The sequence below is a fragment of the Arachis stenosperma genome, chromosome 7 (assembly GCF_014773155.1).
Source record: "Arachis stenosperma cultivar V10309 chromosome 7, arast.V10309.gnm1.PFL2, whole genome shotgun sequence".
Taxonomy (NCBI): Eukaryota; Viridiplantae; Streptophyta; class Magnoliopsida; order Fabales; family Fabaceae; genus Arachis; species Arachis stenosperma.
In genome coordinates, this window is record NC_080383.1 from 17352956 (window position 1) to 17425044 (window position 72089).

Consider the following 72089-nt stretch of genomic DNA (forward strand, 5'->3'; position numbering starts at 1 on the left):
TTCTCACTCCACTGCAAGATCTAAATTCCAAACTATTGAATTTTTCGTGAAATAAGATTAGAGCAACCGAGCAAGTGATTTTATAGTGTATTTAGTAGATTTGTCATTTTTTGTAGAGTTCTCTCACTTCTAATTTTAGTAAGATATTTAATAATATTTAAAATAATTTAAAATAAAAAAATATTATTGTTACGGTGGGTAACCGGAGATTGACTGAATGGATGGCGTTGGCTGGCCCAAATGTGTGAAGGAGGAGGTTGCTGAATGGATGCGCAACTCGGAAGGCTCCGTCCTACTTGTTTGTGCGAGAAGAGGGGGTGGTACCTGCAAAGACACTCCGATGCCTAAGTTAGCAAGAGTGTGAGCAGGTCTAGAGAGTATTGGGCTTAGAGATACCTGAGGGGTGTCAGTGTATTTATAGTGGTGAGCCAATAACCACCGTTGGAGTAGTGCCGTATCTTTAGGGTGCTAACCGCCCCCATTATCTTGGGGAGGTTAAGATATGGCTTTATGAAGCGGTTAGAGAGATTTTAGGGGCGGTTACTCATTTGAATGAGTGTTCATCTGCCAGCTAATCTCTCGTCCGACTTCTTTAGAGCAAGTCGTGGTTGATACCGACTTCTTACATGAAGGTCGGTACTTAGCTAGGCTTAATCCTTCAGATTAGGCCTTTTATTTGGACCTGAGCCTTTGTCGCTGGGCCAGGGTATGAACAGTGCCCCTACTTGAGCCCAAAGTCTCTTTAGAGCTTGGGTTCAAGTATTTAACTCGGGTTCATAGTCGACTTACTTGGAGGAAACATGGGTCTTAGAAACCGACGTGATTTTCGCGACCTTTTGTTTCTGACAGTTACGTCAATTCAAGCGTCGTGTCCGTTGGGGAAGCATTTAGGGATTGAGGGCTTTGGTAACGGTGCAATCTCATTAATGACTGCTCTGCTTTTACCATTATGCCCCTTAGTATGTTTATAAATACTTTCCCTCTCTTTCCTTTTTCCGTTTCTGCAATCTTTCAAACTTCTTCTCTCCTTGTTTGTGCTGTATTCTTGTGTTTGAAGATTTCTGCTTTTTCTAACCTTCATTTCTCGGATAAAGGTTAGCTTCGCTTCTTTCATGTCATGCCTTATGTTTGCATGCTTTTGGTTTTTGTGGGTGGATAGGTTGGTCTGTAGATTTTGGTTTCGCATCTCTCCCCTTTAGGGACCGTGTTTTTTGATTTTCTTTTTCTTTTTTCTTTTTGTAGGTTTCTGTCACCTTTCATTATATAAAGAAAAATGGCCTCTGTAGATGTTCTTTCTCAGTGGGTTGATGTCACTGTCCTTGGGGAGGAACCCTTGGTCGATGCTGAGTTTATCACTCATCTTTGTACTCATCACAGGCTTTGTACTTCGGAGGAGGACGAGCCAAAATATGAGTTGATAGTCCCGGGTCCGGAAGACCGGGTTTGTTTTGGGAGGGCCGATGAGGCGGCTCCTCATTTTTTCTTTATGTATGAATGTATGATCACCCGCTTGGGTGTTTTCCTTCCTTTTTCGGATTTTGAAATATCTGTCTTGCACCACTGTCGAGTTGCTCCTACCCAACTTCACCCTAATTCTTGGGGTTTTCTGAAAATCTATCAGTTTGTTAGCCACGTTTTGGACTTTTCGACCTCTTTGAGGATTTTCTTTTATCTCTTTCATATGACTAAGCCCTTTAGTGGGCTAAATAACAAACAACAATGGGTGTCTTTCCGAGCCATACAAGGTCGGAGAATTTTCACCCTCTTTGACGAATCCTTTCATGATTTCAAAAATTATTTCTTCAAAGTGCAAGCCGTAGAGGGTCACCACCCCTTTTTCCTGGATGAGCATTCCTACCCTCGCTTTCCCCTTTATTGGTTGGCGGCCTCCCCTTGTGAGAAGTATGGTCTGGATGACCTTGATGAGGTGGAGGCGGCCATTGTGGGGTTTTTCCGAGAAGCGTGGGGGAGGGCCCCGTATTTAGATACGAGGAAATTTCTCCAGGGGACGCCGACCTTTATTCGGTCACAACTAGGTAGTGCATGCATCCCTCATTTCCGACTTGTTTCTGCCGGTTTGAGTTTTACCGACTTGTAACTTTTGCTAGTTGTTTCTCTTGTAGATATGGCAAGGAAGAATGCTCAGGAATCTTACCAAAGAGTTCAGGAGGCTAAGGCAAAGTCCCGGGCCAGGTCTGGTGGTGCCAGGGCGATCGCCTCTCCTCCTCCTCCTCCTCCTAAGAACGTGGGCACTCCCTCTCAGCCCATTATAATTTCCTCTTCAACTTTGTCTCGGCCACTCCCTTCTGCCCAACTTCTTCCCGAGCCAGAGAAGAAGAAGCGCAAGACTTCAGAGTCTGGCTCTTCTTTTGATGGTGGGGTTAAGGCGGATGCTCTTGCATTCGTCCGAAAGAACATCTATCCTTATATAAGTATGGATGATGTTTCTGTTCGAAACCACCTCACCACCATGGCCGAGAGAGTTTTAGGGCAGCAGGTGTTTGTGGCAAACTTTTGGACCTTTTTGAGAAGACTCCCCTCAGCTCTTTGGGGGCAACCTCGAAGGTTGAGGAGTTGGAGGGGAGGCTTCTTGCTTTCCAAGACCAAGAGAGGGAGTTAAAGGAGGAGGTGGCTAAGTTGAGGGAGGAGAGGGATAGCCTTCGGGAGAAGGAGAGTAAGCTGCGGGCCCAATGTACTATGGAGGCAAATTTGAGGAAAACAGCACAGGATAGTTACCAAAGTTTATTTCAGGATCTTGTGGCTGTGAGGAAAGATTTGCTGAATTCTCGGAACGCATACGCCGAGTTGGAGGACTCTATTGCTGATGGTGCCAAGGAGTCTTGGAGAATTTTCCTGGAGCAAGTCAGAGTTATCGCTCCCGACTTGGACCTTTCTCCTTTGCATCCTGTTAAAGTCGTTATTGATGGTGCTATCGTGGATCCTCCTGCTCCCGAGGTTGTTTCCGAGTCAGAATTGAAGACTCGGGGGCAGAGGATTATTGAGTCTCCTCCTCGTTCCAAAGATGCTCCGAGTTCTTCAGTTGTTCCTCCGACTTCCTCTTCAGCTTCTCTTCCTGGTCTTGGTGGCGCTCCTCTTGGCTCTGGTGGTGGTGATCCGTCTACTCCTCTGCAGAAATAACTTATTTTTTTATGGCTATATGGGGGCTCGGCCTGTGAGTCCCCCTTTTTTAAACTTATTTACATGTTGTTTGGTGATGCTTGAACAATTTCTTTTGGCCTTTTAAGGCCGTTAACAAAATATTTCGGCAAGTGCCCTTTTTAAATAAGGGTTTAGATTAACGAAACAAATACCCCTTTTTTTTTGGATAAGGGTTTAAGTTACCTTATGCGTGTATGCTTTTCTAATTTTCTGAATTCCCCTTGACTTTTTCTTGAAAACCTTTCTTTTTGGCTTGTTTGTTTTTCGGAGCTTTTCGTTTAAGGATTTTCAGGTCATCCTTTAAACTTCTTCCTAGGTTTTCCTATCTCTTTTTGTTATCCCTCATACTCAACTTTTGTTTTAGCGAGTTCTTATGACTTAGGTTATTTTTGCGATGCGTTTTTCTTCTACTCGGTTTTATACTCCGATTTATGGATCGAAGTATTTCCGAGCTTTCCTACTCGGGGTCTCGTTTCGACTTATGAGTCGGATTGGTTCCCGAGTTTTTACGATCGACTCATATAACCTCTTTACACCAACTTGTACCTCGTCGTTTTATCCTGACGACCATCTAGGTCGGTTCATGGGATTTTCACGCTTTGTCGAGCTTAAGTCGGCGCGTTTCGTAGAAAGACTTAGAAAAATAAAGAAGGATATTATAAGAGATATTGTGAATGAAAAAGATCTTTATTAATTGGGGAGGTACCTTCTTTTGCTACTAAGGGTCTTGATAGCCTATTCCCTTAGTCTCTACTATGATGCCTCGTTAAAAACCCTTCTCCAGAAAAAACCCTTTTGGGAAAAAATCATGAAGTTGGGAAAAGAGTACATCAGGGAGTAGAGTTCACTTTTAACTGTAGTACCTTTTCATGTTACAAGCATGCCACGACCTTGGTAGCTCAGTGCCGTTCAAGTCGGTTACTTTATAGTAACCTTTTCCTAAAACTTCATTGACTTTGTATGGTCCCTTCCAATTTGTGGCGAGCTTTCCTTCTCCCGATTTGTTGACTCCAATGTCGTTTCTGATTAGGACCAAGTCGTCCGGGACAAATGTTCTTCGAATGACTTTCTTGTTGTACCTGGTAGTCATCCTTTGTTTCAATGCCGCTTCTCTTATCTGGGCACCTTCTCGGACTTCGGGGAGCAAGTCGAGCTCTTCTTTGTGTCCTTGTATATTTCCGACCTCGTCATGGAGAATTACCCTTGGGCTTTGCTCGTTGATTTCTATTGGAATCATGGCTTCTACGCCATAGACTAGTCGGAAAGGTGTTTCTCCTGTGGCGGATTGGGGGGTTGTCCTATAAGCCCATAGCACCTGAGAGAGCTCTTCAGCCCAAGCTCCCTTTGCTTCCTGTAGTCTCTTCTTTAGTCCTGCCAATATGACTTTGTTGGCTGCCTCGGCTTGCCCATTTGCTTGTGGGTGCTCCACCGAGGTGAACTGATGCTTGATTTTCATACTGGCTACTAAGCTTCTGAAGGTAGCATCGGTGAATTGGGTTCCATTATCCGTAGTGATAGAGTAAGGTATCCCATATCTTGTGATGATATTTTTGTAGAGGAATCTCCGACTTCTTTGAGCGGTGATGGTGGCCAATGGTTCTGCTTCTATCCACTTTGTGAAATAATCTATTCCCACGATCAGGTATTTAACTTGTCCAGGTGCTTGGGGAAAAGGACCTAACAAATCCATTCCCCATTTTGCAAAAGGCCATGGAGAAGTGATACTGATAAGCTCTTCTGGTGGAGCCACGTGGAAATTTGCATGCATTGACATGGTTGACACTTTTTCACAAATTCTGTGGCATCTTTCTGCAAGGTCGGCCAATAGAACCCTGCTCGGATTACTTTCCTGGCGAGTGACCTCGCTCCGAGATGGTTTCCGCAGATCCCACTATGTATTTCCTCCAATACCTCGGTGATTCTTGAGGTCGGTACGCACTTTAACAATGGTGTCGATATCCCTCTTCGGTAAAGGACATTTCTCACCAAAGTGTAATGCTGTGCTTCCCTTCGGATCCTTTTGGCTTCTTTTTCCTCCTTAGGGAGGATGTCGAATTTCAAGTATTCGACTAAGGGATTCATCCATCCGAGGTTTAAACCGACTACCTCAAGTACCTGTTGTTTATCTTTTATTACTGAGGGTTCTTGGAGGGTTTCTTGGATCAGGCTTCTGTTGTTCCCTCCTGGTTTGGTACTTGCTAACTTGGATAGGGCGTCTGCTCTGCTGTTCAGATCCCGAGTTATGTGTTTTACCTCGGTTTCTGTAAAGCGCCCAAGGTATTCCAAAGTTTTTTTCAAGTACCTATTCATGTTTGGGTCCTTTGCCTGATACTCTCCACTTATTTGGGAGGTCACCACTTGCGAGTCGCTGTATATCATCACTTTTGTAGCACCGACTTCTTCTGCTAATTTTAGCCCAGCAATCAAGGCTTCATATTCTGCCTGATTATTTGAGGCTGGGAATTCAAATTTTAGAGAAACCTCTATCTGGGTTCCTCTTTCATCTACCAATATTATGCCTGCGCCGCTTCCCGTTTTGTTGGAGGATCCGTCTACATAGAGTTCCCATGTAGTCGGTTTTTCCTCTTGGTCCCCTGCGTATTCTGCTATGAAGTCGGCGAGGCATTGAGCTTTAATTGCTGTCCGAGTTTCATATCTTAGATCGAATTCGGAGAGCTCTATTGCCCATTGAACCATTCTCCCTGCAACATCCGTCTTTTGGAGGATTTGCTTCATGGGTTGGTTTGTGCGGACTCTTATTGTGTGAGCCTGAAAGTAAGGTCGTAGCCTTCGTAAGGCTATCACTAAGGAGTAGGCAAACTTTTCTAATTTGTGATACCTTAGTTCAGGGCCTTGTAGGACCTTACTGATGAAGTAGATTGGGTGTTGTCCGACCTCGTCTTCTTTTATCAGGGCTGACGAGACAGCCCTGTTTGCTACGGATAAGTACAAAACGAGGTCTTTCCCTGGTACTGGTCAGGTTAAGATAGGAGGTTGGCTTAAAAACTTTTTGAACTCTTGGAACGCCTCCTCGCATTCTGTAGTCCATTCGAATTGGCATCCCTTTCTTAATAAGGAAAATAGTGGAAGGGATTTTAGTGCCGATCCTGCCAAAAATCTGGAGAGGGCTGCAAGTCGGCCGTTGAGCTGCTGGACTTCTCTCAAACAAGTCGGACTTTTCATTTCTAGGATGGCTCTACATTTATCGGGATTGGCCTCAATCCCTCTTTGTGTTAGCATAAATCCTAGAAATTTTCCTGCCTCTACCGCGAAGGCGCATTTTGCGGGATTTAGTCTCATCTTATGCAGCCTTATGGTGTCAAAGACTTGTGAGAGGTCGGATAAGAGGTCGACTTCTTTCTTGGTTTTTACTAGCATGTCGTCGACGTATACTTCCATCAGGGTCCCCAGGTGAGAGGAAAACACTTTATTCATCAACCTTTGATATGTGGCTCCTGCATTCTTTAATCCGAATGGCATGACCACGTAGCAATAGTTAGCTCGAGGTGTGATGAATGATGTTTTCTCCTGGTCGGGCTCATACATCGGAATTTGATTATATCCCGAGTAGGCGTCCATGAATGACAAGTATTGGTACCCCGAGCTGGAGTCCACTAGGGTATCAATACTTGGTAGGGGATAAGGGTCCTTAGGACATGCCTTATTTAGGTCGGTATAGTCGACGCATATTCTCCATTTACTATTCTGTTTTTTGACTAGCACTACATTGGCTAGCCATGTTGGGTACTTGACCTCTCTAATAAAGCCGGCTTCCAGGAGCGCCTGTACTTGCTCTTCTACTATTAGGGCTCGTTCTGGGCCGAGCTTGCGTCTTCTTTGTTGTACAGGTCGGGATCCTGGATAAACCGAGAGCTTGTGGGACATGAGCTCGGGGTCAATCCCAGGCATGTCGGAGGCCTTCCAGGCGAAGAGGTCGGAATTATCTCTTAGGAGCTTAGTCAACCCTTGTTTTAGAGTTTCCCCTAGGTTGGCTCCTATATGAGTGTTTTTTCCTTCCTCTTCACCAACCTGTATCTCCTCGGTTTTTCCTCCCGGTTGTGGTCGCAGCTCTTCTCTGGCCTTTGCACCGCCGAGCTCTATTGTGTTAACTTCTCTGCCCTTTCCCCTTAGGTTTAGGCTTTCATTGTAGCACTTCCTTGCTAGCTTTTGATCTCCCCTTACCGTTGCTATTCCCGCTGAGGTTGGGAATTTCATGCCGAGGTGAGGGGTAGATACCACTGCTCCGAGTCGATTGAGGGTAGCTCTGCCGATTAGAGCATTATAAGCTGACCCCACATCGATGACTATGAAATCTATACTCAAAGTCTTTGATTTTTCCCCTTTTCCAAAAGTGGTGTGGAGGGGCAAAAATCCCAGTGGTTTTATTGGCGTGTCCCCTAATCCATATAGGGTGTCGAGGTAGGCTCTTAATTCTTTCTCATCTAACCCTAGTTTGTCGAAAGCAGGCTTGAAGAGAATGTCCGCCGAGCTTCCTTGGTCTACTAGGGTTCTGTGGAGATGGGCATTTGCTAGGATCATAGTTATTACCACTGGATCATCATGTCCAGGGATTATTCCTTGCCCATCTTCTTTTGTGAATGAAATGGTAGGAAGGTCGGGTGACTCTTCCCCGACCTGGTAGACTCTTTTGAGATGTCTTTTGCGAGAGGATTTGGTGAGTCCCCCTCCCGCAAATCCTCCTGAGATCATATGGATATGTCTCTCTGGGGTCTGTGGTGGGGGGTCTCTTCTATCCATATCATCTCGCTTTCTCTTTCCGTGACTATCGGACCTTTCTATGAGATATCTATCAAGCCGACCTTCTCTAGCCAGCTTTTCTATCACATTCTTAAGGTCGTAACAGTCGTTAGTGGAGTGACCATATATTTTATGGTACTCGCAGTAGTCGCTGCGGCTCCCCCCTTTTTTATTTTTAATGGGTCTAGGGGGTGGCAGTCTTTCAGTGTTGCAAATCTCTCTGTATACATCCACTATGGAAACTTTTAGGGGAGTATAAGAGTGATATTTCCTTGGCCTTTCGAGACTGAGCTCTTCTCTTTTCTTGGTTTCCCTTTCCCTCTCTTTTGTTGAGGGAGGGGGCCCAGGTCATCCACTCAGGTCTCTTAGTTTGGCGTTTTCCTCCATGTTGATGTACTTTTCAGCTCTCTCTTGTACATCACTTAGAGAAACGGGGTGCCTTTTAGATATGGACTGTGAGAAGGGACCTTCTCTGAGCCCATTGACTAGCCCCATTATGACTGCCTCTGTGGGCAGGTCTTGGATCTCCAAACATGCTTTGTTGAATCTTTCCATATAGGCTCGTAAAGATTCTCCGACCTCCTGTTTTACTCCCAGGAGGCTCGGTGCATGTTTCACCTTGTCTTTCTGAATTGAGAACCTCATCAAAAACTTCCTTGAGAGGTCTTCAAAGCTAGTGATCGATCTTGGGGGAAGGCTATCGAACCACTTCATTGCTGCTTTCGATAAAGTGGTCGGGAAAGCTTTGCATCGCGTAGCGTCGGAAGCATCAGCTAGGTACATCCGACTTTTGAAGTTGCTTAGGTGATGCTTTGGATCCGTGCTTCCATCGTAGAGGTCCATATCAGGGCTTTTGAAGTTTCTCGGAACTTTTGCCCTCATTATGTCCTCGCTGAAAGGATCTTCTTCACCTAAGAGTGACTCTTCTTGTTCGTCGCGGGAGTTGTGATTCTTGAGGGAAGATTCCAGCTTTGAGAGTTTCCTTTCTAACTCTTTTCGCCGTTCCATCTCCTCTTTTAGATACCTTTCAGTTTCCTTTTGTCGCTCCCGCTCTTGTTCTAGCTGTTCCAGGCGGCTGTGGACTAACCCCATGAGTTCAGTTACATGGGATGGTCCTTCTTTTTCTGATGCGCGCCCGTCTGAGGAATTTACCTTGGGGTTTTTTTACCCCGGAGGTGCCCTCTCTGTGCTGATTGTTAGCTTCCTGGTGTAGATCTAGGTCCACGTCGTTATTGCCCGTGTCCAGATTCTCTTGTTCAGAATCCGTTTCCACGTGACCTTCTTCGTGGGATCTGTCCGCCATCAATGGATGATCTCTCGGGTCCCTGGCAACGGCGCCAATGTTACGGTGGGTAACCGGAGATTGACTGAATGGATGGCGTTGGCTGGCCCAAATGTGTGAAGGAGGAGGTTGCTGAATGGATGCGCAACTCGGGAGGCTCCGTCCGACTTGTTTGTGCAAGAAGAGGGGGTGGTACCTGCAAAGACACTCCGATGCCTAAGTTAGCAAGAGTGTGAGCAGGTCTAGAGAGTATTGGGCTTAGAGATACCTGAGGGGTGTCAGTGTATTTATAGTGGTGAGCCAATAACCACCGTTGGAGTAGTGCCGTATCTTTAGGGTGCTAACCGCCCCCATTATCTTGGGGAGGTTAAGATATGGCTTTATGAAGCGGTTAGAGAGATTTTAGGGGCGGTTACTCATTTGAATGAGTGTTCATCTGCCAGCTAATCTCTCGTCCGACTTCTTTAGAGCAAGTCGTGGTTGATACCGACTTCTTACATGAAGGTCGGTACTTAGCTAGGCTTAATCCTTCAGATTAGGCCTTTTATTTGGACCTGGGCCTTTGTCGCTGGGCCAGGGTATGAACAATTATCAATAAATTTGTTAAGAAAAAAATATAGTTAAAATTATTAATAAAATAAATAAATTTATAAATAAATTATAATTTTACTAAAACAATAAATTTATCAATTAAATAGGTGTAATCATATTCAGAAGTATTGAGAGTGTCAAAATTCACAAAATTAAATCCATATCGTAGGATACTTGACGATTCTGAAAATCTGTGTACATTAGTACATTAATTTAAATTAATCACATACTCATGATGTATAGTCTTGAAGTTACCCTCGTTGAGTTCAATACCAAAATATCTTAAGATATTCATTTCTTCAACAAATTCACAAATAGCGACACAAGAGCCTCTCAACTGAAGCATATATTTTTCTTCTCTAGAATTGATAAACAAAAATTAAAGAACAATTAGATGGGGATAAATAAACAAATTGTCGATTGTAGGATTGATGTATGCATGGTTAATACTCAAATTCGTCCCTGAAAGAACACGTGATCTTCATTTTCGTCCCCGAATAATTTTTTTAATCAAATTAGTCCGTAAAAGATAAAATATAAGTCAAATTAGTCCTTCCATCAGTTGGATGATGACGTGGCACATTAAGTGCCATGTGGCATGATGACGTGACACGACACGTGACAGGTCAGTGACACGTGCGTGTCACTTGACATGTAAAAAAGTTTTTTATAGTCAAAATAGTCTTTGAAAGTCCAAACGTAAGTCATTTTCATGCCTCAAATATTAAAAATTAGTCAAACTATTCCTTATATAATTTTTTTTATTTTTCTTCATAATATTAAATTTAAAATATTTTTTGATACTACTAATTTTAATAGAAATGTAATTGACAAACAAAACATTAGTAATTGTATCTTTTCTTCTTAAATTTTTTTTTCAATAAAAATATCTCTCTCCTTTAATTCTTCTCAAAATTTCTCTTATTCTTTTCTATTCTAAAACATTTTTCTTATATTATTACATTTTGCTGGAATATATATATATATATATATATATATATATATATATATATATATATATATATATATATATATATATATACTCAAAATTGAAATGTATGTATTTATTAACCTAAACAAAGTTATATGCTCTAAAGCAAATTTTGTGGATATTCTTGAATTTTGATTCTAAGTATTACTACCATTACATTCTATACGTAAGTAATACCGTAATGGAAAAAAAAAAGATGTAGTAGAAAAAAATAATGGTATAACTTTGTTTAGGTGAACGTACATAAATTTTGATTTTGAGCATATAATTTTGTTTATGTTAATAAATACATACATTTCAATTTTGAGTATATAATATATATATATTCTAGCAAAATATAATAATGTAAGAAAAAGGTTTTAGAATAGAAAAGAATAAGAGAGATTTTGAGAATAATTAAAAGAGAGAGATACTTTTATTGAAAAAAATTTTTAAGAAGAAAAGATACAATTACTAATGTTCTATTTGTCAATTACATTTCTATTAAAATTAGTAGTATCAAAAAATATTTCAAATTTAATATTATGAAAAAAAAAAAATTATATAAGGACTAGTTTGACTAATTTTTAAAATTTGAGGGATGAAAATAATTTACATTTGGACTTTCAAAAACTATTTTGACTATAAAAAAACTTTTTTACATGTCAAGTGACCTGCCACGTGTCACTGACCTGTCACGTGGCATGCCACGTCATCGTCCAACTGACGGAAGGACTCATTTGACTTATATTTTATCTTTCAGGGACTAATTTGATTAAAAAAATATTCGGGGACGAAAATGAAAATCGCGTTTAGGGACTAATTTGAGTATTAATCCGATGTATGCAATTTTGTGAATAAGTAGAGAGATTTTGGATATACAAATGGGGAGCTTTTGTGCTGACGTGGTGCTTATATGTTGAGTCTGAGAGTTTACTTGCTTAGGCGTCGTCACTAGAAATTTTTAAATTTATGTTTATAAATTATAAATTATTATTTATTTTCAAATTTTAAATTATTTGTTTGATCTGTTTTACTTATGTTGTTAATTTTTAAATTTTAAATTATTTTATTTAGGTTGTTATTTTTTAAATTTTAGATTGTTGTACTTAGGTTGTTATTTTTTAAATTTTAAATTATTTTATTTAAATTTTAACACTTTTTTTTTTAAATTTGTTAATTCTTTTTAGTACTATTTTTTAATATTTTGTTGATTTTTTTTAAATTGCAGCTATATACGTTCTTTTATGTTAATTTAGAGTTTCAAAAATTGTTAATATATTATTTATTTTATCTATAAATTTAATTCAAATTTAAATTAAAGTTAATCAAATTTAAAAAATTTTAGTTATGAGTCAATTATATTAAAAGTAGAGAGATTTTTAAACAAACCCTTAAAACCCATCGAACTCCTTTTAAGCCTCCTTTATTTCTTTGATTCTCTCAAACTGTATGCTGCCCCGAGACATATAATAACAACAATGACCACCAAGGCTGAAAGCATCCACGAAGAAGAGATGTCAAACATGGAAGAAGGTGAAAGTGTAACCAATTGCATGCAATTATGTTGTTCATCAAACTATGTAGTAACCTTGGCACAGAAGGTCAGTGTCTTCACCTATTAGCATAATAATGCTTACAACATTAATATATGTACACGATTAATTTTTATGAGAATGAATAGGTTATCCTATGGATAAATTAATTTGAGTTATTATAACAAATAATAGGTGATTGCGGAAGCAATAGGGACATATTTTGTGGTATTTGCTGGGTGTGGTGCTGTAGCAGTGAATAAGATATATGGCTCTGTCACGTTTCCAGGCATTGCCATAACATGGGGTCTGATTGTTATGGTCATGGTTTATTCTGTTGGTCATGTCTCTGGAGCTCACTTCAACCCTGCTGTTACAATCACTTGTGCCATCTTTCGCCGAATCCCTCTTAAAGAGGTAACCTCTTTTCTCAACTAGTGTCATTCTTCGGAAACATTTCAAGTATTCCAGTGTCTTAGGTGTTTTAGTGGTTTGATCTATTGATTTTTATTATGTATAGATTTTATGATTAAAATCAATGTTTAAAATTACTGAAACATTTCCTAATTTTTCAACTACTATTATGTGTAATCTCTTTATGTAAGTTGTCACTAATGACTACTTATACGAAAATATATTCATGTGAATATAAAATATTTTTAAGGAATTAATATTTAATTTAGTCCTGAAATTTGAAGTCGGATTTAATTTGACTCTTAAAATTTTAATTGACTCAAATTAAATCTCGAAATTTACGAGCACTATCACATTAATAATTAAGGTAATTCTTATTAATGATTTGTTGATTTGGTATATTTACTTGTTGTGATTAGGATTTTTTGTTCAGATTCCAGGTGATCAAGATTTATTAGAGCACTAGAAGCTTGATTGTTTCTTTCAAAGCCACAAAATTTTCAAATTGAACTTGTTATTCTCGTATTTGTGAGTATGCTGGGAGCCAATCAAGTTTTTAGAAGGTCTAGTAGATGTTAGTCACATGAAATCTAGGTGAAGAGTTCAAATCTTAGCAAGTTAACGTGCAAAATCAACATATTATTTATAAATCAGCTCAAGAACTAATATAAATTATTATTGTAAATTTTGGGACCGAATTGAGTCAATTATATTTTAGAAATAAATTTAAATTTGATCTCAAATTTTAGGTGCCAAATTAAGTATTAGCTCATTTTTTAAGTATCTAAACTTTCATTCAAATATAATATCCAAATTTTTTATTTTCTATTTTTGTCCCTAAGATTGATTGATTAGGTGTTAAATAATTAGTTTTTTCATGTAATGCTTTAATTTGCTTGGAATTACATGACATTTAACACTAGGATAAACATTTCTATGCACGTACAGGTGCCACTGTACATTGTAGCTCAATTAGTGGGGTCTTTACTAGCTAGTGGCACATTGGTCCTCCTTCTTGATATTACACCAAAGGCTTATTTTGGAACCGTACCAGTTGGATCCACCAGCCAGGCCTTGGTTGCCGAAATCATCATCACCTTTCTCTTGATGTTTGTCATCTCTGCCGTTTCCACGGATGATAGAGCGGTTAGTTAATTATGTTTTAATTTTGTTAATTACTATTGTATGATACTATTAGCATGATATTCCAATAAAAGCTAAGCGTCCTTTTCTTGGGGCTTGATCAATTTGGCAGGTAGGTCACTTGAGTGGAGTTGCAGTTGGAATGACCATAATGTTGAATGTCTTCGTTGCAGGGTAATGCATTAATTAGTTTAATCTGTTGATTTTGTTATAGATATAACCATATATGTGTTTTTTTCTATCAGCATAAGTTTTCAGGACAAGTAATTTTAGCTTTGTTGTTGCAGGCCAGTGTCAGGAGCTTCGATGAACCCAGCAAGAAGTATTGGTCCTGCTCTTGTGAAACATGTTTACAAAGGGTTATGGGCATACATAGTTGGTCCAATTGTTGGAGCCATAGCAGGAGCATTTATTTATAACTTTCTTAGAGCCATAGACAAACCAAAAAGGAGAGAAGAGATAGGCAATTCTTAAGTAGCAGACTAACAATGGAAAAGAGTCATAGTTAAATCAGCATTGCTAAATTATTATTTTTCTTTTTTTACTTTTAGGTAGGACATGAATTAGTTTACTGCTAGTAACCTTTATGCAGTATATTAGTAGATATGTGGCCTATTGTTACTTGAATGCAATAATATTATAATCTAGATATCTTTGACATTTTAATCGAATTGTTTCGTTAAGATTATAAGAAGGTTCATAAATCAGCAAGCCAATTGGTAGCAATAACTAACATTGTCAATAAGCATCTCAAGAATAATAGATTGTACAAAGATCATTCACTATTATATATAAGTATATGTACACATTTTTTTCAACGTTTTATTTAGTATTTACAAACTTTGCATAAAAGCCAATCTCTAATCCTCTTAAAAACTTGAGTTATCAACAAATTCTGTCGTGCATACGTATATGATACAAGATAGGAACAAAGGATACACAACAATAACATTCCGAACCCCAAAACTACCAATTTAAAGAAACCTGAGAAGCACAACTAGTAATAGACAAATCACTTGGGGTGGATACAAGTGCTGCTCTTTGTTGTAAGTGTCTCAAACTTCTTTCCATGCTGACTTGGACCATCTCTGCCAGCATCTTCTTAGCTTTACCATCAGCTTGGTCATCTTTCCCATCAATTTGTGATATGAGGTTGCAAACTATGTTCTCTATTGTGTCAGGCTCAGTTTCTGATCTTGGATTAGGTGATTCTCTAAGTAATTGCAAAAGGGTGTGTGCTTTTGGCTGAGACTTTTCTGTCCCTTGAACTGTGAGTTCAAGAAGTCCAGGAATAACACCTTCCCTTAGGATTGGTTCTCTGTATTTACACCTATCACTCTGGCACATTTTCAATAATGCTCCAACAGCATGTTCCTTACCCTGCTTTGTTCCACTCTCAAGAACTTCAACAATTGCTAGAACCCCGCCTTCTTCGCATGTTAGCGCAGTCCGGCACTTGTCATAACCAACCAATGACTCTACCAAAGCACAGCATTTCTCCGCTGTTTTTGAAGATTTCTTGCATGGTTTGAGAAGGCGGATTATTGAAGCGACCGGATTGGTTTCGAGGATGATGTGGAGGTTATCGGAGTGTGTTGATAAATTGGAGAGGGCCATTAATGAATCAGCTTTAGCTTGTGGTGTTCCATCTCTTAGAATCTTTATTAGAAGAGGAATGGCACCAGAAGAAGTGATAATTGGTTTGTTGGTTGCAGAGGCAGAGAGAGTGAGCAATGATGCACTTGCATATTCTTGCATGTTTGGATTTTGTGACTTCAGGAAACTTACTATAGGTTCTAATGCACCTGCTTCTACAATGCTAACTTTGTTCCTGCATTCATAAGACCAGTTCCAATTTATGAAAATTATCTAGCAATATTGAATTTGAAGAATCTGATGATCCCAAAATTTTATTATGACAACATAAGAAAGTTAAGAGAAAATACAGGACTATATTTAAGGGAGTGGATCTTTCCTGGTGGAAAAAAAAATTGGATAGTATCCAGTATTTAATCTCACTATTCATTGCTCTTTTTTATTTATTTCTAGTCTCACTTATAGAATTAAAGGTGAGAAATTACACTTTATTCTCTCCAGTAGAAAAAAAATGGAGAGGATCCATTTTCCTATATTTAATATTCATTTCATGTAATAATAATTAGAGTGGTCATATTTGCGTATATTCACATAGAAGTTAGTAAAGTATAAAAATAAGGGTTATGTTAGGTAATCAATAATTTTCTTGAACAACATGAACAATAGATCCTAAATTTGGTTATTATTATATATTAATTACTTATGTCATTAATTAAATTTAAGATTAATTTACTTTTTAATTCTATTATTCACATTGTTTAAAAATATTATTGTTTACATATATTTTTCTTAAAAATAATACTCACTTTTATAATAAATACGTCTAAACATGAATGCTATGTAAAAATACAAAAATATTTAATAACAAAAAATATTAGAAAAATAATCATAACTTATCTTATTTAATTTTTATTAATTATTACTAAAATTAATAAATATTAAATAAAATAAATCTGAACTATTTTTTTCTCACTAACATTATCAAAAAAAATATATTCCGAATCTACCACCACTAAATGGTTAACACCACATTAAAGGCAAGGACATGCATAAACCACATTTCCTAACTGATTATTTTACAGATAACCAAACCATGCATGAAATGTTTAATAATAATTTAAAATTTAGCTGACATGTATTTTAAGGACATAAGATAAGATTGCTATTAGTAAAAAATGTTAAAATTTTATTTTAATAAATACACAACATTTACATTGAAAACTAAAATTTTGCACATTTTTTATAATTACTTCAATGATCAATATTATCAATTTGTGCTCTTAGAATATATATTAGTCAAATCTTAATTAATAACTCGAAAAAGTTTTTTATTTATAAGTTATATTTTTTTATTTTTTTATAATATTTTTCAGTAACTAATTTATTACAAATTAAAACTCTATTTAAGAGTTTACTGTTGATCAATAAATTATATACGACAAATGGGACAAAAGTTATGTCATTTAAGTTTGCAAATTTGCACTGTTCTTTTTCTTTTCAACATGAGAGTGATCTCTAAACTTTTTTTTTTCAGCCTCCAGCTTCTAACAATCTAGCTAATGTTACTTTGTTATTAAATAAAACTAAAGAGAAGGGACCGCATATGATAAAGGACTTGCATTAATTCCGTTTTCTATAATTAAGGTGAAATTTTAGCCTCACCAAAAAATGGTATAAAGATTACTTCAGATAGAAGACAGAGAAAAAAAAAGAGATCGAAAAGAAAGTGCATCTTGTGAACCAAAGAGAAAAACATGTTTCTAATCGGATAAGCTTCTAAAGTTCTACTACTACCCTTAAAGCATCCAATTCTTTCTTGTTAAACAGGATACATGATGCATCCAAAACAATGATAAAGTAAAGAAACATAATTACATAAGAAAAATATATATGATAATTTTTTCATCTACATAGCATCATTTGATTAAAAATTATATAGTCATGACTGGAAATAACAGCAAAAGGAATAAATACTAGTAATAATTATTATTGTTCGATAAAATCATCAGAAGCAGAAAAAGATAAAAGAAGAGACCAAACTAAATTCTTTTGTCCTTTCATATATGATTATACAACCACATACCGTTGGTTTGCGAAATAAGCATTTATTTTTGTCAATGGAGTGGTAAAACCTTTCGTATTCTATTAAATAATCATGAACTACGACGATAAATATTCTTCTTGATTTGATATTTTTTAATATGTTTATCATTTGACGCATGACAATAATATAAATTACTTTATATTTAGTGTTATGCATATAAACTAATATAATAAATCGGAGACTTAATTGATGGTTTTCATGCATCGCATATCATATCATATCAGCATATGCTTCACTACAGTATGCACCAAATCTTAAGTCAAATTTAGCGACGAAGACAGCATTAAAATTAAAACTAATGACGTAGTTAAAAAAAATAATGTTACACATTTAAATTTTTTTATTATCAAATTTAATTAAATTAAATAATAAAATTTTAAATAATATTATTTATAATTAATTTTTATTGATATTAAACTAACTTAATTAAACTTAATTAATAAAAATATTTAGATGTGTAATATTATTTTTCAAAAAATCACTGCCAATAGATTCAATTGTACGCAAATAAAAGTCACCTTCACAAGTTAAACACACACACTGACACCGATCTAGATATTACAATTTACATAGGTACGAACACCCACATTTATTTAGTTAGTTTATTCAAAATATAAATAATTATAAAAAGGTATGATTATAAAACTATAAATTAAAATAGCACAGTAATAATTATGATGATTGGAAATTTCTTTTATTGACGTCACGACTATGTAATAATTTTTTATATAGTGCCATACTAACAATTAATTATGCATATAAGTATATAACTTACAAGAGTCATTTTAATATAATTATGTTAGGATAACTTAGGTGTTTTAAAAAATATTTCGAAAATTAAAATAATATTTTTTTAAAAATATCACTTTAAAAAATATTATTAAAATATAAAAAATATAACTTTAATTTTAATAACATTTATAAAATTATCATACTAAAATATAATTAAATGGAATGAAATTAAAAATACAAAGACGCTACATACGCACGTACTTTTCATCTTTAACGGCAAGGTTAAGCAAGGCGAGAAGGGCGGACTCGCGTGACTCGGACGAGTCAACTCGGAGCATTGAGACAAGCGGGCGGACGGCGTGGCGGAGCTGTCGGCGGCAGCACGGTGATTTCTTGGTGAGGCGGCGGATGTCGCAGGCGGCCTGTATCCTCAGGTCAGCGTCGTCCTCCTCCAGCAGCTGCAGCGCCCGTCGTACGGCAGCAGGGGCCGACGTTGCCACGTCCTCTTCAAAGTCCTCTCCACTACAACCACTAGGACCAGCACCCTCCATTTGTAGGGTATACCCTACAAATTAGAAAGAGGAAAAGAGAGATTTGAAGATGAGAAAAAAAAGTAGAAAACAGTAGCGAGAGGTGTGTGTGTTTGGGAGAAGTTGGCGTTAACAGTTATGAGAGCAATATAAGTAGTAAAGACTAGAAAGAGAGAGAGAGAGAGAGAGTGAGTGAGGGGTGTTTTTGATGGTTGAGAATTGTGTGACTTATGAGTTATGAGAGATTCTTATCATTATTTTTTTTTAAGTATAGATTTAGAGAAATTTTAAAGGATAATGGATTTTAATTTATTACCAAGAGTACTAAGGAGTAATTGCGGGGTAGTTAGATACTAAAGTTGATTTGGACTAGACTGGTTATGTTAGGAGGCTGAGAAGTTGTGAATTGCTTAGTGTTATTTTTTGTCGTTAAATGTTTGGCGCTATAGCTACCATAATCATGCACCTAAACCAGTATGCACATGCCACGTGTATGTGTTAATTGGCGTGATGGTTAGGCAATTAATTATGTGGTATACGGTGCAATTAAGAGATGTTTTCATTTATTTTAGTCAGATTAGTATGTACTGAGAGGTATAATAATTCAATTAGTAGTAGTTAGGTACAGATGACACAGTTGGTTTCAACTTTCATCTGGAATTATTGCATCTAAAGTTCTAAACCATATATTTTGCAATGAAATCTATGCTGATGATACTTTCTTCTCTTCTTTCTTTGGAATTAATTATAATGATAATAACTGAAAACCATTTTATGAAAAAGTGCTAAATAATGAGGAGGTTTGTAAGTTAAACATACATAAATCAACTATTCCAAAATCCAAAGTAAACTATCCCAACCAGGATTGGCTTTAAAAAAGTTACATTTTTTTCAAAAAAATATTTTATATTTAGATAGATTTTATAAAAAATACATATTAAAAAATACAAAAGTGTGGAAAATTTAATAAAAGTACTTTATTCAAAAACAATTCACTCAATATTTTGTCTGAATTTTGTTTTGATAGAAGATGTCGATCAAGTTTGTATAAAAGATATCAATTCGAAGAGCAAATACGATTCTTTTTATAGGTTGTTCTTAGGATTTAGAGATCGTGCCAATAGAAGTATAAAAAATAATTATTATAAAAAAAGAAGTAAAAAAGAACAAGGTTAAAATATAAAAAATTAAAAATTATAAGACTTGTATTAAAATATATAAAAATTGACAAATATTCAAAAATAGACAACATAATTTAAATAATAATAAAAAACAAAATTAAAATGATAGAAAAAAAATGGATTCTTTCAATATTTTTATGGACTCGGGACTCATATTTGCATGTGTAAGTCTAATTAGGAATTTTTAGAGTAAGTCTAAAAATAAATGAAAGTTCTTTTGTTTGGAAATTTTTTTTTTAAATAATTGGTATAACTTTAGACTTCTAGTAATCTTAAATTTCAAATAATTTTGAATTTCATATAGTCTTGTATCTCAAATAAATTTAAACTCTAAATAGTCTTGCACCTCAAATAAATTTGAATACTAAGTATAAAGTAACTTAATCATCAAATTTAACTTATTCTTTCCATCTATAATGTACTTTATATATATATATATATATATATATATGATCTTCGACTTTAACTGATAAATTATTTTTATGGTCGATTATTTGTACCAAATTAGTGACATAATACTCAAAAAGTTCAATTAAAAAACAAACACTTAGTGTTACAACAAAAATCAGATTAAAAAAACATCATCTTTTCACCAAAAAAACCACAACTCTATTAATAATTGGCCGGTGACTTAGCTTCCCTATATAAGCCATGCCAAAGAGCATGTTAGCTTTGAGCTTTTTCTTTTTCTCTAGCTCATCGTTATCACTGAAAAATATAAGATTAATTTTATATATTCAATAACAATCACAAAAATTAATTAAACACAATGTCTTATGACCAAAATTTTAAAAGAGAATGCATTTTAGATGCTCTATCGGAGTATTCATTAAATATTATTTGATCAGTCATTTGCAATTTTGCAGCTCGAAATCCAAGAATCTTACATGAGAAGTCGACTTTAATATAAAATTAAATCGGATAAACTAAAGTTTATATGAAAATTTATTTGATAAAGAGAAAACATTGTAATTACAAATTCTTTATAAATAGGAGTGAGTATTATATATAATGTCTTTTTAATCGTAAAAAGAATAATTTTCATTCTTTATTTAAAAATATTCTTTATCATAGCATAATTTGATATATATAATTAATAAAAATAATTTTCAAAGATATGAATATAACTAATATGATTATAATAATAATAAAAAAAATTATTTTTTTATAAATTACAAACGATTTTTATATTTACCAAATGACTTGCGTATTTTGTTTAAACTTTACATTTAGATAAATATTTAGACTATACATGTAAAAAAAGCAAAATTATTCAATCTCATTTTTATATTTTATCTTTTTAGAAAAAAACAAAAATTTAACTATTTTTATAAAATATATTTTAAAATATAAAATATATATAAAAAATTATAAAATAAAAAATATATATACAAATACCACTACCAAAAAAATATTTAGTAACGTCGAATTTTTTATCATGTCGGAATTTTTTTGTCCAATAGTAATTACCGTCAGATTTTGCGACGAATTACCTGTTCAAAAAAATTATTTGGTTACCGGCAGTTTTTATGATGGTAATATTGGCGCCAAGATATGTTGTTTTTCGCACTATTATCGTCGAATTATTCCCTCGATAAATCTGACGGTAATGTCAAATTTTTTAAAAAAAATTGAAATAAATGGTCAATTTAATTTTTTATTTAAATTTATTTTTTACACAATTAATTGTCAATTTATAAATAATAAAAATCTATTATTTAAAATAAATAATACAATGTTCAAATAAATTAAAAGTCAAGTACATCAAATAAATACAATAAAACAATAAAACGAAACACTAATAACTAAAGATCCAGGTAGTCTTCCTCCTCGTCGTTGTCGTCGTCGGTTCCATGGGTTAGAAGAGGCGGTGCAAAAGGCGGTGATGTCTGTGTGCGTGCCACCAGCAGGGATGATGCCAGCGGCGTGCATCTGAGCCTAGTACACCTCCAACTGAGCCTCCATCCGCTGAAGCTGCTTCAATTGCTCCCTCCACTCCAGTCTGAGGCCATCGATGTCTGTCACGTGTGTGAGAATCTCCTGATACCTCTCTCAATAATCGTTCAACTCTTGAGTCTGCTGGCAAAGGTTGCGTTGGAGCTCCTGCACCTGCAGCCTCAAATCCACACCTTCTTCGGGCTTGACGGCTAGAGCCTGATGACGGCCTCAACATAGAAGTGTAGAGTCTGGTGCTGAGGTGGTCTCGTGCCAAACCGCATCGGATCAAAGACTGAAGCAGCAGAGCCATCGACACTACGATAACTATACAATTAATCTCTAATAATTTTATACCAAAAGATCAGATGTATGTTTACTCACATAATGGTCCTGAGATCGCTAATCAGCGAATCTCTCTTTGTTCTCCTTCAGCGTGTGGGTGTACTTAAACGTCTCCGCCAATGTCGCCTCACGATCCAACGACTTCGACTACACATATTGCATTGAAACAATATGATTAGGATGCCTAGTAAAAGATATGAAAAAGAATATAACTAAGATATTAACAAAATTAAAGACACTACATACCAGTCAGGCCTTAGTCTTCACGAAGGTCACAGAGCTACCATTATACTTGGACAATCTGGCCGATGCCCTATTAGCTATGTTTGTGAGACGACGATGCCTGAAGCCCTCATCGGTCTTCCAATGAACTAACCGTGCCTTCTTTATTTCTGGTCAGAACCAGGTCGTCAGGTGGTCCCGCCCCTCACGAACGTCCTCCAGCATCTGCTGTAGCCGCCGACCCATTCGGTGATCGTATATATTCTTGATGGTAAGATCGTGCTCAGCGTCCCAAATAAAGTGGAATTACAGAAAGAAACTTGAAAATTAGTTAATCAAAATAGAAGATATAAACTAGTTAAAAAGATTTGAAACCAAAAAATTAATTACCGCCCATTTCTGAGATCATCGCTCTTTAGTCTCAGAGGAAAATTTTACTATAGTTGGGCCAAGGATGGTCGTACATCAACTTAATGATGTTGGTATTCTTTTAAGTACATGCACTATTGTTCAACGCAAACCTATTAACAATCCACAAACAAAACAATATGGCAATTCCATAAACAAGAAGCAAATTAATTGTGGCTTTCAGCAATTCTGTAATCTAAAAACAGGAAATACTTTTAAGAAATCAAACCTAACTCTACTAAACAAGAATCAATAACTAGACACTTTCAGAAATTCTGTAATCAGAAAATCAAACCTAAATCCAATAAATAAGAATCAATAATCAGACACTTTTAACAATTTCATAATAAAAAAAAGGAAACACTTTCAGGCAATCAAACCTAAATCCACTAAACAAGAATAAATTTTCAGACACTTTCAGCAATAACAATAATCAGGAAATATATAAGACTTAAAGTGATACTTACCCCATGCCGGCATCAGGCCAAATGGTCAACCGTATGACAGGAGGTAGTGGAAAGGCATTAGCTGTCTCACTTCCATGAGAGGATTCTGGGACCGTGGCTTTTGTTGCTGAGCGGTAGCAGGCAGCGTCTAGGCATGGCAAAAACTCCTGGCAGGGCAGGTACCCGCGAGGATTTAATCGCTAGGGGGCAGGTATAGGGGCTTTTATTTACCCGCGGGAGTAGAGACGAGTCCTCGTATAATAAATGGGACGGGAGTGGGATAGAGGTCCCCGACCCGTAGAGACCCATTTTACCCTGTTTATATAAAAAGACTAAAACGCCCCTCTATATATATATATATATGAGAATGAGAACCCAACCCTAACGATCAGTAATTTCAAAAGCTTCACTACTTCAAAGCCTCTCCTCTCCTCTCCCCTGATCCTCTCCTCTCCTCAAATGTCAAATCCTCATCCTCTCCTCTTTCGAACACCGCCGACTGCCACCTCCCACCCGCTCAGTCCCTCAACGCCACCTCCCACCCCCTCAGCGGCTCAATCCCTCACCGCATCTTCGCCATTTGTCGTGTCTTCGCCGTTTGTAGTGTCTTCTTCTCGTCACGGCATAGAAACATCTTCTCCTCGTCGCGTCGTCGCATCTTTGCCGTTCGTCGCATCTTCGTCGGTCTTCCCGTGTAAATAGCCGGTCTTCGGCTCTTTTCTATTAGGTTAATCTGGAGTTAGGTTAATGTGATTCTGATTTTTAATTTGATTATAATTTATATTTGTGATTCAATCTAGGATTAATGTGATTCTGATTCATTATTTATATTTCTGATTCAATTTTGGGTTAATCTGGAGTTAGGTTAATGTGATTATGATTCTGATTTTTTATTTAATTATAATTTATATTTGTGATTCAATCTAGGGTTTATGTGATTCTGATTCATGATTTATATTTCTGATTTCAATTTTTTCCAATTTTTTAAATTTTTTAAAAATTCGCAGATATCTGTGGAGTCCTTGGTCTTCGGCAGATACGGAGTCCCCGTTGCAGGGACGGGGCGGGGACATGGATGAAATATGGAGGCGGGGGGCAGGTCGGGGGCATGTCCCTTCCTCCGTGGGTACCCGTTGCCATGCCTAGCGGCATTGTCGTCGTAGACGAAAGCACATAATTGGGGTTAGGGACCATGATGAATGGCTGGTCCGCTAAACTCGCAACATATGACATCACCGGAGTAGTCAGAGTAGAGGGAGAGGATCCAGAATTTTTGAGGGTACTAGAAGAAACCCTCCCTCTACCACAACCACGACTACGACCAAGACTAGCAGCTGGTCCACAACACCTCTACCTGTCATCATGTATGCAAAGATCAAAACTAGCTGTAACACGGTAAATTAACATATTATAGAAAATTTCAAACAACTCCAGCAACAATATTCAGCAATTCAGTTCAATAATCGAAACACTTTTCAAAGTTCAAATTCAAAGTCAAATTCACAATCAAAATAAGAAAAACTAATTCAACAATCAACAAAGCTCAGCATATTCATAATCAGCAAAACCATTGCATATTCATATTCATAAACCAATTCAATATTTCAACATCTACCATATTTTAATCAGCATCATAAACCAATCAACAATAAAATTAACAATAATAACATCAAATCTGTCATTTTTTACCCATACTTTTCATCAAATCTCTGGACACTCCATGCCAAGACACTTGTGTAAACAAAAATCAATGCATTCAAACTAACACCTATAATCCCAAGATATAAAATCAGTCTGCAATAGAACTAAGGAGAAGATAATAAAAATTGTGATACTGAAATTAAGTCAAATATTAAAATCTCTCAGAACCACGGCAATTAAACAGTTTTCAGATTCTCTCATTAATTCAAATTCAGCCATCTTCAAACACGTATAAAAACGGAGTCTCCATGCTCATCATATACATCATCTAACCAGGTTTTCATAGAAAAAAAATAATTAAATAGAAAACAATTTTTTTCACTCTAAAAATAAAATATGTTAGAATAATGTTTCATTCAATATATAGTTTGCATACATGGGGATATAATCTATTAAAAGAAAAATAGTTTGATATAAACAATCAGATATAAACACCTGTCTCCACTTTCATCAAACAAAAGAAAAAGTTAAACTAGTTTTCTTTTTCAAATATGCATCCTTAATAAGCAGCAATATGCATTAATATAACTTAATTTCTCAATCATTTTTTGATATGTTAAAATGGATAGCTTGACAATTTTTTCAATTGCCAACAAAATATTTTGACCTAATATATAGATTTTAATTAACTCAATATAGAGATTTCAATTAACAAAATAAAGTAGAATCTAATCGAATTTCAACATGCATCAATATTAAGCAGATAAGATTCTATTTTAATATTCACATTTGAATCTGTTACCTGTTGTTGCAGAGGCAGAATCAATTCAAGAAGGTGGACGATGCACGGCAGCGTGCATGTAGCACAACCACGGAGGCACGGGTGACCTTCCACGAGCAGCAACAACCACCCACAGAGACGGATGAGCGGCGGAGGAAGGCACTACGAGACGCGAGCAGGAAGCAAATTCGAGCAGATACGTGAGGAGGGAGAGAGGCGAAGTTGGGCAGCGGGGTGGTGGCTTTGTGGTGCGGCGCGGCGGTTCGGAGCGCGGTGAAATTTAACGGTGAAGTGGCAAGGAGAGAAAATGAAAAATGAGAAGAACGGGGGGGTCTCGGTGGTGGGTGGGCTGATGGCGACGGAGAGGGGCTGTGATGCATGGTGGCGGTGTTGACGGCGGCAGATGGTGGTTTTGGGTAGAGGGAAGGAAATGGTTTAGTGAGAGAGAGAGAGAAAGGTGGTTTTTGGGTAGAGGGAAGGAAATGGTTTAGAGAGAGAGAGAGAAAGAGAGAGAGAGAGAGAGAGAGAGAGAATCTCGAATTAGGAGGAAGAGGGTTTGCGATTTGAATTTACGGCTTAATTACCGTCAGATTTAATTCGATGGTAAACCTTTACGGGTCACTAAAACACAGCGTTTCACTAATTAGCTTTACCGTTGAAAAAATCCGACGATAAAAATTGTGCTATTTTATTTTTGTTCTCTTTCAAATATTACTGGCAATTTACTGTCAAAAATCAAAATTCGCTGAGAATTACTTAACCTTATGAATTCAATGTTATTACTATCAATAAATCTAATGTTATTCTGTGATCCCAAATCTGATAATACTCAATATCTTTCTTATACATGTTACTAACTTGATAATCATAATCTTGTGGCTTGGATCATTTTCAAATAGAATATAATTTGTGAATTAATTATGAGTGATTAGAACACAAATTTTGTTACTTTTTTTGTATGAGTGAGAGAGAGAGAGTAATTCATATTGCAGTATAAAAGCGAAAAACAAAGGAGTTTAAAACCTTGTGTAACCGTATAAATTCCTTCCTTGAGCTTGAAGTAATTTTATTTAATTTTGTTTTTAGAAAGATTTATTTTTTGCGTTTATTTATTTATTTATTTATTTAAAGTAATTACTATAATATCTGGTGAAATGATATTTTAGAATTTGAATTTTTTAAATTTTAAAATTTAAAAAAAAATAAAATATAATTTTTATTATTTATTTTATAAGTAAAACTAAAAAAATATTTAAAAATGTTATCTTTTTAAATAACAATCCAAAATAGAGGATCCAAATTCTTAGTTATACAGGAAACGTGCTAAGCAGCTTAAAAGTCAATAGAATAATCTAATAATAGCGATATTTTAAAAGAGTAATTAATGAAAAGAAAGAATAATGGAATAAATTTAAACATTTTTATACAGCAAAGGAACTACTTATCCATGACCCCATGATGAGCATATCATCATAATTTATTTTATTTTTTATCATGTTTTTTGTATAGAAGGCCTAGTGGCCCAGTAAAAAAACTATTGGCACCCTCCAACAAAGAAGGAGAAGAAGTTATTGTATCATTGGGCTTGTTAGTTCATTGCAACTTTGCTTTTGTTCGTGAAATAAAATACTTATGCAATAAACGGTCAGATTCATTAAGTAATTTTTTTTTTTTTTATCAAAAATAGGAGACTTGAATCCGTAATTTTTTAATTAAATATGGAAAAATTACACCATTTAATTCGAAGATTTAAATTTTGTTTTGAATATATAATAATTTATTGATTAGCAAAAAATTTTTAAATAAAATTTAAATTTATAACGGATTAATTTTTGATATACCAAATCTAAATATACCGTAGGATAAAAAATTTACTTATGCAATACTAACATATTTCATTTATAAATGTTTAATAAAATTTAATATTTATTGTAATAATCGTGTAAAATTAAAAATATAATTAATTTGACAAAATATGGGTATGAAGATCAAAATTAAACAAAAATATAAGAAATAACATTTAAACAGCAATTTTCAGATAATATACATAATAATTAGCAGATACAAGAATAAAGTGAAAGTCATAGGTTCAAATCGTGTCCATTTCATCTTAGAATAATTCAAAATCTCTTTCGCATTGACCATAGTGGACCTGCAGTGGCTACATTTTGTGCTTCAGCGGGGTTTGGACATTTTTCAACAAATTAATTACGTGTTGATCGATTTTTTGATTGAACTGTATCGTCTAATTTGGTTCTAACAACTATGAACAAAACTGATATTATTGTCAAAGTAAGGTTCTAAATTATCAATATGATAACACATGCAAAATATGTTTAGCTACAAACTAAGTGGTTCTTAAATTTTAATCTTAATTACTACAAGTACAACATTGACATTAGATTAGCACATTGATTATAGGTGCAGATCATCTAAGGACATTTATTATATGAGGTTTTGTCTCTGTCCAAAGAATACTCATTTTTATTCCATGAATAATAGACATGTTATTTTAAAAATGTGTAAACCCATATTGATTATGAGAATTCAATTGATTGATTAATACGATGAGTTCACTTAATTAAACCCAGATTGCTTTGATGAATTTAATTGATTGGATAATATGACCAATCGATTGATTTTTGGACAAACTATATTGCCTTGTAACTTTCAATCGATTGTTTTGTGATAACCTGAAATCCAATCGATTGAGTTATAGGAAAACTGAAATTCAATCGATTGTTTTGTTAATCCAATCGATTGATTTTCTAAAAAACACGATTTCACAACCCTCGACAGATGTAACGGATCAAAGATAAACTTTTAATAGGTTGAGATTGCCAAAAAGTTATTATGATCAATAGAAGATCTAATTCGTTATTATTTTTGTTTTTTATTGTTAATAAACATAATAGATAAATAATAAAATAATAATTTATAAAATAAAAATAATTTTTATAATTAAATAAAATATATGGAGTTAATTTGTAATTAAAATTAAAAAAAAACTATTTAACAATTATTAAAAAAATTAAAAAATATGTTTTATTATCGGCTCGAACCATCTAATCATTTGCCCACAATCCACACCCTTTTTTAATCTCTTTCAACATGTAACTTAACAGTTACATCTTTTTCACTAAATTCATTTTGGGCTAAGACACTGCAAAGCTCTCTAGTGCATGACCATGCTAAAGCAAACTATCTGTATAGTTTATTTTAGCATAGAAGAAACTTAAATTATAGGGTAAAAAACTTAAATAAACCAAGCTGAGAATTTTATTATCCAAATCAGTCAAAATAAAATTTTTTTCAGTAATCCACCAATGACCATTTAAATATAATTCGAATCAACATGATTCGAACTATAAATGCATGTAATTCAAAACAACTTGCTTCGAATTACGTTTGAACGGATATGCATGTAATTCGAATCAAGTATAATCGAATTAGAGAAGGGTAAATCGAATTGACTCGATTCGAATTAGTAAGCTCACGTGACTCTATGGAGTTCGAATCAAATTGATTCGAATTATTCAATGTTGGTGACACTAGGTAGTTTGAATTAAGTTGTTTCGAATTATTAGTGAGTTGCCTATATAAGGAGTTCGAACCAAGCTCATTCGAATTAGTTACCCTTCCTCATACCCACCAAATCCCAGAGAAAACGACACAGAATCTGTTCGATAAAGACTCGAGAGGCAGATTGACGCTATGGAGGACGATCCGAGAAGGCTGTATCGTTTGGATGGAGTCGCTCACATCGTCGGGGTGATCAACGACGAGGTTAGTGGTTTTTAATAGTGGTATATGTTTAGTGGTTTTTGTTGTTACCATATATTAGTGGTTTATTAAAGTGGTATTGCTAGTGGTTTATTAAAGTGGTATTTCTAGTGGTTTATATAAGATGTTTTGTATGCGGTTTTGTATAGTGGTTTTCTATGCGATTTTGTTGATGATTTTTGTTAGCGGTTTACATAAGTGATTTTGGTAGTTGTTAATTTGAGTAGTTTTGGATGGCGATTTATGTAAGTGGAGTTGTCCCTGGTTTATGAGATAAGGATTGAAATACAAATAAAATTTTAATTTAATTTACACAAAAAATAAAATTAAAATTAATTAATTAAAATATAAGTATTTTAAGTGTAAAATATTATTAAAATTTCAGTATATTAAAACAAATGCTACCTAATATATCTTATTTTTAACTATTTTCGAAAACATAAATAAAATCAAAGAACACGTTATTGAGTATTCAAAAGCAAGTGGAAATTAAAAAATAGTGAAGGTATAGAATTTCATTTTTAAACATTTTTTGATTAAATAAAAAGTTTTGTAACACGTTATGAACTATGTTTAAGTAGTACTTATTACCTGTTTATGTCCTGTATTGTATTTGTAACCGATTTTTTAATTTGTTCTAATCATGCGGTCCATTTATTGCGCAGCCTCGGCGTTGCATATCGAGTATCCGGCGGCAGCAGGGAATGCGACTCGATGAGCGGTACGTTCTGTACTTGCAGATGGCCGGATTATACCATCTTGCGAGATTGAACGACAGATACTTACCTTGCAAATTCCGTTAAATTAGAAACTTCAATTTAATGTGTATACTACGTACTTTTTCATGGAATATTATATTATGAAATTCATCACAGTCATTAAAAGTAATAGACATACAACGCAGTTGTAAGTAGGACATTTTTTTCCTTAAAAAACTAAAACTCCAAACAACGGACACAAGTAAATCAAACAACACAAAACCAAACCTACCCATCTATGACTGTATCCCCTGGCTACCTCCGACCTGTGGGCTGCTCCGACGAGTGTGTTTCGGTTGCCGACATAAGCCGCATCTCTTAGGCCGGTTTGGATCTGCCTCATCCATATTTGTCCGTATCCGAGTAGACCTGGGACGACCCTCCCTTGCACGTCTCTTGTTGGGGTCTGGTATCACTGTCGGCCCATCATATGGTGGCCAGAAACCCTCTGGGATTGGAGGTCTGAATCCTATCTGATAAACACTAAAAACGTTGCTGAGTCAATAGACAGGGTGGACGTAGGAGTGCCAAGTGATTCGTGAGTAGCCATAGCATGCCAGTGCATGTGGACAAGGGAAATGAAGTGTCTGAAAGTATCCGCAATCACATGTCTGAGATCCGAGTGAGACCCTGTAGCTACCCAGAGAGAAAGAACCAGTAGGAGTGGTCTCTGTGACTGTGTACTTGGAGTTATCCCTGTCGTACAAAGTAACTGTGAAGCACCTTGCCGTCTTCAAATTGGCCTCGATACATTTAACTAGGTGTTGACTGAATTGTTGTCCGGTACCCAGCTGGGCCTCCGCCTCTCTCCCCTTGCATACAAAAAGTTCAACCAACCGACCATACGTTGCTTTCACCAAGGAGCATACAGGAAGGTTCCTCACTCCCTTGAGGATTGAATTCACACACTCAGAGAGATTCGTCGTCTGTGACCGAATCTCCGGCCTTCATCGCAATACTGTGTCCACAATGAATACTCAATTCGGTTTGCCCAATCACACATCGCCGGATCTTCCGAGCGAAGAATATCAAACCAGTAATCGAATTCGACCTCGGTCTTAGCATAGGCAGCGTTCACGAGAAGCCTCCTTGCGTCTTTACCCTTGAAGGTTAGGGCAAAATTTGCCGCAACGTGTCGAATGCAGAAAGCCCGGCACGCAGCCGGAGGTAGCCAGCCCCCGTCGGATCCTCAAGCGCGGCCTTGATGCCGTTATGCCTGTCAGAGATAACGAGTAGACTCGGCTGTGGTGTAACGTGCTGACGGAGGTGGGAGAGAAAGAATGACCACGACTCAACATTCTCACCCTCGACTAGTGCGAATACAACAGGGAGTATATTGGAGTTCCCGTCCTGTGCAATCGCAACAAGCAGAGTACCCCCATACTTGCCATATATATGGGTCCCATCAATACTCACCAACGACTTGCAATGACGAAATGCCTCGATACACGGTGGGAAAGTCCATAACAGTCTGTGAAAATAAGCCTGAGATTCGTCCAACTGTCCCCCAACACGAACAGGGCTAGTCCGAAGAACTGCAATAGAACCAGGCATGGTCAGCTGCACTCCTAACACCCACCTTGGAATTTCGTTGTAAGACTCATCCCAGTCACCATAAATGAGCGCAACAGCCTTTTGCTTCGCCATCCAGACCCTCCTGTAGGTAGGCCTGAACCCATAGTGTGAGGCAGTCGCATTTAGGAGCACCTTGATGCTGACGGATGCATCGGCTCTAACCATGGGCATAATGAATGCCGATATCACATGATAATTCAAACTCCTGTGATCGCTGGAGATAGAGTTGGCCAGACAAGTATGCGGTCTATTGTACCGTTTGACATCCCAAATGCCCTTGCGCTGCCGGAGACTCAGCCGAATCAACCATGTGCACCCATTCCCGAACTCAGAACACTTGCCAACATAACGGCGATAATCTGACTCCACTACCTTGTACTGTACACCTCGGCGGATGCTGTAAGTCTTCACACTTAACAGGGCATCCTCCTTATCCTGAAATTGTTGACCAACCTGAAACTTTGTCATACCAGTTGACCCTTCTGCATCTCTAGCACCAAATCCAGCAGGCTCCCCAGGTACCCCTGCCTGCCTCATGGCATCCAGATCGAAAGATGAAAAATGTGGAGGGAACTGCTGTGTGCCAGAGCTAGAACCACCACCCGCACCGACAGGCTCACTCGCTCCAATATCATCGCCACTGTCATCAGCAATCATATCCGACTCGACATCATCGTCCTCTAGATCATCAAACAATCCATCTCCAGCCCCAGCCGGTGCAGCACAGTGTACAGAGGTAGGTAGAAGTTCCGATGTTCCAACCTCGTCGCCAACACTGCCGTTGAGATCAATAGCGAACGAAGGGGAGGCGACAGGCGGGGCGGGTGGCTCGTACGCAGGGACTGAGGAAGATACAACGGCAGGTCTTGAGCTAGAACCGGCAACTGTCGCTAAAGTGTTGGTATTCCAGTTCGAACCCCCCGAGCTGGACACCATATCAACCAGCTTTGCCAACAGCTCCGGTGTCCGCACTTCAGAAAACTGTCGTCAACAAAGAAACATGACCTGCAAGTCCTCATCACTCCCGATCGTGAAACAATCATACTTCACGCTATCTTGGAGCACCGTGATTGGAATGCGATAGAAAAATTTCATAACCCTTTTCACACCATCCAGACCAAGTTTCAGCAATACCAACCTAGCAAGGTCATCATAGCTCGTCGTATAACTCACGATAATACAGAGAGGATCCTTATCGGTGAACTTCACACTGGACCGAGTTTTCCTCTTAATCGATCCCCTGTGGTGAACCAATACTATAAAAATGTCCTCACCAGCCATGTGACCCCTCAATAATGAGAGCAACTCACGTTCATCACATATATATACAGGTCTGGAACACACTAATTCGAAACAATCTAATTTGCACTATATATACATAATTCGAATCAAGTCAACTCGAATTAACGTTTGGTTCTTGTTCCTTAGTAATTCGAATCGACCTAATTCGAATTGTGTATATGTCGTTTTTCCTACTAGTTCGAATCGAGTAGATTCGATTTAGCTATGCATAATTCGAACCATGTTCATTCGAATTACATGCATATCCGTTCAAACGTAATTCGAAGCAAGTTGTTTCGAATTACATGCATTTGTAGTTCAAATCATGTTGATTCGAATTATATTTAAATGGTCATTGGTGGATTGCTGAAAAAATTTTTGTTTTGACTGATTTGGATAATAAACTTCTCAGCTTGGTTTATTTGGGTTTTTTACCCTAAATTATATCTACACATATATCATCCCCCTTCATCTTTACATAAAGCATGTTTCACAAAAAATAACACACTTAATATTTTAACACCTAATTACTAACATCAAAACTTCTACTTATAAATGTGTCCACAATTTATTAATCAATAACACCGAATTATATAAATAGAGAAGTTTTTAAACATAAAAATTTAACAATTTAGTCTCACAGATTATAAAAGAAAATTTTGTACACAACATTTAAAGTAGAACTACCCTTAAGTAAACTATTATTCTTGATTAGAATTCTTAAATTGCTTTTAGACTTCACCCTAGACAAAGCAACGAATAATTAACCATGTGTGAAAATAAATTTTAGTAGGTATAATCCTATTGTGCTCAAAGTTTAGCCCTGTGATTTAATAATTGTCATAACAAAAGAGACTATTAATAAAAATTATTTACATTAAAATCTAAATAATAGAATTTTATTGTTAAGAACCACATTTATGTGTGAAATTAAAACTACTTCACCAGACTTATCACCTATCAAGATATTGCATTCAATAATATGATTACTTAATCTGCTAACTTATAAATCATTGCAAAATCCATTGCTTAAGTCTATATTCCTCGAAAGCATAATATGTACACTACCTTTAAGCCTTAGTTCGTGACTAGGTAAACCTGAGCAATTTATGGAATTCAAAACATCATTATGATAGCATCCAACTTATATTTCATGTTGCTCTCTTTATCATATAATGAGTCTGAATTAAGAGGAAATGGATCTTCTCTATTTTTTCAACACTTGAGAGAATAAAATGTGATCTCTCACCTTTAATTTTATAAGTGGGACCAAAAATAAATAGAAGAGAGAAAACACTAAAGAATAAGATTAAACACTAGACACCATCCAATTTTTTTTACAGGAGAGAATCCACTCTCAAATTAAGATACATTTTTTCATCAATATCAAAGTATTCCATTATTATATTGTTGACCGCATGCATAACTTCAAGAGTGGGTGCTAGAATTGTGCGCTCCTTGAAGTAGTTAATGTTATTCAAGTTTGACAATAATCTTGCGTAAACAAATAAAACCACTTTTTGAAACCCATCATTGGTATCATTAATTAGGATGTCTTCAGGTATGACAACCTCGAACTCACCATCAATTGAATCACCAGCCAATTCGTCACCATTCTTAATTAACCATTCTGCAAAATGTTTGATATCATCATCAACTCAATAGTACCTTTAGCAATAAGTCTCATATTTTTTTAAAGCTTTAATACTCTGCAGAAGTGTCATAGATAGGGAATGATTTGGCTGCATCCTAATTGACAAAATCCATGAAATAGGATTCCATGCTATGATTAGAAAATCTTAAAATTTGTATAAAAGATATATCATTATGAATATTGAGAGGAATTAGTTGCACTATAATAAGGCCATAAAGAATTGATTTTCAGAGGAAGAATGATCTAAGGGTATCATCAAATCGTCAGGAGCTTATGTTGGACATTCAGAGCCTATATTACTTGAAAAAATGTTTGCATCCCCGTAAATCAATGGAATCGCAAGATCGATTGAGTCCACATTGATGTCTTTAATGACAAATTTATTGTTATTCAGTAAAAATTTAATGGGGACTATATAGTTAGAAACTAAATGCATGTTATGGTTCATTATTTGATCAATAAAAAATTTGTCCCTACCAACATATTTGATCTTAAGTCAACCACCATAATTAAGATAATATTTTTTCAATAGCGGTTGGTAATCTTCAACTATGATCGCAATACGATCTCTTTTCTGTATTCTTATGTCGATAGTATCACTGGAAGCATCTATGAATTTTAAATAATTAGAAATAACATATATGAGTTTTTACTGAATAATGCAGAGATCTCTCTAACGTTTTAGATTTTTAACATGATATAAAAGAGAAAATGAGTATGAATTATAAATAATTCCTAGGAATTTTAAGATGGAAATATCATATTTTCATGTTTGGTTCAAAAGTTTAAAAAGTTATTCCTAAACAAGTTTAATTTCAGAGAATCAAAATACCATCATTTCAATTTCCACCTTCTTCCTGGATATATTTGATTCTCACAGAAATAGAATTTGAATAACAAAGTAATACTTCAACCACACACCTCCTAAAAAAAACTTCCGCCTCCTTTAGATCCTCTATCATTAGTAAATTTTCCCACTTCCTTCCTATCTTCGAAAAAGTGTCCAAGAACCATGCTTGAGCAGGCACTCCCATGAGTTCAATCCAAACTCGTTTGCTCATGGTTCACGTAAAATCCTGTGGCCTTAATTCATCAAAATAAGAAATTAAGAAGCGGACTGTCAAGAGCCTTATCTCTATCTTCAATACTTTCCAAAGTAAAGACACATCTGTATGGACCAAGGTCCCTACATTCGATCATTTTCGGGCCTATCCAACCATCTCTAATCTTATACATCATAGAGCCAAATTTGATAGGCTAAAAGTTTAATTATTTTATTAGTTTCTATAATTTTATTAAATTCGTAATTAAGTACCTATATTTTTTTTATCAATTGAGTTTATACACTTTTTTTATTTTAGTAACTAAGTTCTTGCTCGTATAAAAAATATTAGAGTTAATGGAATATTTTTTTATAGATTAAAGATATTCATAATTAAAAACCCCTTTAATCACATATTTTTTGGGATGAATATTTTATTAATTTTAATATTTTTTGATATAAAAAAAAATTAATTATAAAATTAAAAATAGTATAAAAATTTGATTGAAAATAAAAAATATAAATACTTAATTATAAATTTTACAGAATAATTAAACCTAAGCTAAAAGTTGTCACCAATGATCCTTCTTTTAAGAAGATCCTTCTAAGTTCTAAGACTCAGAGCACTCTGCTTACATTGTTTTTCTCTCCTGCTAACGCTGGCATAAAGATTTGTACATAGCATATCTATGCTTTGTTTGAACCCATACTTGCTTTTTGTTACCAACAACAACCTTTTCCTTTTTATCCATCGCCATATTCCTCTTACAACCCCCCTTCTTCATTCCAATTATGACTCTTCTGCATTCGATAGAAGGTTCTTGAATATTTTGATTCTGCTACTGTGATTTTTCTTCTATTGATAACTTTTCCATTCAGTTTCTACCGCCCAGATTAGCTTTCCTCTTGAATCAAATCGAACAAATGCAAACGGTCCCTTCCTTGGTTTCCTTGAATGTAAACATCATTGGAAACCCCCTTTACACCCTTCCAAAAATCTTGTATAGGACTGTTTTAATTATCTCATCATGTAGATTGTCAACAAATAAAATGAGTTTTCCCCCTCACACTTCTTCCATCTGCTTCCTCTACCTTTCTACACATAATTTTTTCCCTTAATTTCTTCCTTCATTAATAGTTATATCATCTCTTCTCTATTTTTTGCCGAAATAGTTAATCATATCTTTCATAATTAATCCAACTATCACCACCATTACCAACATCTTTTTCATTCTCATTGTTATAACTTCTATCTCTACTATTTCTATTATGCAACTATAATTTATCATCATTAATATTTTTTCTTATTATTATTAACACTAACACCAATTCCATCATCATCATTCTCTTTTCTTAATTCTTGTTCGATGCTATTTTTTTCTTTGAAAAATTTTTATATTGCAATTATTTTTTTTTGCAATATCATTTTCGGCAATAGTTTTTCTCTATTTAACCACGGCTATTTTTTTTTTATATGACACCAACTATGGTGTAATGCTGGGTTATGGAACTATGGGAAGTTTTACATCGGTGTGAAGGCGTTCAGGTGAAGAGAAATAATCGGACGATCCGATTTATTGCAGCTGAAAAGGGACATAAATTGAACTGTCCGATTTGTGGTTTATGGAGGGCAGTGCATGGAAATCGGACCCACCGATTTTATGCTTAACTTCAGATTTTTCTTTTGCACAAGGAAATCGGACTCAGCGATTTCTTGACAAGATGGAAAAAAAATTTTGGAGGCCATGAAATCGGACCCAGCGATTTCTGGGTGCCACACTCCCATTAAGCACCGTGCATCCCCATAGTGCGGTTATACACCATCACTAACCCAATATCAAAAATAAAAAAGTGGTTTAACCACTACTAGTGAAAAATTTTTTTTTAAAAAAAACTTATTAATAGTTTGTACAAATTTAAAATTTTTATATATTACAAATAAAATCTCCACAAAATTACTTTTTATTATTATTTGATGAATTTTTTAATAAAAAATTTGTGTTGTCCCAAAATAAAATAAATTGAGATCGAAGTATCTTTTTGTAAAGAATAATTATCTTATTTTTTATGAAAATAGATCAAAATTAAGTTAAGTGTTTACTCTACAAAAAAAGTTACATATAGTGGTTTATTTTTAATGAGAAAAGCAGAATTAGTTTAAATTTTAGAAAGGTGCAAAAATTAATAATTTTAACAAAAGACTAAATAATTTTGAGAGGACTAAATTATAATTTTTTTTATAGTGTACAAAAAATATTAAAGGAGAGATTATTCCTTCTTTTATATGAGGGTATATGTGGTTCAAGTATTACTTTATTATTTAGATTTTATTTTCATCGAAATTAAATATATTCAGAAAAAATATGAGAATTAAAATAATAATATTTTAATTTTATGAAATCAAACTTAATTAAAAATAATTTTTTAAATTTTAAACCATATATAAAAATATAATATTTTCATCTTAAAACGTTTAAAATAGATATCAACGTTTTTTTAATATTTTTATATCTATTGTTAAGAACTTTCAACTTCAGTAAAAAACTAGTAGTACATTTTTAAGAATATTTCATGTCAATTGTACAAAGTATTAGTATAATTTGGAAAATAAAAAAAAATTAAAATAGCCCATCACAATCATAAATCATTTCTAAATCAATTTCCTAATAATTATAGCAAACATGGTTGTAGATCAATGGGCGGTGCATGCTCCATGATGTAGGTGCCCTTTTCGAATATAGTCTCTATCTCCACAAAGATTAAGCATGGTCCAAATTTATGATGATTTAATTAAAATAATTATTTATATAAAAATATCAGTTAAAAATTATTACATAATTTAGTATATTTAATTAAAATAAAAATTTATATATAATTATTTTCATATAAAATTAATAATTAATAATTATTAAATAAAAATTTAATTAAATTATTTAATAATTTTTTATTATCAATTTTTTATAAAAATAATTACGTGAATTTTCACTTAATTTAAATTACTTAATATTATATATTAATCAAATTTCATATTAGTGAGTTTAATTAATAATAAAAATTTATATATATATATATATTTATTATTTTTATGTAAAATTAATATTTAAAAATTATTAAATAATTTAATAAATTTAATTAAATAATTATTTAACGAACAATTTTATATAAAAATATTTGTATGTGAATCTTTACCTTAATTAATTAATAGGATAAGGCAAAGATTTGACGTGAAGAAGAGAAACATGACAAGCGAAGGTGACTTGTCAATGGTGGCTGTTGGGGTTGGAAGCGGTTGTATGTCTTTTCTTGCATTGCTACTTTTTCGATCGGTTGTACGGTCACCAAATTGCAGACTTCGATGTTGATGTTATTCTATATTGTACCTGGATATTCAATTTCATTTCTATAGGATAATACTGATTTGGTGTCCCATTTAAAATCCATTATTATTCAAATCGTTTAGACTTTGCATGAAGTGCAATGTATGAAAGCACATACATACACTATTTCCTCTTGTTAAAAATTCTTATCAATTTCGATTCGAAAAGAAATCATATCAAATTTTAATAATTTGTCCACTGATCCAACCTCCGCAAACCATTAAGTGACTTTTATTCTTTATTGTTGACTTTTTCACAAAAAAAAAAAAAATAGTTACATATATTGATAATATAAAATTTGTATACAAATATTTGATTATAATTGTTATATTTATAACAGTATTGTATATAAAAAAGATCTTATAAATTTAATTTCAGACATATTTATAAAAGTCAAAAAGTTAGAAACATATTGTTAGACATTTATTTTTTTTTTTAAATTCTATAATCACTAAAAATTAATTATTAAATACTATTTGTATTTATTTATACATATTATTCAAATAGTTTTTATCAAAATAATTAGTTACCAAAATAATAAAATATGTCATAAAAAATAATAAATATTTTTACAATAATATAATCATATTATTAGGAAAATATTATAATTAACTTTTTATATCCATGAAAAAGGACTATTTTTTACTGTGATATATTATTACTGAAGAAACCACATTAACTACTGCACAAAAATACATTAATCAACTAAGAATATATTCATCCATATCAAGATCATAAAAAGTAAAATAAAATAAAATAGAATTCGTCCATATCAATTATTATATGAGTATCTAACAAGAAAAGATTATTAATTTCATGATCCCTTATACTTTGTTCAACTACCTCTTTTGTTCAAAGTTTATGATAACTACGCAATTAATATTCCTATCCCCGATACCAGTTACCAACTTTAATAAGAACTGAAAACTGAAAGTGTTCTCTTCAATCTTCATGGCTTTTTCTCTCTGTCTCTATCCTCATTTGTGGCTTAGAATCAATATTCCCTTCCTCTTCAGTTCTAACTTCTCTTTCTTTCTGTCTCCAATTTAAAGAAACATTTCTGCCATAACTAAGATTCTAACAAATCAGTGACATCACCATCATACACTATTGCTATTTCTCTGTTCTTGAAAGTCTTTCCTAATCACTCTTTTTCTTTCCTAACTTTCTCTGCCATTTTTGTTGTTGTCTTTGATTTGTGCTGTTTTTGGGAATCAAATCCATGATGGGGTTCTCCCAACGAATCTCCACTGATACAAGGGACCAAGATTCTCACTTCAAGAACCTCAAAGACAGAAACTTTTTGGGAAAACTGATATGGGACTTTGCATTTGCATGTGTTGCTTCGCCATGCACTTGTAGCAGTGGAAAAATCGATGGCAAAGAATTCAAAAACATAACTTTGGATCACAAGAAGGCTCTGTTGCTGGCAGAATCTAATGGGGTTGGAGCAGAATTGCTGAACAATGAACCGATTAATGAACCTCAATCGGTTCATTCATCTTTCAGGTTCAGCTTCCGTTCTCAGGTTGAGCTAGAATCCTTCAACGTGAGTTCTTCTTCTGCTGCTGCTGCTAAGGCAGCCTTGTTGATGGTGAATTTGGAGTGTGAGTCTCTGAAATGGAGGACAATGGAGCCATTGGAGAAGAGCATATCCCCAGTGCCCAACACTTTGATCAGGTTCAATTATCATGAAATTGTACATGCTACTCGCAATTTCTCCAAAGGTAACTTTTTTTTTTCCCAAGTAAATATTAATATGGAGGACAATTGGTGCATGTTGTTGAAGGAATCAAATTTCATTTGTTAGTAATAGTTTGTGATTCATTCATTTGTTGTTTTTTTTTATAGGTAGAGTGTTGGGAAGAGGGGCATTGAGCTGTGTTTTTAGGGGTAAAGTTGGTATATTGAGGACAACTGTTGCAATCAAAAGGTTGGACAAAGAAGACAAAGAGTGTGCCAAGGCCTTTTGCAGAGAGTTGATGATTGCAAGTTCTCTTCACAACACAAACATTGTGCCTCTTTTGGGATTTTGCATTGATTCAGAGGAAGGCTTGTTTTTGGTCTACAAATTTGTTTCAGGAGGAAGCTTAGAGCATCACTTGCATGGTAGTGGTACTTTAATTTCTATGTTTTTACTTTTTACTTCACTCCATAGTTTATGATGTTACCAATTTCCAATGTTACTGGTTATAGATTTTACTTATTTTTATAGGGAGGAAGAAAAGTAGAGGTTCACCACTTCCATGGTCTGTGAGATTTAAAGTTGCAATTGGGATTGCAAAGGCCATAGCTTATTTGCATTATGGAACTGAAAGATGTGTTGTTCATAGAGATATTAAGCCTTCAAACATTTTGCTTTCCTCTAAGAAAATTCCCAAGGTAAGATGCTTAATTTCAAGTTTGATATTCAATTGTCTCGCATAGTCAAGTTATCAAACTGTTATCGAAATCTCGAGTTAACTAGTAAACTAAATTTTATCTGTTTAGTCCCCCAATAAAGTTTACAGCACTCTTACAAAATTAGCTTAACAATTCAAATTTTCCTGAAGTCCATGAGTTTAGTTAAACACTCGAGTTTGATTCGTTACTTTTGATTTGAAGTTATGTGATTTTGGACTAGCTACATGGACTGTTGCACCTTCAGTACCTTTTCTATGCAAAGCTGCCAAAGGAACATTTGGGTAGGAACTTAACCCCTTCATATTAATTCTGCAGTTTTCTCATGTTTTTGGTCATTGCATCTTTTTTCCTTCTTATTTTAATTATTCATAATCAAATTACCTTCTCTGAACAGTTATTTGGCCCCTGAATATTTTCAACATGGAAAGGTGTCAGATAAGACTGATGTTTATGCATTTGGAGTGGTTTTATTAGAACTCATAACTGGCAGGAAGCCAATTGAAGCAAAGAGGACTCAAGGAGAAGAGAACTTGGTCTCATGGGTATGTCAATTTTCTAATTTTATAGATTATGATTGAAAAAAAACAACATGCTCTAAACAAAAATTGTTCCTATAAAAACTCCAATTAACATGAGTATTATTTACTATAATTAATGTATTCCTTGTTGAAGAAAACATACACCAAATTTTTGCATCTATCATTACATTTAGATGAGAAGTTGTAATAAAGAACATTATTAGCATCAGATCAAATTCAAATGGATATGGTCTTTTTTTGTGACACATTTATTTGGCATTCAATATTCAGGCTAAAGCTTTGCTACAGAAAGGGAAATTAGCTATTGAAAAGTTGGTTGATCCTCAACTCCATTATAGCAATTCGAGATTCTCGAGTCAAATAGCTCGGATGATCGAAGCGGCGGCTGCTTGTATTACATTCGAAGAATCTAGAAGGCCCGGCATATACGAGATTCTTGCGATACTAAAAGGTGAACAAGAACTTGTTCTCTCCAGGAGGAGGAAGTCTGGTTACTACACACAGTTACAACAAAATAATAGTGATTTGAAAAGTCACTTGGCTTTGGCAATGCTTGGAGTATCAGAGTTTGATGATGATGATGATTATCTTTCTTGCCGCTAAAGAACATAACTTACCTTCATTGTTGTCATGGTTCCCTCTTTAGTGCTAAGGATTAGATAAAAACATTTTGTTGTAAATAGAAGAAAAAAAAAAAAGGGAGCTTGAAGCCATTAGAAGAGATGTAATGAAGGGTTAAGGGTTTGGATAGTATGCATGAGTTTTATATTCAATTTTTGTTGCTACTAATTTATTAGAAAATGGGGTGAAGATTGTTCATTTTGTACATGTTTTCTCTTTAACTTCCCCTTTTGTGAAAGGCATGAAGTGTAATGACTCTTCATCAATTCAAGTTGGAAAACAAAACAGGTTTAATTATTCTGGTGGTCAGTTTCATCAAATTTTTAATTAAATTTTTATATTTTTTAATTAAATTTTTAAATTGTTTTTAATTTTATAATTAAATTCTTTTGATATAAAAATGTTAAAATTAATAAAATGTTTTTTTCAAAAAAGTATATGATAAAAAATTTAGTTAAATTTTTAATTGTTGATACTTTTAATTTGTAAAAAAATATTTGGTTAATTTGAATATTTTTATATTAAAAAAGACCTAATTACAAAATAAAAAATAATATATGGATTTACTTAAAAAAAAATAGAGATTTAATTATAAATTTGGTGAAATTATAGAAATCAACAGAATAATTAAGCTGATGTTATATTTTTAGTTTTCTTTTACCTTTCGACTGATATGCAAATCTCTCTAAGAAAAAAAAATGTTACTTATTCTTTAAAATTCAGTCTTTAGTAAGATTTTCTAAAGATTTATTGTTATTATTTAATTAATTTGAATATTCACTTTTACATATCAGTTGCTCAAAAAATTAGAGAAATTATTTTTTATTTTCTCTCTTTTTTAAAAACAGAATAAAGGATAATATTTAAAGGATAGTTAGTTGTATAGAAAAAGACAATATCAATAATTTCATTAACTAAAACTAACTAATTTTAAAATTGGAAAAAAAATTGAAAACAAATATTAAATTATTGATTAGAAGCACCATAACAACTTGTAACTCATTTTCATACAAGTTTAACTAAGGTTTTACTTTACATCCAATTTGAGATTAGAATATCGCACCTAAATTGCGTCAAGGTGCACGCCTTTGTTTTATAAAAATAACAATAATGTGCATTGAAACTAGTCATAATGCAAAACCATAGAATAATATTGAAAACGGTTCTAATATAACAAAATTGAAAGCCAGGGGCTTACACATCATGAATTTGAATGAAAGAGCCTCTCATTGTCATCGTGTATATTAAAAGGTCATGCAGAGAACATAGCACAAAGAAAAGACAATTAAGCAAACTTAATTTAATTAATTTAACAAAGATTGAAAGGTGGCAAAGAATTCAAAAAATCTTTGCCACATCCTTCACTAGGCCACGGTTGGCTCTTGCAAATACCGTAAACTCTTCGTACGAAATGAATCCATCATTATTTGTGTCAAGTTCTTCCATCATCGTTTGAATCTCTTCTGGGGTCACTGAACCCAGAGATTTCAGTGCTTCCCCAAGCTCTGATGAAGAGATTTGACCGTCGCCGTTCGCGTCGAAGTGCTTGAATATGCGCTCGCGATCGGCGATATCTTCTGGAGAATCCTCAGCCATTGTAGAATAACTTTTGTGTATGAAAAATTAACAATGATTTTTTTTAATTACTTTTTATTTATTGTATGTTATGGCCTTATGGGGTTGCACTGAAATTTGAGATTTAGTTCAGTTGCCAAAGAGGGACACCCTTAAATATAGGAGTGTCCTTGTATGGCAACTTAAGGTAAGAAAGTTATTACCAAAAATAAGCATAGTTCAGAAATTGTTTTTACTCTCTATATTTTTATGGTTGAAAAATGTTTCGCTATTTAGTTTGAAAGTATTTACCATTCAATCAATAGAAGAATGATTGATCAATAAAAAAACAATTGATTAGAGAAAAAAAAATGGATGCAAAACAAAAGAATGATATGGTTACCATTTCAGCCATTGGTTTGACCAAGCCTTTTATGGACATTGGCAATCAAGTTTCAAATTTTCAATGTTGGATTCAGAAAAGTTGATCAATTACGTTATCTTATCTTATAAATAAATGTTTAAAGTATAGTTTAAGTTAAATTAATGAATCACTAAAGAATCACATGGAGTAAGCAATGATGCGTTGTTTTATTTCTTTTTGTAGTAGTAATTAATAAAAATAAAAAAAAACACCAAAGATGCTTTGTGAAGCAAAAGATTCCAGTTTGAAATCATTCTTGTTTAATATTCCTCAAATTCGTAATTTTTTCTATTAAATAATAAGTGATTTATGATGAGTTTAATTTTGATGCAACGTTAGTTAGTGTAAAGCAGTTTTACACGTAGAATCTATGTAAAAGAATTTGTCTTCATCTTAATATAATTCAATTAACTCATCAAAAGAGGTATATTAATTATGCAGAAACAAATCTACAAGACACTTGAATCTAAATAAGTTGCAGGTTCCATTCAATAGTGTACTAGTAGATGAGATGTGAATCAACACAATATCTTGTGTACAATATGTACATATAACAAGACACATCAACCGAATATTGATACATGGATAGTAACACTATGTTAAGTAGTGAAAGCAATACATGCTCTGATGTTGGATGAACTCAAGAATGGAGTGCTTGCTATATGAAAACTTTGCTTGAGTCAGCATGAACTTGCCAAATTATTGAAACAATTAGTTCTTATTCGTTGTAGCTTTTTCGCTTTCAAAGCAGCTAAGAATTTACAAAAAGCAAGTAGTAGTAAACTTGTAGATCCTCAGAGAACTAGAGATTAGGCCGCGAATTTACGATACAGGCTTGAGCATGGCTTCGAGAACGGCTTCCTTTGTGGGCAAAGCTGGTATTGCGCCTCTCTCCATCACAGTCAGCGCGCCGCAGGCATTGGCGAATTTAAGAGCATCTCTCAATTGCTCCTCTTTCTGCAAGTTAAAAGGAAATGTATAGGAACAAAGAATGGTTAAATAGTTATGTTACTTCCAAATTTGAAGACAAACCAGGCCTGGTACTTAACAACTGAACCAAATGCAAATAGAAAGAAAAGTTTCACAATTCAAAACAATGACACTGGAACCACACAATCCACACCTGAAGTAATGAAAGATCTGCAGCTAATTGTGATAATATTCCGGCCACAAAGGCATCACCGGCACCTGTTGTGTCAACAGCATCCACCTTAAATCCCTGGACTCTTCCACTGAACTCCTGCACAAAAAATAGGTAGCACAGGTTTTAAATCATAAATACCATGATTACATTATTATAACTTGCAGCATATCTTTTTGTTAGGACTAATATTTTTTCAAGACTTATTTCTTGATATGGTTAATATAATAGACTAAATTAGTAATGAAACATCTCTGATATTGTTTTTATGATTTTCATTCCAACTAATAAGGCTGCGAGATTTAGAACACGGAAATTAAGCCTTGTTTTTAGCCTTGTTTCTAGATAACTGAACTCCGTAGAATGGTTTATACATCTATAGTGCTAGAAATAAGTCAAATAACTTGTTTCAATTTTAAAGTTGACAGGAATGTGTGCAGAAACAAGTGAGTTGTTACTTGTTACAGGCACTGCCTTTGAAGATACACCAGAGGGTGGCTAAAAACAAGAATTAGATAAGTTGAAACTAAGTTTAGATGATTCTGTTGCCTCTTTTGAAGGGTTACCTTGGTGTAATAGCGGCAACCATCTGCACCTTCAGTAACAAGAAGCAGCTTGAGGTTTGGATGGAATAGTTTACTAACAACAGCATCGTCGTATGGATCTTCGCCTTTTGTAAGAAAAGAAATCTCTTCTTCACTTATCTGAAAGATAATAATCAGATTGGTTGGTTAGTACTGTAGTTGCCAGTAGTAATCTGTGCTCTGGAAAAAGAGAACAAAAAGTCTATTGGGAACTAAAAAGACTAAGAAGAACCTTGATGATATCGGCAGTTTCCCATATACTCAGAATTCCTTCTCTGGCATTCTCTGCAGAAGGCCATAAAGGAAGCCTCAAGTTAGGGTCATAAGATAGAACTACACCGGCATCTTTCGCAGCTTTTGCAGCAGCAATGTGTGCTGATTTGCACGGTTCGGTAATAAGACTAATAGAACCATAATGGAAGATCTTAGCCTGTAAGAAAGAAACTTTGGATCAATTCAACTATGTTAAACTATAAACAACTATGGAGTGGAAGTGTAAAATGTTATAACATACTCACAATCATTTTAATGTTTTGTCTGATATAAAAGAAACCCCAAAGGGAGTTCTTAAAAGTTAAAATACAGAAACAAGAATGCTATATCAGCAATGAGGATGAATGTTTCAATCATTACTCAGTGAGTCATTGTGATTAAAGAAATCCACAAACTGCCAGTTGAATGAATTGATTTTGAGTAACTGAACCTACTTAGATTGAGTGACAAAATTACAATACAAAGAACATTGACTAACCACAAAACTAAGCTTTGGTTTTACCTTTCTAATTAAGTCCAAATCAAGTTCATCTACTTGAAGCAGCATATCAGCACTGGGATTGCGATAAAACATGAATTCTCGTTCTCCATCACTCCTCAATGTAACAAATGCTAAAGCAGTGCGTGCGCCGGGGTCAAAACGCATCCCTTCATTGTTTACATTATTTTGCTTGAGTATATCAGCAAGCATATATCCAAATTCATCCTCACCTACCTGTTTATGTCAATGTTGGCAGTGTGGTTAAGTTTCAAATTAAAATAAAATCCTTCCTATAGAGACTAATGCATAGAAAGAAGCTTGAGAAATGAGAAGTATAAAATACCTTTCCAATAAAGGCTGATGAACCTCCTAAACGGGATATGCCTACAGCAACATTGGCAGGGGCACCTCCAGGAGCTTTTTTAAAAGCAGATGCATCCGCCAAAGAGAGGCCGCTGGTAGTTGGGACGAAATCGATGAGCATTTCTCCAAAACAAACCACAAGAGGTGATTCCTTTGTTTCAGATGTGCCATCACCAGCAAGTGCCTTTCCTGTAACATACAAAGTTGAAAACAGAACTCAAGTTCTCCAATTAGAAAATCATCCACAGGGTTCATACCCCAAGTTGCAAAAAATCTGCTCCCAGTTCCTCTAAGAGAAATGCCAGGAGGCCATCAGAATTTATTGCTTTTAGCCATCATTTAGCGGCTCAATTCCTTTAGTCTAATAATCCAACAACATACTTTATCCCATATTTTTAAACATTGATGACTAACTAAGGGCCAAAAACAATAAATTCTGATGATCCTCTAGCATTTCCGTTCATCCAATGTTCCAAACAAAAGATAGAAAGCACTACTCACTCATTTTATTGTGCCAAATGCAGCATGTGCATAAGATTTGGATAAGAAAACGATAAATCCTCTCAAATACATATTCCTAATTACTAGATACAGAACATACATTGAGATATTTTTATGTTCACAGGGTATTAAACAAACAACAAGTAGAAGCAAATTTCTTCAATTTCAGTTCTCAATTAATATCACAACATGAAAACAGAATGTTCCCATTCAAAATTGAAAACAAAACAGTGCTATAGCTCCTCATAGATCATTACCTCTGACATTCAACCTGAGAGGCTGAGGGAAAGAGCAAGAAAAGGACGAAGCTTTGATAGTGGGCTGAGTCTGACTGAGCTTGACTGAACCTGTTGGAAGCTGATAAGAAGCCACCACCATGCCTTTGAAGCATAAAGCTCCACAGTGAAGAGCCATTAAACAAGAAACAACAACAACAACAAATAAGAATAATAATTCAGTCCTTGTTGTGATTGTATAGTTGATTGGTTGAAAGGGCGTGAGAATTGATGGGGGTTTAGTGTAGAAATATAATATATAGATGCTTTTGCTGGATTACTGTTTACTAGGTTGTTGTTGTTGCTGAGGTAAGCAAAGCAAATGATTTGACTTTAATTAAGATTAAGAGTTTAGAGTGATGCTCTTCTTGTTAGTGTTCTCTGTTTCTCACCCAACTGATTTAGCCTCTTAGTGCTTAATGCTCACGCTTGTCAATGGAGAATCTGTTGTCTCTGCTCACATTATTGTATCTAATTTATTTTATTATTTATGAGTCTCACTATTTTAATTTAAAATTAATTATTTTATTATTTGCATCTTTGGTCTAGTTTAGAATCCATTTTATTAGGGAAGATGTCCTCTTCTCCTTAGTCCTTAGTTTTGTCTGTTTGTTTTTTGTTATTTATTTTCAGTTACCAAACAAAATTTAGGACTAATTAAATATTATTTTATTATTTTATTAAATTCTTCATTTTAAAAAATTCATCTAAGAAATAAAGTTCAGGTTCAAACCCTGCAGAAGAGTGCTTGCTTTTATATTGCTTGTTATCTCAAACCAGAAACTTCATATTGATTTAATAAGGAGTTGTTTGTATTTGTCACCAAACAAATTGTGAATATTGCTTATCGTTGGGGTTGGAGCAGCCTTTGCAATAATATCTTCTTATCCTCTGCTTATGTTATGTGTTAAGGGGAATATATAGACAAATCACAAAGTAGTTCCAAGTTTCAACTTAATTAATGTTTTAAAATATGGTGCTATCATTTACTGAAATTTTCTGGTTACAACTTATGCTCACTCTTTTCATATCAAAAACATCATTTTCTGAAGTTTTTTCTTAACAGAGGAAGCTCAACACAATAAAGTGGAGAAAAAGGAATAAAGCACAACAAGATGCAAGACATAAACACAAATAAAAAGGTATAATTTGTTGTCATTTCTGTCATTGCCATCAACAACTAAACGGATCAACTCTACACCATTATCTGTAACTAAAAAAGGACAATCTTTACACATTCAACACTTGTCTTCGAGTTCTGGAATTATCTGTTATTTCACTCCAACCAAATGTTCCAAATAATCGCAAAGAAGTCTATCAGTCATTTCTTTTGCTCAGACTTGCAACTTGATACTCTAGTCCAACTCTAAAAAAAACTCTTTAATGATCCCCGGAATGGCGCATACTCAATCAGCACACCTAAAAAACATCAAACTAAAAGGAAGGACAACTAATGAGGTGAAAATATTCGGTTTTAAAAACATCACTAGAAATATAATATTTATGTATCAATGTGTGTTCAATAATGCATATTTACATCCACTCATTTTATTTATGATATGTAAAAATTACATAGAGATATTATCATATTGGTCTGCTGTGTTATGTGTACAAGGTTGTGCAGTAAACATAACAACTAGCGCAGAAATTGAATATATATTGTTGAAAGTAATACTAAACTGACTTATAATTATATTTAGACTCATATTTAACCCTTTTCTTTTCAAATCATGAGCTATTGTTAATTCGATCTACCTTGAAAGTCACAGTACTAATACTAAAATTAATAACTCTTCAAAACATGTGGCTTTCTCTTGTTAACTGGGAAAACATTATTTCTCCCAAAAAGAATGGTGGTCTTGGATTAGAGACACTTCCACTGTTAACATTGCATTAATGGATAAGTTAGTTTGGCAACTTCTTAATAGTAAAGATAAGCTTTGGGTAGTGCAACTCATGTTAAAAAAATATTTGAAGTATGGTGTTGATTGGGATGCTAACATTCCAAAGAATGCTTCAAGGATTTGGAGGAACATTGTAACAGTTTACAATCATATTAAAGATAGTTTTGCTTGGTACATTGGATCTACTGATCAATCCTTGTGTTAATTGTAACAGTTTACAATCAAAATTTCAGGTTTATTGTCCTAAAAAAGAATATCGAAAAAAAAATCCAAAGTATTAATTTTTCGTGTAGTAATACCAAATTAAATTATTTATGTAATTAATTTTTAGTAGTTACTTCGACACAATAATTAATTTATCAGTATCGATACGATATAAAAGATGGACGAATAAAAATTTATTACATAAATTAAACTTATTTTTATCAGCATTTGTTTTTATTTATTTTTTAGAATATATTATATAATTATATATATAAAAATATTCTCATAAATAATTATAAAAAGATAAATATATCCCTATCATTAAGATGACGATGCTCTTGATTTTTCATCAACGGTTACAATGTGCACTTTATTCGATCTCTAAGGCTAAAAGTACACATTATACTTCGGAAATGCTTTTGAAATTATATTCTCTAATATTTTCTCATCTAATTATTACTCAGTTACTTACTGTTTTCCAAACAATTTCTTTTATAAGATGCATTGATCTGATATGACATTCTTGTTTCATGCCGCAGTGAAGATAAATGATTGCTGACATTATATATATATATATATATATATATATATATATATATATATATATATATCGCTATTAGTCTTTGTTAATAGTGTGGAATACTGGAAATGTTTCCATAATTGATGCGTTTGGAGCATTTTGTGAGGTGTGTTGCAATGTTGCCAAACAGCTATCCTAATAATTGAAGCATAGGAGATAGTTCTTTGCTTGTAAGCATTGGAGAATATAAGTACTGTGGAATTGCTTTGTCGATGTACCAACAGACGGAAAATTCTTCTGTATATTATTTTTCTTGTCTATAAGGCTTTTTATGTGTAAAGAACATTAGTTACTTTATTGAAAGAGATTTTAATTTTAGTCTACATCTTCTCTATTTGGACTTGTTATTGTTATTACGCTACTTAGTTTTTATGCTATCTGAGATTTTTATATATGATGGGAAAGAAATGGAACAGAATAAAAAGACAATATTAATGTCAAATTGAAATGCTATTTTAGTACTTAGATAATTTATATGTTTAATAGGGGTAAAAACGAAAAGATAAAGAAAATATATGGTATTCCTCCGTTGATCTTTAATAAATTGGTGCTAGTAGACATTTTTACTTTTGCATTTTGTATTTGAACAAGTATGATTATAAAAAAAGTGAATATTTATTCTGAGTTCTAATAATTTTTTTAAAGGACTGCGAAGTTTTTAATATAAAAAAATTATCCATTTTAGTGATGCAGAATTTCGCAAAACTACAATTTGATAAATACATCAAATCGTATTAAATAATACTATGAGATTGGGTAATTATTTTCACGAAAATTAATGAACTGAACACACAAGAGTTAATTAATTATTCTAACTAGACAATTGTAAATTAGGGTTCTGGAAATACCCAGTAGCAACAAAGAGTAAACTGAAGGCAAATTGTAAACAATTAGGGGAGTAATATGAATAAAAAAATGTTAAGATTTTGGAAATGTATAAAACTTTAAGAAGACTATTTTTCACTATCTACTTGATCATACAAAGATGTATCTTTCAACGAACCCTAATTAATCAAACATCAATCCCTTGGTAATCCGATTTTTCTTAATTTAACAAACCGTCAATTCCTTAATCAATGAATTATGATAAGAGGTGAAACACATACACTGATTTAAAAACCACACAACTTTTTCAAAATGAATATAGATTTCAATTCAAATTCAAACTGTTTCTCAATATATTCAAACCCTTGTGATGAAGAACAAAAACTTAATTCTTAAAAAAAATCAATGTATTAATCAAAAGTAGAAAAGTAATAAATTAGTTCATAATAATAAACAGAGCTCCTAACCCTAAAGAGAAAATTAACTCATGATGCCAAGAAAAATAAAAAATTATGAATTCTAAATAGCTGGAAGAAGAGAGCCACATGAGTGTCTTTTCCCTTTAAATACTAGCCCAAATTTAATATCTAAAATAAATCAAAATTAAAACAGAATTAAATATAAACTAATTAATATTTTTCAAATAATTTTTTCTCTCAAATCAAGTTATAGATAATTCTTCATAATTGTTAATCAATACTTCAAATCATGGGCCTTGTGCTCTTACTTTATTCATCAAGTCAAGTGCTCTAAAGGATTGGAGATTAGTGAGAGATCTAGCAAGGAATCACAAGCCCTGAGAATGGCCCATGAGTGGTGCGTGAGGCGCATAAAGCCTTGCGTGAAGCGCAAGCCTAACAAGGAGGAATTGGAGGCCTCTGTTTCGTTGCGTGAAACACACCAAGCTACACGTGAGGTGCATGGTATGCTGCGTGAAGCGCACCAACACAGGCGTGAAGCACAAGCCCGGAGAGCAGCCCCTGGGAGGTGAGGTTGGTGAGGTGTGAGGTGCATGGCAGGGAACATGAGGCGCATGGCAAGAGGATGTGAGGCGCATGGTGTTGAGGGTAGCCTGGGAATGGACTTGGATGCTCCTTTGTTTAGTCCTTCTCTTCTTGTCTTGCTTGTTGCTATTGCTTGCTCTTCCTTCTTGTCTTTGCTTGTTTTTTTCAAGATTCTCTTGTAACAAAAAAAATTCACACTCTCAAAGTAATATGAACTAAACCATGAATTAATTACTTAAAATAACAAGAATCATTAGCTTAGGATTGAAATTAAGAAGGAAAAAATACTAAAGATGTGGATGCATCGTTCAACCATTGATATTTAACTTTATGAGATTGGTTAGCCCCTCTGTCAATGATCTCTCTGCAGAACATACTTAGGCGACATGTTAATCACTAATATATCCTCTATTTAATTTCAATAAATAAAAATACTAATATTTCTTAGTTTTATACGGTAAATTTAGCCAATGTATTTGAAAAAGGTAACAAAAAAACTTAACTGGCCCTGACAATTATCCCTAAAAGACTATGAGACTCCTAACAAAAAAAAATTTATCGATCCTAGTTGGCTCTTAACGGATAAATCAATAGTTAAACATGCCATGTAGGCTTATTCCATTAATACAAAGATAAAATATTGGCAAAGAAATTAATCAGTCTCACAGAAATAAAGATCAATAGCTAAAAAGGGTATTGTTTTTTTTAGAATCTCGTTGTCTGTTCAGATAATTATCAAAGACCTTTAAATTTTTTTCGTCTTTTTTTTACAAAGAAAGGAATTTCTTTTAATTGATAATAAAATAGGTGATCCTCAGAAGGACAATAAAACAAAAGAAGTGGCTAATGCCAAACAATTAACACATATCATCTAAAAAGAAAAAAAAAGAAAAAATATTGAGATGATAATAAATAGGGGCAAGTCTCTTAGAGCAGCTTGAAGAACTCTTCCATGGCGTTAGAAGTGGCTTGCACTATTTCTGAACTTGAGGTGGCTTTGTTCTTAAAGACTTTGAGATTTCGGACTAACCACATTCTCCATGGTGTTGTTGCCGTCAAGCTTCATTGACGGCTACTGTAAACCCTGCTAAAATTAGTAAATAAATAGTCAATAAATTAAATTTTAATAAAGAAAATTAGAAATATAAATCTTATGTTAAAATAAGATAGAGCTCTTTAAAACAAGAATTTTGACACTAATTTCGAAGAATTTGGCCCAGGATTGGGCCAGACGAGCCGAACTGATCAAACCAGGCCCAAACTGAGTTTGTGGGCCCAACCAGACCCATCACTTAAATTGGCAGAAGCCCATTTTCTTCTCCATTCAACAAAAGAACATGCTGAACAGCCAAGGGAGTGGAGAGCTTCCAAACTCTCACCACCACCTTAATCCACCATAACTTCTTCATCCGAGCTCCAATCGCCTTACCATTTGTGACCACACATCCATCGCATCGACCTCTACGATTCTATCAGATCAATTTCATAGGTAAGCTTCAATCTCACCCCAGCCTCTCTATCCCTCAATTTTTGAAATTAATGGGAACCCATGTTGAAATTTTGCTTGATTTGGTGCTCTAGGTTCAATTTAGCTTGTAGAGCTTGACGAATTTAGTTCATTTAGTCCATGGGCACGGTGAGAGTCCTAAACCCTAGTTATTTCTTGTTTGAATTATGTTGGTTATTGAATTGTTGGGTATATGTATTTATATATATGTGTTAGGTGTATGAATGCATGATATGGAGACCTTGGAATCATTGGAAGCTTAATTTGAGAGTTTGGTGGAGTTAGAATTGAATCTTGGTGATTGAAGCATTTCCCATTTTGCCTTGTGGATTGCCTTGGTTAATACGTTGTGATCGGCCAATGCATGGTTTAGGTTTCGCGTGTATAATATATAATATCGTGTGAAAACTTAGGCTAGAGAACCATAGGATAAGTTGAAATAATTATGTGTATTGGATGACTAGTAACAATGATATGGTTTAAGTATGTGTGGTGTTCCTTTGGTTTTGTTCGTATTGGAATGATGAATGATGATGTGATGATGTTTGAAGAACTTGTGATTATGGCATGATATAAATATGAGTTGGTTTGTTAATGTTTGATGATAAACTTGTGAAGTTTAGGTTGAAGTGAGATGTTATTGAATTGAAAAATGGTAGGATTATAAAGATTGTTGTGATATTGTTAAGGATAAGTTATATTGATGATTATGGGTATGATGGATTGGGTTGGAATGAGCTTTGCAAAGAAAATGAGGTTTTGAAGCTTTTTGTGAAATTTGGTTTTTGGCCGAACTTCGACGATCCATAACTTGATTTTCGGACCTCCAAATGGTTTCAAACTTGTTTTGTATGAAAATTGGGTTTGTGAAGTTTACGCCGATTGAAAAACGGAGGAAAAATTATTTAAAATGGAAAAGTTATGTGCGTTGGAAGTTTGGTGTTTAAATTAGCAAATTTGCAGATTTTAGACTTGGTAAAATTTTTTGGAAAAACATGGCTCACGCGTACGGGTGACATGAGACTTTCGCGTACGCATAACCCTCATTCGAGTATGGTAACTACTGCCTCTTGCGCATGCGTGCACGAACGAGCCTATGCGTACGCATAATGGGCTAGATTTTGCACACCCACGCGTACGTGCGGCCGACGCGTGCGCGTGACGTGAGGTTTACGCGTACGCAAGATCCTCATGCATGACCATGCGCTACTATTTGGCGCTAATGCGTATGCGTAATCAAGAGAGATGCATACGCGTGGCCCCTATTTTCTGCAAAACTGGATTTTGTGTTTTTAAACCAAATTTTAGACTTCTAAACCTCTATTTTTATACTGTTAGCTCTAAACTTGATTAGTAAGTCTAGTAATGAGTTGAGGCTAGGAATAGATGGTAACTTGGGAATGAAGTAAGGCTGGAAAGGTGATGTTTTAGGTATATATATATATATATATATATATATATATATGTCTTTTAAATTGTGAATCTGGCTAATCAAAGGAATAAATGTTGCACCTGAGCACTCTTTCTCGAAAGTGCGACCCCAGGAGATAGTGGAAGGTGAGGATCCCCTTCTTTGTTCCTCCTGGTATTGTAAAATCGCCCCCAGCAATATGGTGGGAGGTTAGGATCCCCTCCTTTGTTCCTCCTGGGCATATGAGAACGTACCTCCTGGGTAGACGCAAGGGTTGTGGTTTTGCCCCACTTACTCCAGGTTGGTTAGCATAAAGGCTCCCCAGGTAGACACAAGGGTTGTGGTTTCGTCCCACTTGCTCCGGGTATGATGAGTTATGTATAAAAGTGCAATTACATGATGAGTAAGTAATGAATGACTATGAAATGTTAATGAATGAATATGGAATGATTATTTGAGATGCAACTTTCCTTGGATAAAGTACCGTGGCTTGCCACCACATACTCCAGGTTGAGACTTGATATTCTGTTAACCCTATATCGTAAGGGTGACCGGACACGTATAAATTTCCGAGAATAGATAACCCTCATTGAGTAAGTTATATATGAATAAATGAATGTATGAATTATGAATGATATGAGAAAATCTATGCATAGACTCATGGGGATGCGCGACAAGAGACAGTCTAATGGTTTCAGACTTGTCAGGTTGGTTGGATAAGCGACAGATGAGCCTCATTAGCCATAGGACATGCATACATCATGTGCATTCTGTTTGTTTTGTTTTCTATGCAATACTTGGGATTGCCTAACTGAATATATATTATCTAATTGTTATATTTGCTACCTACACTACCTTTTTTCTACTTGTGCTTGAAATTGTTTGGTTGTCTGTCTCTGCTAAATCATTGGTGATGGAGGAGCGGAGGAAAGGTGGACCGGTTTGGTGATAAAGTTAGGTTTAAGTAAGTTTAGAATTCCTTAGAACACCTACCCTTTTTATGGCTTCTATTTAGAATTTAAGTTTTATAACTGAGTGTTGGCGTTCTAGGATTGCCTCTGGCATTCCCAAGACCTTATATATTATATGCGTGGCACCTTTACCATACTGAGAACCTCCGGTTCTCACCCCATACTGTGTTGTTATTTTCAGATGCAGGTCGAGAGGCTCTTTGCTAGGCGTTTGGACTTCTGAAGCGGAGTAGTCTTTGGGTTTATTTTGATGTACAACTTTATATATGTACTTAGCTTTCTCTCCAAGAAACTTGTTTATTTTGTCCTTCCTAGAGGGTTGAGGAGAGTTAAGTTTTTAGTTATGTATTATGTGTGTGTGTGTGTGTGTGTGTGTGTAAATATTCTCCGGCCAGCCTTAGTTTTGCAGGCAGAGTTAGGAGCTTATTATTCTTTACTTTTGACCCTCCTTTCCCATTTTCTTCTTAGTTACACATATGATTTCTAGATTTCTTAGCACGTAAGTAATCTCATTTTCTGAGCATTGCGCTTTTTATTTTACGCTTTTGTTTTACATGTTTTTCAAGGCTCCTAGTTTATTATATTCTTTCTGCTATTATATGTATGTATTTTATTTTAGAGGTCATAGCGCCTCACCATCTCTATTTTACATCCTAGGTGTAAAGCTCTGTGTGGTAGGGTGTTACAGCTACTATCATTACCAACACCCATGTCTTTGTGTTTGAGATCCACCATTTTCACAACTCATTGAAATCTCCAGGTGCGTTAGTAATTCCCATTTAAAACCAAACCTGAGTTGAGTGAGGGCATTTAATTAGACAATGCAAGATTATTTCTTCCTCAATTTTACATCTAGGACAGTGAATGGGTGTTGCTGAAATTTTGATTTGGATTTTCTTCTTGACAGGTATGCCATCATGAACTGCTTTCCAAAAGAAGAGTTTGACCTTAGTTGAGCATTTGAGGACCCAAATTAAATGCTAAAGCCCCTTCTGATGGAAGATTTCGGGAAGATACTCTTAAGGAGGATGAAAAAATTGGAAACTGATCTGATAACCAGAATTGACTGAATAAGAACCTTTTTTTTCCTTTACCTATATAAGTTTATCTGGTCCTTAAGTTACAGGAGTTTGCAGAATTATTTGAGCTATTGTGTCCAGAAATTTATTATGAATTAGACTTTCGTTCTATGTACTGTTAGGAAGCATTAATTAAACTCAAATTAGGTTTTGATTTGAAATACTCAGAGTATTTTTCTGGAGTCTCTCCTTATTATTCCCCCAATTATCCTCGTAGATTTGAACCTGAGCACCATTTTCAATTCGCCATTTCACTTATTTTTCAATCACGTTCTTGCCTTCAAGAATGCTCCTCCAAGCCAAAGAGAAATTTTGGCCAGTTTGAGCATTCATAAAAAGAGAAAAGGGGAAGTATCTGAATTTAAGAACTTGATGCAACAGTGAATCAATCTTCTTCAATATCCTCTAACTCTGCTTCTCTAATATAGCCAAATTAAAGGCTTTCAAATCTTTGAAACCCAATCTGCCTTGATTTTTATTCCTACACACAGTATCCCACTTTATCTACTGAAATTTTCTTTCATTTTCTCTCTATCCCCACCAAAACTGCATCATTTTTCTTTGAACATTGTCAATGAGAGTCTCTAGTAATTTGAAACAGCTTAAGGTGTATATAGGCACAGCAGAACCCACCACTTTAACCAAAACTTCGTGTCCACTCGTTGACAATAATGATCGCTTCCACTGATTAATTTTCTTCGTTATCTTGTCTTCAATGTAGCTAAAGGTGGTTATTTTTTATCTGTTCATAGTTACAAGGAGGCAAGAGTATTTATCCTGGGAGCTAACATGTGAAATCTGTAGGATCTCAACAAGCTTGTGTTGCAATTCCTCTAGAGTATTCTGGCTAAAAAAGACCAATGATTTGTTCAGGTTAGTAATCTGACCACTAATCTCACTATACTCCTATAGTAGCCAAAGTAAGTTCTGACAAGTTCGGACATTGGCTTTCCCAAATAAAATCGAGTCATCGGCAAAAAAGGTGGCTAATGGCAGGGAATTTCCGGTTTAACCTTAGACTTGAAAACTCATGTGTCTGTTCACCCTTGTGGAGAAGATGAAATAAATCCTCTGCACAAATGAGGAATAAATAGGGGGATAGGGGATCACCTTGCCGGAGACCCTCGTGGACTTAAAAAAACCATGAGAGAATACATCCACAAGAACTGAATAGGAAATCATAGTCACACACTTCTGTATCCAGCCAATCCACTTCTAACAAAAATCCAACCTCTTTAGCATCTCCCAAACAAAGTTCCACTAAACTCACTCATAGGCTTTGTTCATCTCGAGTTTCAGAGCCAAATTATAATAACCATATTTCTTATTCTTTAGGTAATGCATAAACTCGTGCGCTATAAGGATATTGTCACTAATAATCTGCCTTTAATGAAAGCGCTTTGATTCACACTTATAATTTTATCCATACAAAACTACATCCTGTGAACCAATATCTTCCAAATTATCTTATAGAACACCGTACTCAGACTGATAGATTGTATATGAGCCTAGAATCAGCACTTGTAACCTTAGGAATCAAACATATCTACGTGTGGTTCAGAGATCGAAGCATTTTACCTCCAAAGAAAAAGCTGACACATGCTGGAATGACCTTATTCTTGATAATCTTCCAATAGTATTGATAGAACTTTGCTATGAAGCCATCCTCACCCGGTGTTGAGAAGGAATTAATAGAGAAAACTACTCTTTTAATTTCTTCCTTAGAAATGGGTCTCGTAAGTACGTGATTTATTCTATCATCAACTTTGCTAGCTGGTCCTCCTAACGCCTCCTCTGGGTTCTTAGGGATTAATGTAGTAAACAGTTTCTTGAAATAAGTTTCCGCTACTTTCCTAATACCCTCAACATCAGACCTGTACAGCCCATCTTCATCTTTCAATTTTTTCAATATGTTTTGTCTATTTTGAGTTTAAAATTTGGCATGAAAATTTTTTGTATTTTCGTCTCCCTATCGTAGCCATTTCACTCGAAATTTTTCTTTCTAATACCATTCCTCCTTCTCATAAGCATCTTGAAGATCAACGTTTATAGTCAAAATAAGTCGCTTATCTGCCAGTTGAGCTTTTTGTTTCTCTGCTTCCAGTTTCTGAGTAAGTTTTACAATTAACTTGGATGAGTTATTTGGGTTAGTAGATTGCCATTCAACAAGTTTATAGTGATAATTTTTTAACTTGCTGAATAAAACATACATAGTTGAACCCATGGTATTCAATTGCTAATCCTCTTTGATGATGCATTTCACCTATTCCAATTCACACCATTTTTTTGAAATTTGAACCGTCGTTTCTACCTTCTATGCTATTGTTTAGACTAAATAATAATTGGCCGGTGGTCAAAACCAACATCGTCTAGTGAATCACCCTTGCATGAGGATAAATTGCCAACCATTCATTATAAACAAGATATCTGTCCAGTCTTTCTCTGATTAAGTTTTCCCGAAATTGCCTATTAGACCAGATGAATTTACAACCGGCATATCCAATATCTCTTAGGCTGTTGGCATCCATGAATTCATTGAAACATGTTATAGAGCTTGCTGATTTTTGTCTACCTCTCTCTTTCTCATGCTAACCGCGAATAGCATTAAAGTCTCCAATTAGTAAATAATGCTCCCCTGCATCTTTGATTTGCTGAAGAATCTCCAAATACTGGTTATTACGGTGCTACTCTTTGCTGTGAAGGTGAACAGTAAATACAACCCATAATATAATCTTCCCTTTGTCCAGCTAATGAAAGTGAACAAAGAAACTCTTTGAATCAATAACTGTTAGCTGAGCATTAAAATTCTATGCCAAAACTAAACCACCCATCGTACCTTGCAATTCTACACAGAATGCTTCTCCGAAACCAATCTTATCACAGTCTCCTGACAAACGAAGAATTATTTTTTGTCTCACATAAAAATAACACTCCGGGGGAATAAGATCTTTTAATCCCTTGGATGTTGTGAACTATTAGGTTCTTTTCCAAAATCCGCCAGTTCCACATCATCATCTTCATTGGCCCTAGGGTGCCAATTGCGGGTTGGCACCCTCCCCCGATTCAACCATAATCAAATCATCAAAACCTTCATTCCTCCACCAAGTTTTATCCTTTGCCCGGTTGCCCCCTGACCTCCTTTTAAACCCATTGCATTTGAAGAAATATGATCAGCCTTCTTAGCCAAGTGTTTAAGCTTTGGCTTTTTGCTAGTAGGGCCAACTTTCCAATCAGCTCCTCCAATCTGCTGATTATTCTGCACTAACTTTACAGAATTTGTTCCTTGTCCATTTTTAGTAGAGCTAACAATGTATATAATTTGCTGATTATCATAAACATTCTCTATCTGTTCCGCAGCTCGATTTGCTTCTCCTTCTTTAATGCATTGCATCTCCATTAGAGGACTTCTATTAACCACCTCGATAACCCCTTCACTGTTGGCAGCTTCATTTACCTCATTACCTTGCTGATTTTGTTTCTCTTTCATTAATAAAGTTGCCATGAGTCTGAGAAGAATAACTAGTATAGGTGTCTTAAAGTTTTTCCTCCAATCACTTGAATTAAAACCTTGATTTGCTTGCTAGTTTTCTTTCAAGTGTGTCACCTTCTTACCAGTTTGTTGCGTTTTCAACCACTCACCCCAACTTTCCTCCACTGTTTCTCCTTGAACTATGTCATCAATCAATGTGCTATAACTTCTCAATTCATGTCCTAGATGACCACAGTAAATGCAAAAACATCCTCCACGCTCATACTTCAGGTCTATCTCCATAATTTTACTATTTGTCCATGCAATCCTCATGATCTTCTTCAATTTTTGGGTGACATCAAGGTTGATCTGAACTTTCACAGTCCTTTATTTCTTCCCTTTCATTGCAAATACCCTGACATCCAATACTTCCCCAATCGCAGCACCAATTTTCCTTCCAAATTATGTTGTTTTGCAGTACTCCAAGAGACCCCAAAGTTGAACCTGTATTGGGACAAAGAAAAATTCTTCAGCAGCAACACTCATCTCTTTATTCCATCTTTGTATATTTACAATATAATTCTTGAAGAGCCATGAAATCTCCTTCTCCACCCGAATCAAGTCTTGTTCTCTATCAAAGAAAAGCTAAAAGGTGTTGTCTCCATGCTCAGTAACGCGAAAACCTTCAAGTTGTCTCCATATAGCAAACATAGAGGTTCAATTGTGCCAATAAAAAATTATTTATTTGCCAGAATACGACCCACCAAGCTCTTCCTACATACCTCCAATCCTTCCTGAATATCACTATCATTAAAAACCACCACTCCATTCTTCTTCAGTCTCTCACGATCATCTCCTCCTCCACTGTCCACTAACCCCCTTTCTTTTATTGCTCACAATCACACCGATCCAAGTGAGTAAAGTACATGGAGGTGCAAAATTAGTATTCCCTACTCAAAATCCCTAGAAGCACCAAAACCCTAGCAGAGCACCTTAAAATATTTTTTTTCCTTTTACAAAAAGGAGAATATATAATTCTTATACTTATTTTTGTCTCATGCGTAGTTGATACGTAGAGATCTTAAAATTCACATAAAACAAGTTTCACATCCAACTCAATGTATAAGTAGGGCTCGCAGGAGTACCCGAACCCGCGGGTACCCGACCCGGACGGGGTGGGTTTAAACCCGAACGAGGTGGGTTTTAGTTGGGGCGGGTGGCTGAGCGAAGCGGGGCGGGGTCGAGGTCAGGGTAAACCCGCCCCGAAGTGCATAGTATATATACACACTTACAAATTTAGGTTTTCTCTTTCTCATTTCTCACAGTCGCATAGTTTACCTTCACAGCTTCACTCCTTTAGGTTTGAGCCGCCAACCCTAACAGAGAAGAGGTCACCTCTTCCTCTTCAGCCGCAACCCTCTTCCTCTCCCGCCGAGCCTATCACCGCCGCGACGCTACCATCCACCGGGTCCCTCGCTCACTTCCTCTTCCTTTTCAGTCGCAACCCTCTTCCTCTCCCGCCGAGCCTCTCATTGCCGCGACGCTACCATCCTCCGAGTCTCTCACTCACTTCCTCTTCCTCTTCAGCATCAACCCTCTTCCTTTCCCGCCGAGCCTCTCACCTCCGCGACGCTACCATCATCCGAGCCCCTCGCCAAATCTTCATCTGCTGAACAGTGAACCCCTCACTGTGTCACTGCGCTGCCGTCCTGCGCTACCAAACCTCTGCGCTGCCCTCTTTGTCGCCGTCTTCCTCCTCTAGTAACTGGTAAGTTGTCCCTTTCTCTATCTCACATTATGCTCTCTCTGTTTTTTCCTGTAAGTGCTTGATCGATTTGAAATTGTTCAGATTTTGTGATTGTTCATATCGCATTTGGTGAGTCAATAATCATAATAATTGCCATATTAGTTTTATCGTTAGACAGCTCAACACTTATGTATGTTCCTTCTTCATTGAATTGGTTGATTTGCTGATTGTTGATTGATTTTAGTAACTGTAGACTGTAGATGAAATGACATAGGTAGCTCTGTTTTGACTGCATATTGGTTGATGGAAATAAGCTTTGTAAGAAATGACATAGGTAGCTATGTTTTGACTGCATATTGGTTGATGGAAATAAGCTTCGTAACCATTTTGTGGACTTGATAAGTTGCTCTTGCGTGCTTAGGAGTTAGGACTACGTGTTAGTGTGTGGTTTTATTGCTGTTGTAGGCTATTATTCTTCTTTTATACTTTGACACTCGTACATGATTGTGTTTCAAATACAGACATGTTGAATCCTCATATGAGTGGAAGAAAATTCTATTTGTCAGTTTTCTTTTAAGATTACTATAATGTAAATATTTTCTCTTTTTCATTCCTTTGAAGTCATATATTCAACCTGTGCAGAATACTTTAAAAGGCTTAGCTTATCGGCATTGAGCTTTAATACCTTGTATTTTTTATATTAATTGAACATTCAATTTGATAACAAACATAAAAGAGTAAATTGTACTGGAACTTAAAAAGATTCAGCCGCTGTAACTGTTTTTGGATATTTCAGATGAATTATTTGGTTGATAAATGAAAAACCATAAGTGAAATGATTCAAAGGAATTCAGATTTTTAATGTTTTAGTGATGTGAACATGATTAAGGACTAGATACCTATATAGTGCTGGAATGTTCATATTAACCTATCATGTCATGAGTTATGATAACTTAATCCACAGCTATGACAGTTTGCCAATTCTTAAATTTTGTTTTGTGTTTTTTTAATTGTTTCCTCTTGTTCATATTTCCTATTAATTATTTTTTTCAGGAGGATCCATATTTCATTCTTTTGCTCTCAAAAGCTGCTCTCTCTTATCACTTAACACGTAGACACAGAAAAAAAAGGATATATCTTATTATTGTACTCTAATTCTATTCCCCTGTTGATTCTTGGACTTGTGTACTTGAACCTGGATTCATTAGATTCTTCAGCTTCTCTAGATTCTGTTTAATTATATTTATTAATACAGTATATGTTTTGTTGAGCAAGTGATGGGAATTTTACCTATTTGGTATGCTTGATATTGATCTGATCATATCTTATTGTTGCCATGTTCTGCAACAGATTAGAATTTAGATATTGAAATTCTGCTTGTCACCCTTGTGTTATTACTAATTAGATTTATCATTATTTTTCCTTCAGAAACTGGCCTTAACTAGCATCATAATATAAAGCATGCTTTCCCAGTGACATTTATTTGTGGACAAGAATTTTTTACTTTATTGTTGTGATTCATTCTCCACACTTATATATCTCTAGTTTATATGCTTTGTGTTTTCAATGTAGGTTTGTTAAGGTAATTTTATGGCTAGCAATGCTAGAGAAGATACACAAAGCAATAATGTTGCTCCGACCGATAATGAAATTGAAATTGAGAGTAATATTAATCCAACTTTGGAAACTCCACAAGCAACGGATAATAATGCCTCGAATCCAGAAGGATCAACTCCTGTTGAAGGTGACAATAAGGTTAATGTTAAAAGTGCTTATTGGGAGTATTTTGATCGTTTAAAATTGAAGGTGAATGGAAGGCAAAATGCACATTTTGCAAGAGTGTGCTTAATGCAAATCCGAAGAATGGTACCAAGTCACTGAGAAACCATATGGACCGATATTGTAAGAGAATAAAAGTGGCAAACTCAAGGCAATCATCAATTGTTGAATCTCTAGCAAAACAAGCACAAGTGCAAAAAGAAAACGAAGATGGCTTTGTGTTTGACCCTTCAAAGACAAGAAAGTGTGTCGCCGAAATGATTGTCCTGCATGAGTATCCTTTGAGTTGTGTGGACCACCATGGACTGAGGCGAGCATTTTCATCAATGCAACCGATATTTAAAATGCCTAGTCGCAACACGGTTAGGAAAGACATCTTGAAGATGTTTGGAGATGAGAAGCTGAAGTTAACTCTTCAACTAGATGAAAATGATAGTAGAGTTGCGATAACTAGTGACATGTAGACTTCCAATCAAGAAAAGGGTTACATGGTTGTCACAGCTCACTATATCAATAATTCGTGAAAGTTGCAAATGCGCCTATTGAGGTACTTCAAAAATTTCGTAAACTTTTATGCATTGTGTTGTCTTTGTATGTTGAGCTTCGTTAATCTAAAATGCATGCATGTTTGTTTTATTTTTCAGCTTTTGTTATGTTCCTTGTCCCTATACAAGTGAAGTTCTTACTCAAATATTGATGAAAATATTGTTAGAATGGAACGTTGATAGAAAACTGTCTACTGTTACATTGGATAATTGTTCCACTAATGATGCTATGATTGATGAACTATTGGGGCGTCTAGATTCTTCATTCTTGATGTTGGGGGTAAATTGTTGCATATACGTTGTTGTGTTCATATATTAAATTTGATTGTCAAGGATGATTTGAGTATAGTGAAGAAAAGTATTGAAAAGATTTGTAGTAGTGTATTGTATTAGACTGCAACGCAGAAAAGGAACGAAACTTTTGTGAGTTGGTGTGCTAAAACAGCGATTTCATTTACTAAGAAATTGGTTCTTGATTGTCCGACTAGGTGGAACTCAACTTATTTGATGTTAGAAACTGCATTGTTATATAGAACTGTCTTTCCTAGGTTAAGGCAGAAAGAACCCCAATATAAAACTGTACCAAGTAATGAGGAGTGGAAACTTGCCAAGGAAATATGTGATAGATTGAAGTTGTTTTATGATATTACTCAGCTGTTTTCTGGTTCTAAATTTCCGACGGCCAACCTTTACTTTACTTTGGTTTGTAAAATAAAAGTCTCATTGGATGAATGGCAACTTTCTAGTAATTCTTTAATTGCTAATATAGCATCTAGCATGAAGAAGAAATTTGAGAAGTATTGGGATGAGATTCATGGCATTATGGGTGTTGCTGCTGTTTTAGATCCTAGGTACAAGATGGTTGGAGCTGAGTTTCAATTTGAAAAAATGTATCCAGATCCAATAGAATGTTCCAAGCAAATTGATAGAATTCATCTGTTGTGTAATGAGTTGGTTAATGAATACAATAAAAAAATGAGTTCTGAAGTGTCACATGTTGGTACAAAGGAAGTTGATGAAAGTGAAAATACAAGCATATTTGGGGGTGATGATTATATGGTGTATCTTAAAAGAAGAAAAATGACAAGGGGTTCATGTGTAAATGTTGAGTTTGATCATTATCTTGAGGAGGAAATTCATCCTCCAAATGATCCTAACTTTAATGTTTTGAAATGGTGGAAGAACAATCAAATGAAATTTAAAGTTTTGGCAAAAATAGCCAAGGATATATATGCCATTCCAGTATCCACTGTTGCTTCTGAATCTTCTTTTAGCCTTTTAGTACAAGTGGTCGTGTAATCTCTCCTCATCGCGAAAAGCTCAAAGAAAGCATAATTGAAGCTTTGATGTGTGGCCAAAGTTGGTTGTGGGCAGCTTTAGGGAATAAAGGTGATATATTACTTAATATTCATTTATGTTAATTTTTTACATCATAGTAATTAATATATTAATTGCTATCTCTTTTGATTTTTAGGTTTGAATCTTGATCTTCAAACCTTTAATGATGATGAAGATGTGGAAAGTGATCAAGAATAAGGATTGAAGACTTTTTTATATTTTAATGATGTAATTTTTTTAATGTTTGTATTTTAATTTAGTTATTTGACATTGTATGAACTCTTTTTTAATTTTAAGTTATTTGACATTGTATGAATCTTATGTTTGTATCTTAATTTAGTTATGAATTTTAAGTTTGTATCTTGATTTATATATGAATGTGTAAAATTTAAAATGTCATTTACTTTTTATAGGGGCGGGTAGGGGCGGGACGGGTATCCGTGGAGGTGGGTTAGGGTAAAGTAGCCTACTCTACGCGGGTAGGGGCGGGGCGGGTAGTAGTGGGGTACAAGGAGGGCGGGGCGGGGCGGGGTCGAGTAGGGCAAAAACCCGCCCTACCCGCCCCACTGCCATCCTATGTATAAGATAAAATAATCAGACAACATTTTCCAAACAAAAATTTACTAGTTGTATTTTGGTGCTTAAGTATCCATTATTGCCATGTTGTAAAAAGAATCACTATGGTTTTATAACATTAAGAGTTTATCTTCATATTTTTCTTTAGAAAAATTGTATTAGCTTGTAGATATTGTCCCAAAAAATAATATTGATAAAAACAATAAAATTAAAATGTTAATTTCCTATTAATACATGATTAAATTGTCTATAACTAAAAGTTCATTGCTTGGGATACAAGCAGCACAAGAAAAAAGAAACATATAGTGTTTTCTTCAATAAGTTCATATGCAAAAGATAGCTTGGAATACCACAACTAGAGTAGCACACCACTAACAACTAGAAAACAAAAACAAATAGTTGACCCAAATAAAGAATAAAGAGAATAAGACAAAGTGATATTTTTCATAAACTTGAAAACATTTTTTTCATGCATTCAAGTAGAAGCATAGCTAGATGGTTGTGTGGTAGCAGAGATATAAATCAGAAGACAGTGAATCTCATTGCCTAAAGCAGAGGCTAGCATACCTTAGTGGAGTGCCTTGAGGCTGATCTATCCACCGGCCTTCTTGTATTTTATAAGGCTGATCTTGAGCTCTCTCTTCACGGTCGTGGCACTACTACTCCTGGGCTAGACCGGCAGAGCCTCGTGAGCTTTGAGAACCGCTCAACCAGCGACACCAGCGTGGATACAGCCAAGGAGCTTCTATTCTTCGAGGTCCTTTCCTTTTGCTAGGTTACGTGCTCGACATGGAAGTTACTTAGGGTTTTCAATCGTATGATATGTACACACTAGTAATCCTTTTACGTTGTTCTCTAACCATAAATTCTTTTTTTCCAGTTTTTGTGGGAGTTTTATTCTGCTATTGAGTGGTGGCAGTGATTCACCAGAGATATTTATTGAGGAACATTTGAGATTATTGAGGGCCATGACGGATTTGATATATTTTGCTGAGTTGTATCAACCAATTGCAGCTTTTTTTCAATTTTTTTGCATTTTTCATGGTACTTAAAATGGTTTGACTTCAACACTCTTCGATCTGTACTCAATTTCACAATAGATGTTATAACTCTTGACACTAAGCACAACTTCTTCTTTATTCAAGAATGATTTTTCAATCTAAAATTTCATAGGAGCAGTTTTATTAGACTAGTTAGATTGTTGTGCCATCGCATCCAAGTCTAGGGTGGAAAAGTATGGGGGGTATTACTGTGTGCCAAAACTCGAAAGATCATGTTGTGTACGTAGATTACTCCTTGTATCCTCATCACTGTCCCCAACTATGTCGATAAGCTCCTCATTAGAATAATCTTCTCGCATTATATTTTCAACTTGATATGGTTCTCTGTCCTTTGCACCACCAAAAATCATGTAAAGAAAACCAGCCAACATAATTGCCAGCTTGCAAAAGGAATGATTATCCTCTATAACATAGGCATCACATCTTTATAGTTCAAATTAACCGCAAAAGATAGAGATGCAATCAACGTTGCGGCCAGTGCAACTGCAAGCATCGAACACAAAGCCCCCCAACATAGTTGATTGAGGATTCAGAGCTGATCCCAAAAAATGGCGGTAACATCCTCCAACTTCGCATACAACTCATATGTTTTCACCTCTAGAAAAATTTATCCGACAATAAAACAAAACTTGCATATCTTCATCGGATCCTATCAGAAACATATTATACTTCACACCAGTTGATACAACGGCATCGGAATCTTATAAAATAACTTCTCTACCCACTTGGTTCCACACACCTCAAGTTTCTGCAATATACTGGTTTGAACATCCACAAAATTATTTGATGAACGGATAAAAACACTCAAAGACTCTTTGTCAGTAAACTTACTCCCATGATCTCTTTTGTTTTTCTAAATCTTCCATGTATAGTGCACAAGAACTAAGAAACTATTCTCACTAGACATTGTATATTTGGTCATTCTACATCACAATCACGTTCAACTAGTATTTATAGTGTGGAATTGAAGTCATAAACCATTAGAGGGATCAAGGATTATCTCAAACCATCTCTTCATAATCCGCTACTCCTCTTCATGAATTCACTTTATGATTTTGTGCATAATCCCAATTCGCTATACCCCTATAGTATTTTATGTGCTTTTATTTTTGTGCATAAACCGCTTTCATGATTTATGCTTTATCCTAATCCTTCATAATTTACAATGGATTATGAGATTTTATTTGTAATTTTGAAAATTCTATAATCTATAACGATTTACATATATTAGGGTTATGACTGAAATGTAAATAATTTTCAAATGTTATATTTATGTAATTTAAAAGTTCAATGATCTTAAAGATGTGATTTGCCCTTTTAAAAACATTGACAATAAGATTAAAATAAAATTCACAACTCCGCATAAATATAGTACACACTTTTTTTTTAGAAAATGACAAATAAGTTCTTGATTTTTTGTTTCGCGGATATTTTTGTCCCTAACCATTTGAAAATACTTTAAAGTCACTGACCTCTTTAAAAGTTGGATATATGCATCTCTCTGTTGATTTGGGTCTGTCAAACCTAATGGAAAAATATGACATAACTCCTGTTATATTGATCTGACTATTACGGATGCACATGTGGAGGGAGAGTTTTTAAAACGGGACAAATTAGTTCCCCTTCTTCAAAACGGCGCAGTTTCATAAGCACTCAACCAAGCATACCTTCAAGCTCTCACTCCTTTTGTTCCTTCAAAACTCCACCACTTTTCGCCACCACTTTTACTCCCTCTGTTCCTTCCTCTCCTGATGACTCTCCACTCACTCCATCTCCAAGCTCGTCAACTCCATTGAGTCCAAAATCCAAGCATGGATTGATCATAAGAGCATCCACTCCCTCCGTTTTGGAAGTGAATGAGCTTTTTGAAATTTCAATCATCTACTATTTTACTCCAATCTCTGTACCTCTCAAAAAAGAGCCACCAAAAAAATAGTAGAGGGTGGCTCAGTCACCGAAGCCTCTGCTGCCACCGGAGACTACTCCGCCAAGCGGTAGCTTTGGGAATTCAAAGAAATGGGTGGTTTTTAGTGTTGTAATTGGGGTTGTCATTCTGCTTCTTATTCTAGGTTTTATTCTGTTTTTCATATGCTTCCATCGCCGTACACGACAACCGAAAATGGCAGAGGAGGTAGCAAAGGCGAAGCCTTTCTATGACTCTACCAACACTGAAGAAGTAAAAAAGGGTTCTATGACAGCCTTCAATGCTAAGTGCTCCGATCCCTCAATGTTTAGGAGCACGCGGGGTTGGCTGTGGCGACGGTAATTCAATTCAACAATTATGTGTTTCTCGAGCAGGTTCTCATGGACCCTACCATTCGAGCTCTGGTGGATATGGGCTTGCTACGTTTGATTAAGGTTCTATTCTCTGATCGGATAAATCAAATCGTCGTTTATGAATGAGATTGAATAGTGAGATTCCAAAAATCATTGGGTTTTTGGATTGCAAGAAGTTAGAAATAAGGGTTTTGGGAGTGGATTGTGTGCTTGAGATTGGATAATTTGGGGGGAAGGAAGCGATGGAGGCCATGCTCAAGGAAAGTTTGGTGGAGAAGCTTGTGGAGCTACAAAGGTTGGAGTTTGGCGAGGATTTGATCGATTTAGACATGAGAAGAAGAAAGAGGAAGAAGATGACTTTTTATTTTTGATGCAAAAGCTGCCACCATTGTTGCTAAGGTCTTGTGATGCTTGCTTGAGTGCTTATAAAACATTGCCGTTTTGAAGAAAGGAGATACTAATTTGTCCCGTTTTGAAAATTCCTTCTCCACGTGTGCATCTGTAACGATTAGGTCAACACAACGAGGGTCATATCATACTTTTTCGTTGGGTTTGACAGATTCATAAGAACAAAAAAATGCATATGTCCATCATTTAAAAAGGTCAGGGACTTAATATAAAAATATTTTCAAATTATCTGGGATAAAAATATCTGCAAAACAAAAAATTAGAGACCTATTTATTTATTTATTTATTTGTGCGTTCAAGAGCCCACGCTTTTTCTAAGTGTTGTGGAAAACATTATTGTTCGCAAAAGCGTGTAGCTTCTTGCAGTGCTAGCCACAGCCCAACCCATCCCATCATTAGATCTTATATAGCAACAGATGGAAAGAAGATATTGCCTACCAAAACAACAGAACAGGAGCCACGAAAATTAGCAGAAAGTGAGGGAAAAAGAAAAAGAAAAAGAAATAAAGGAAAAAAAATTGATAGTATGTGTCTATGTGAGATGTGTTGGCATGTGAGAAGAAAAAAGGTTGGACCAAGAAGACAATCGCATGCAATCTGGCCATGTGGGTAGCACACAACAAAACAAAAGTTTTGGTTACAGCAATTAGGGGGACCCTACTATTCCTAATTCCTGCCCATTCCATAAATCACTGCCAAATGCCAAGTGCCAATTGATGACACCTTCCTTCCCATTCTTCTTCTGATTTTCTATGTTATGTTGCCTCTATGATTCTCAGAATACCACAGATCCTGGAATTTGTTGGAGGGTATCATAAACTTCCAAAGGGTTGTATCTACTTCTATCCAATAATGTTCGTTATAAACCAAAAAGTGTATATAATAATAATATAAATAAGGTTATAAGTAAGATTATTAGACTAAAAGCAAAAATAAAAAGAGATTTTTCAATAAAATAAAATCAACTATCATAAAATCATATCATAAAGTAGAACCATAAAG

At 34.9% G+C, this 72089-nt stretch overlaps 5 protein-coding genes across 5 annotated transcripts; 2 read left to right on the forward strand and 3 right to left on the reverse strand.

The window, feature by feature from the left end:
• The first annotated feature begins 12241 nt into the window (after nt 1-12241).
• On the forward strand, nt 12242-14326 carry LOC130939488 (probable aquaporin NIP-type). The gene is made up of 5 exons (XM_057867590.1): nt 12242-12364; nt 12491-12712; nt 13658-13855; nt 13965-14026; nt 14140-14326. The coding sequence occupies exons 1-5, from the start codon at nt 12242-12244 to the stop codon at nt 14324-14326; spliced, it is 792 nt and encodes a 263-aa protein (XP_057723573.1).
• A 309-nt stretch (nt 14327-14635) lies between these two features.
• On the reverse strand, nt 14636-19032 carry LOC130940597 (U-box domain-containing protein 4-like). Its single transcript, XM_057868789.1, has 2 exons — nt 18546-19032; nt 14636-15683 (listed from the first exon to the last, which is right to left on the reverse strand). The coding sequence occupies exons 1-2, from the start codon at nt 18833-18835 to the stop codon at nt 14819-14821; spliced, it is 1155 nt and encodes a 384-aa protein (XP_057724772.1). The 5' UTR covers nt 18836-19032; the 3' UTR covers nt 14636-14818.
• A 21108-nt stretch (nt 19033-40140) lies between these two features.
• LOC130940218 (probable serine/threonine-protein kinase PBL7) lies at nt 40141-42888 on the forward strand. The gene is made up of 6 exons (XM_057868298.1): nt 40141-40970; nt 41095-41352; nt 41459-41625; nt 41848-41927; nt 42041-42188; nt 42456-42888. Exons 1-6 carry the CDS (start codon nt 40466-40468, stop codon nt 42786-42788), a joined length of 1491 nt encoding a protein of 496 aa, XP_057724281.1. The 5' UTR covers nt 40141-40465; the 3' UTR covers nt 42789-42888.
• A 1160-nt stretch (nt 42889-44048) lies between these two features.
• LOC130940199 (polcalcin Ole e 3-like) lies at nt 44049-44573 on the reverse strand. Its single transcript, XM_057868268.1, has one exon. The coding sequence runs from the start codon at nt 44400-44402 to the stop codon at nt 44145-44147; it is 258 nt and encodes an 85-aa protein (XP_057724251.1). The 5' UTR covers nt 44403-44573; the 3' UTR covers nt 44049-44144.
• Nucleotides 44574-45251: 678 nt separating this feature from the next.
• LOC130940153 (probable fructokinase-6, chloroplastic) lies at nt 45252-48840 on the reverse strand. The gene is made up of 7 exons (XM_057868202.1): nt 48385-48840; nt 47607-47815; nt 47285-47497; nt 46742-46939; nt 46492-46629; nt 45908-46024; nt 45252-45741 (listed from the first exon to the last, which is right to left on the reverse strand). The coding sequence occupies exons 1-7, from the start codon at nt 48539-48541 to the stop codon at nt 45607-45609; spliced, it is 1167 nt and encodes a 388-aa protein (XP_057724185.1). The 5' UTR covers nt 48542-48840; the 3' UTR covers nt 45252-45606.
• Between the last annotated feature and the right edge of the window lie 23249 nt (nt 48841-72089).

Coding starts and splice junctions, on each gene's coding strand:
- LOC130940199 (XM_057868268.1), bottom strand. CDS start 44,402: ATGGCTGAGGATTCTCCAGAAGATATCGCCGATCGCGAGCGCATATTC.
- LOC130940218 (XM_057868298.1), top strand. CDS start 40,466: ATGATGGGGTTCTCCCAACGAATCTCCACTGATACAAGGGACCAAGAT. Junction 41,928..42,040: donor GCTGCCAAAGGAACATTTGG/GTAGGAACTTAA, acceptor TTCTCTGAACAG/TTATTTGGCCCCTGAATATT. Junction 42,189..42,455: donor AAGAGAACTTGGTCTCATGG/GTATGTCAATTT, acceptor TTCAATATTCAG/GCTAAAGCTTTGCTACAGAA.
- LOC130940153 (XM_057868202.1), bottom strand. CDS start 48,541: ATGGCTCTTCACTGTGGAGCTTTATGCTTCAAAGGCATGGTGGTGGCT. Junction 47,498..47,606: donor CATCAGCCTTTATTGGAAAG/GTATTTTATACT, acceptor TGACATAAACAG/GTAGGTGAGGATGAATTTGG. Junction 46,025..46,491: donor GTTGCCGCTATTACACCAAG/GTAACCCTTCAA, acceptor TTTTTTGTGCAG/GAGTTCAGTGGAAGAGTCCA.
- LOC130940597 (XM_057868789.1), bottom strand. CDS start 18,835: ATGGAGGGTGCTGGTCCTAGTGGTTGTAGTGGAGAGGACTTTGAAGAG. Junction 15,684..18,545: donor CTTGCCGTTAAAGATGAAAA/GTACGTGCGTAT, acceptor TTATGAATGCAG/GAACAAAGTTAGCATTGTAG.
- LOC130939488 (XM_057867590.1), top strand. CDS start 12,242: ATGACCACCAAGGCTGAAAGCATCCACGAAGAAGAGATGTCAAACATG. Junction 13,856..13,964: donor TTTCCACGGATGATAGAGCG/GTTAGTTAATTA, acceptor TCAATTTGGCAG/GTAGGTCACTTGAGTGGAGT. Junction 14,027..14,139: donor TTGAATGTCTTCGTTGCAGG/GTAATGCATTAA, acceptor TTGTTGTTGCAG/GCCAGTGTCAGGAGCTTCGA.